The 60948-nt window shown below is 41.9% G+C and overlaps 2 protein-coding genes across 12 annotated transcripts; one reads left to right on the top strand and one right to left on the bottom strand.

The window, feature by feature from the left end:
• The first annotated feature begins 938 nt into the window (after nt 1-938).
• MLH3 (mutL homolog 3) lies at nt 939-29464 on the top strand. 9 transcript variants are annotated; one of them, XM_032621968.1, is made up of 13 exons: nt 939-1081; nt 2462-5807; nt 8215-8313; nt 9017-9102; nt 9841-9945; nt 10982-11054; nt 15610-15681; nt 16961-17072; nt 18083-18242; nt 25385-25408; nt 25514-25592; nt 27668-27819; nt 28781-29464. In XM_032621968.1, the coding sequence occupies exons 2-13, from the start codon at nt 2525-2527 to the stop codon at nt 28901-28903; spliced, it is 4368 nt and encodes a 1455-aa protein (XP_032477859.1). In that variant the 5' UTR covers nt 939-1081; nt 2462-2524; the 3' UTR covers nt 28904-29464. The 9 variants fall into 9 exon arrangements, 6 of the variants coding, with proteins under 6 accessions (XP_032477859.1, XP_032477860.1, XP_032477862.1 ...); XM_032621969.1 differs by lacking the exon at nt 15610-15681; XM_032621971.1 differs by lacking the exon at nt 8215-8313 and having other exon boundaries at nt 28781-29178.
• EIF2B2 (eukaryotic translation initiation factor 2B subunit beta) lies at nt 25377-46495 on the bottom strand. Of its 3 annotated transcripts, none has more exons than XM_032621976.1 (8): nt 46259-46481; nt 46019-46139; nt 45730-45878; nt 44604-44767; nt 43532-43627; nt 42772-42909; nt 41642-41708; nt 25377-27234 (listed from the first exon to the last, which is right to left on the bottom strand). In XM_032621976.1, exons 1-8 carry the CDS (start codon nt 46419-46421, stop codon nt 27113-27115), a joined length of 1020 nt encoding a protein of 339 aa, XP_032477867.1. In that variant the 5' UTR covers nt 46422-46481; the 3' UTR covers nt 25377-27112. The 3 variants fall into 3 exon arrangements, with proteins under 3 accessions (XP_032477867.1, XP_032477866.1, XP_032477868.1); XM_032621975.1 differs by lacking the exon at nt 25377-27234 and adding an exon at nt 39754-40319 and having other exon boundaries at nt 46259-46495; XM_032621977.1 differs by lacking the exon at nt 25377-27234 and adding an exon at nt 39759-40319 and having other exon boundaries at nt 41623-41708; nt 46259-46482.
• Nucleotides 46496-60948: the final 14453 nt, after the last annotated feature.

Raw genomic sequence — 60948 nt, 5'->3', positions numbered from 1 at the left:
TGATTTGGTTTAGTCAGCCATTAAAAAAAGTATATATCAGGGCTTCCCTGGTGGCGCAGTGATTGAGAGTCCGCCTGCCGATGCAGGGGACACGGGTTCGTGCCCCGGTCCGGGGAGATCCCACATGCCGCGGAGCGGCTGGGCCCGTGAGCCATGGCTGCTGAGCCTGCACGTCTGGAGCCTGTGCTCCGCAACGGGAGAGGCTACAGCGGTGAGAGGCCCGCGTACAGCAAAAAAAAAAAAAAAAAAAAAAAAGTATATATCAAATGCTTATTGAGTTTGACAAGTTTATCATAAATTCCAGTTTTTTAAAATACAAGGTTTCAATGAAAACAGGACAAAGCAAAACTGTAGGTTGGTTAACGAGTCCCATAACACCTATTCTCACAATGCCCTTAGAGTTCCACTCTCATTCATTAGAAAAGAAAGCTTAGGTGGTATTGGGAAGATACCAAAAAAGTCAATGAAGGGAGTCTTGTCGTCCTCATCTGTAACTTAAGAATAGAGCTATATAGTTTCTTGGTCTTTTGCAGCTCTGAAATAATACTATAGATCTCTAGATGGAAGGCTTTGGATTTATTAATTAACTGAGTACCTAACATAAGCCAGGCACTGTTCTTGCCATGGGGATACAGCAGCAAACAAAAATAGACAAAATCCATACCTTCATATAGCTTACATTCTAGTGAGAGAAGATAGACGATAAGCAAATAAAATATATATTGAATTAAATGGTCGTACGTGCAAAGGAGAGATGAGAGAAGGGGAAAGAAGAAAAAACAAGTAAAAATTGCTAGAAACAGCTTTTCACGCCATGCTAAAACGGGAAAAGGATTGAGAATTCGGGGTACTAGGGAGAAGAGACCTTGGGACACGTGAGTACCGAAGCCGGGAACACCTGGTGCGCATGCGCATTGGGGTGTCACGGACTAGAGGGTGTTCTCGGCGGGGCAGCTAAGAAGCGCATGCTCGCGGGATCGCGCGTGCGTGAACCTCGCGTGCACGAGCCTTGCGAGCCAACGTGCGCGCGTCCGGCGTCCGAGGCGGTTGGTGTCAGGGAGTTGTTGAGGCGCGATACGAGGTGACTTGGGGAAAAGCACGCGACGAAAGGATGATTCCGGGAGCTCTTCTACCACTAGAAGGGTCCTGGCGACCGCTGCGGGCCAACCTTACGGGCCAGCTGCGCAGGGGCTCCGGGAAGCCCCCTGGCCTGCCTTCAGCGGGGCGCCCGAGCCTGGGCAGGCTGGGGTTTCTGGTTGCCGGCTGGGGTTTCTGGTTGCCAGTTGGGGGAGGGGATGGGGGTGGAGCTTGGGTCTGGCGGGGTAGGCGGCCTCCGCCCTGCTCCCCGATGCTTTCTTATTAGCTCGGAACCCGGATGGAGTCGTCCCGTTTGTCCCAGGAGCCCTGAAAGGACTGGGATATAATCAGGAAATCGTTGAGTTGGGTAGCAGTCGGAATACTTATTAAACGTTTACCTCTCATTTTTTGCCAGCTGCAAAGTTCATGATGTTAGAAATCGTCAGATCTGCAATTATCGCTCTGATTTTACCGGGTTTGAAAAACTAGCCCTACCACTTGCGAGAGGTCCCCCCCATGCTGCTCTCAGCTGTGAAGGGAGGGGACCTTTAATTGCACTATAATCTTTTTTTTTTTACCTGTCAGAAAACTTAAAATCAAGTTTAAACAGCCCCTTGCCATCATGATTATTGCCAAGGTAGTTTGAAGCCATCTGTAAAGACCAAAATACAAAATAATAGTAAGGGCCTTCTGAAAACTTATCAAAGTAATACATGAACAATATTTAAAAATCAAATACAGAACGGCTTACAATGACAAGGAATTTTCCTGTCCTATCCTTTCCCATTCTTAGTCTGTTTCCCCTGAGATAACTACATTTAGCCAATAATAATAATTACTATTATTAATCTTAATCTCTTCTTGACATAATTTGATTTTATTTCCTCTTGTTCCTTCACCCTAGTTATTACAGTGTCTTAACACTTCATTATAAGTTTTTTCTAAAAGTCATGGTTATTGTGTAATGTATAAATGTTATGAAACTAGCTTGGACTTTTTTTTCATGAAGAATTTCTAGCTAATGTTTCTTAGTGTAATTTAGGCATCTGTTTTTGGTGAAGTGATTAGCATTTTGAACATGTCTTTGCAGGTCAACTTCAAGTGTGATTATGATTTCACTTTAGGGCATATGGGATTTAGAGAGGAGCAGTAAAAATTATGAAATTATGAATGCTGTTTTGGATGTTAAAATCACTGCACCAAACAAGAGCTGTGTGATCTGCCTAGAGATCAGAGCTATAATTTGTTTTGTTTTACAATGTGGTTTAGTAAGAGATTTCATTTACCTCAAATATTTCTTTATAAAGCTTGAGAGAAATGGTTGATGCCGTGTAACTCCGAAGCTTTAAATGTGTGTGTGTGTGTTTTGTTTTTCCTCCCGTAGGCAATTATTTCCAGTCAGAAAAGGGAACCAGTGCCTGGCTTTCTCACCAGCTTTCTACCTGCCATGATCAAGTGCTTGTCAGTTGAAGTACAAGCCAGGTTGCGTTCTGGTTTGGCTATATGCTCCTTAGGCCAGTGTGTTGAGGAGCTTGCCCTCAATAGTATCGATGCTGAAGCAAAATGTGTGGCTGTCAGGGTAAACATGGAAACCTTCCAAGTTCAGGTGATAGACAATGGATTTGGGATGGGGAGTGATGACGTAGACAAGGTGGGAAATCGTTATTTCACTAGTAAATGCGACTCTGTACAGGACTTGGAGAACCCAAGGTTTTATGGTTTCCGAGGGGAGGCCTTGGCCAGTATAGCTGACATGGCCAGTGCTGTGGAAATTTCATCCAAGAAAAACAAGTCAATGAAAACTTTTGTGAAGCTGTTTCAGAATGGAAAAGTCCTGAAAGCTTGTGAAGCTGACTTGACTCGACCAAGTGCTGGGACAACAGTCACCGTATATAACCTATTTTATCAGTTACCTGTAAGGAGGAAATGCATGGATCCTAGACTGGAGTTTGAGAAGGTTAGGCAGAGGATAGAAGCTCTCTCACTCATGCACCCTTCCATTTCTTTCTCTTTGAGAAATGATGTTTCTGGTTCCATGGTTCTTCAGCTCCCTAAAACCAAAGACATATGTTCCCGATTTTGTCAAATTTATGGACTGGGTAAGTCCCAAAAGTTAAGAGAAATAGATTTTAAATATAAGGAGTTTGAGCTTAGTGGCTATATCAGCTCTGAAGCACATTATAATAAGAATATGCAGTTTTTGTTTGTGAACAAGAGGCTAGTTTTAAGGACAAAGTTGCATAAACTCATTGACTTTTTATTAAGGAAAGAAAGCATTATATGCAAGCCAAAGAACGGCTCTGCCAGTAGGCAAACGAATTCAAGTCCTCGGCATCGGTCTAACCCAGAACTCCATGGTATATATGTAATCAACATGCAGTGCCACTTCTGTGAGTATGACGTGTGCCTGGAGCCAGCAAAAACTCTGATTGAGTTTCAGAACTGGGATACTGTTTTGGTTTGTATTCAGGAAGGAGTAAAAATGTTTTTAAAGAAAGAAAAATTATTTGTGGAATTATCAAGTGAAGACCTTAAGGAATTTAGTGAAGAAAATGAGTTTAGTTCATTTAGTGCCACTCTTCAGAAGCAAGTGTCCTCCGATGAGAAGTGTGACCAGGTCAATTTCCAAGAAGCATGTAATAATATTTTGGATTCCTGTGAAATGTTTAATTTGCAATCAAAAGCTGTGAAAAGAAAAGCTCCTGTAGAAAACATAAGCACACAGAATTCTAGGGATTCGGAAGCTATCAGAAAAAAGACAAATGATTCATTTTTGTACACTTACAAATCCGATGGGCCAGCCCATAGTAAAATGGAGTCATCTTTACAAAACGAAGATAGCGCTTGCTCAGAGTCAAGGATCTTAGAACAAGAGACAGCTGAAGCATCAGAATCAGGAGCAAATGAGAAACATAAAAAATCTTGCTTGGAACTTAACTCTTCAGAAAATCCATGTGGAGCCAGTTCAGAAATGTCTGCAAGCCCTTTTCAGACACTTTATCACTTTGAGGGGAGTGGAGAAGGTCTAGAAATACAGAAAGTAAGTACTACTGCTAATGGCATGGCTGCCAACATCCCGAAAAAGAATAGAATTCAGAATCAACCAGAGAGATTTAAGGATGCTACTGAAATGGGATGCCAGCCTCTGCCTGTTGAGACAACATTATCGGGAGCACATGGTGCTCAGAGAGAAGAGAAAAGGAAAGAAGAACCTAGTAATTGTGGAAGAATAAATGTTTTTAGTTATGGGCAAGTTAAATTATGTTCCACTGGTTTCATAACTCATGTGGTACAAAATGAGCAAAATAAATCAACTGAAACAGAACATTTATTTAAAAATTATGTTCAACCTGGTCTTGTGAGTGCCAAAGAAACATTTGGAAATAGAACATGCCATTCATTTGAGACTCCAAACACCAAAGATTTAACCACCACTTTAAGTAAAGAATTTGCTCAACTGCCCAACAAAAGATTGTGCAGAACAAATGTAAGTTATGGGCTAGAGAACAAACCTATAGCAACTTATAAAAATTTTGCTGTTTTTCAGGAAAGTAGTAAAAAATCGTACACAGGTTGCTTACTACCTGACACATCCTCTTTCACTCGGGGTAGACATGGTTCAGATGGTAGTGAGAAAACAGGTAAGTTGATTTGTTCTGCCAAACCCATAGCTCATAAGAAGCTAAGCTTAAGTTCACAACTAGGATCTTTAGAGAAGTTTAAGAGGCAATATGGGAAGATTAAAAATCCTCTGAATACAGAAGTGGAGGAAAATATCACTTTAGAAATCACTACCGATCTCAATCCTCAGGTTGAACCTGACATTCTGTGGAAAGACAAAAACCACTTAGACAACTCTGGTATTTGTAAAATCACTACTATGAAACATGATGATTCAAATAGTAGTTGTCAACCAGTAAGTCACATGTTTTATTCAGAAAAGTTACCATTCTCCAAGGAAGACAGTTGTTTGGAAGAACAGATGCCTTGCTTAAGAGAAAGCCCTATACCTCTACAGGAGTTATCTCATTTTAACAGAAAGCCTTTGGATGTTGAGAAGTCACCTGAATCACTAGCCTCTAAATTATCCAGATTGAAAGGCTCCGAAAGAGAGACTCAAACAATGGAGATGACGAGTCATTTTGATGAACTTTCACAATCAGATTCCAGTAGGAAAGACAGTGACTTGTCCAGTGGGTTAACCCTAGATTCTTGTAAGTTATTTAAAAATGAGCATAAAAAACCAGAAAGTGGCAACATCCCAATGTCGGACTCTGTCACACAGGGTAATCCCTTCAATAAAGACAGTGAAACATATTCTAACAATACAACAGAGAACTCTGTGATGTCAGAAACTCCTTTAGTACTGCCCTATGATCATTCTACAGTTATCGGTAAGGATTCAGATGTTCTTATAGCTTCAGAACAACAGATTGGAAGTCCTGACTCTCCGAGTCGAATGTTAGTGAGTCACGGAGAAGATTCCACAGCTGGCCAAAATGAAACTTGTTGTCAGAGTGAGGAATCTATAGCAAGAACTTGTTCTGAAAATGAAGAGTCCAACACATGTTCTTTGGATTGGCAGCAGCATTTTGATGTAGCCCTGGGAAGAATGGTTTACATCAACAAGCTAACAGGACTTAGCACATTCACTGCTCCTACTGAGGACGTTCGGGCTGCTTGTACTAAAGACCTGACAACTATGGCTGTGGATGTTCTACTTGAGAATGGTAAGTATATGGTGTTCACTGGCATGAATGCTTTGGAAGGTGGGAATAATGGCTAAGGAGTAAGATAATCATGTTCAAAGAGATTATCTCAGCAGATAGAATATTTTGAAGCTTAATTATAAAATGTATGTGAAAATTCTCCAGGTCTATTATTATTTAAACATAAAAATACAGTGAAAGAATGATACAGAATGGAAGTGTATGTATATGTGTCTATGGGTGTAGGTATGTGCAAGAGGGTGAGACAGTTTTTAATGAAAATGGTGCTATTGATAGTTGAGAAGATCTACAGTGTTTCCCTACCCCACTTTCCCCTCTCTCCCAAACACACAACTCTCTAAGAAATTGGTCTTTAAAGGCACCTGCAATGCCAGCGTGGTATTTTTCTGGAAGTTGCTCTCTGCAGCTCCCAGGTAAAGGGCCAGAATGATCCTGTAATCATCCTAGGTTTCCCAGGAAAATCTAGGGCTCAGTACAGTGGTACATTTATAAACTTTTTTTTTTTTAAAGAAAAAAACTTGACCGTAAATTTTGGGGAATATAGTTTAAGTATGTATTTTTATAATCATACTTTGCAAATGTACTTTATTATAATACATATGCTAATAATCTTGATCTGTATGAGTGGCTGTTATTCAGAAAGACAGTAATGTGGCTTTTAGATCAGACCACAAGGCCACATTGGGGCCTAGGCTAGGACTCTGAGTTCCCAGGTCTCAGTCAGCATTAAAAGTGACATTGCTTTGGCAGCGTGTTGAGAGCCAGATGTTGGGAGATGGTAAAACTGATTTCCATCTGGCAATAATCTTGGTTTTGCATCAGGATGATAAACACTAAATGTTCATCTGTATTAAAAGTCTTGAATGTTGCAAAAGAATGTAAATAGTATGAAGGTAATTGCAAATTAACTTATAATTTCTCCCTAGGATAAGTATCTCTAACAGGAGGCTCTGATTTATTTAAGGTTAAATAAGGCTTTTATTTTTCAATGGTTTCCAGTTTTTTTCCTTGTAAAAAAAATAATCACTGTAGTAACTTTCAAAATATTAAATAGAAGAAAACCCTTTTCTTCAGTACTGCTCCTGAGACTAGCAGACGGCTCGTAAAGACACAAGTGTTTTTCAACGTATGTAGTTTTGTGTCCTGATTTATAGTGAATGCTTATCAGAGGTAAATCTAAGGCACTGGCACCTCATCTTCCTGAAATGCAACTGCTTCTGATATGGTGACAAAAAATAACTGGATCACATTAAACTGAGATGGTTGTTGCTAAAACAAAGGGGGGCAAACTTGGCTGCCATGCTCAACCTAAACATCTGCTATTGTTAAACAAATCTAGATGTGTAAAACACTTCAACCTGCTCAACGCCTGCGTTAGCAAGTCTTGTGGTGAACTTTTGAGAGTCATGTTAAGTCAGAGATTCATCATGAAAAATTAAGTAGTTAGGGTCTAGAAACTAGTTCGAAGAAAAGATGGCTTCCGAGCACCCTCCATTCACGGGGAGGAAATGGCTGGAAATGGCTGGTGCGAAGCAGAACAGTAGGACTTGTTGAACCACCCAAAAAACATCACATGAGATGAACTGTTAAGAGGTAAATTTAATTGGACAGAAGAGAGGATCTATAAAGGTAATTTTAAGGAATAGTGTCAAGTCTTCAAGCCCTGGTAGTTTTTTCTTTAAAATGTCTTTAACGCTGTCCTTTCTGTTGATAGTGACACAACCTTATTTCACCTCACACTTTACTTTTATCATTCTGAATTTATCTCTCTCCAGTTTTTGTCCAACACGTTTATCTTTTTGAAATAATAGTTTCATCATGTTTTGCCCCTGTTCAAAACTGTCAAATTCAACATTGTTCCTAAAACTCAAATCTTATCATCCTTCAGAGAGGAGGGTAGAATTTGGGCCAGATCTTACTGGATTTTGGGATTTAAGTTGTGAACCTTTCATTCATTCATCTATTCACTTATTCACTCATTTGCTGGTCATTCACACTGTGTTTGGAGCTGCCACATTGCAGATTAACTGGCTTTGCTTTCAAGAGTCCACAGTCTATTAGGGAGGACAGCCATCTAAACAATTATAATATGATGAGATAAATGTTAGACACACACTGGGCACACACACATATAGAGAGACACATATATTGGGAATAAGAGGCATGAAAATTGGGGATCTATTCTTCCTCATTCTGTCTGATATAGATGGCTAATAGGACTAAGCATTAATGCAGATTCCTAAGTTAGCAGAATAATTTCATTAAAGAACTTCTGACTCAATCTGTTGTTCAGTAGTCTGCCTTATGTCTTAATTCAGTTTGTGCAGAAAGAGATTTTATGTAACTTAATTTTTTACTAGTTTATTTTTTGAGTTCAAATGTCTAGGTTTTTCTTTTTTATATTTAGGATCTCAGTACAGGTGTCGTCCTTTTAGAAGCGACCTTGTTCTTCCTTTCCTTCCTAGAGCCCGGGAAGAGAGGACTGTGATGAGACAGAATAACAGAGGTAGGGGCATTAACAGAGATTGCCAGAACACCTAGTACATACTGTGCCACCTAGCTTAAAGAAAACAAAGCAGGGTTGTGTTATTGAGCTTGATCAGTGCCAGCTGTGCCTTCCTGGAACCAGGAATTCCCCACAGTCCTGTTTAACAGCAGAACTAAGTAATTCAGTGCATGCTTTTAGATCAGAAATTACTTTTCCAGACGAGGTCAATACTGTGTGATCATGCAGTCTGTGGTGCCTTGTGATTGAGAAAATGTTTCTTATTTGTAAAGATTGGAGCTGAGTCCATATTGCATTAGTTTTATATAAGCAAAATTCTTATCTGCAAACAAAGCTACAGACATTTATCATTTTTCTTTTCTTCATTTCTAAAAATAGATAAGGTATAATTTTACCTAAAAGAAGTGAGGCTACTAATTTGAACTGGTTTTTCTTCTGGACTTGTATTCTGAAATATCTGGTGCAAATAGTTTGGAGAAAAAGCTATAGTGCCAGAAGATACAGTCATCAAGTTTAGTTTAAAAAGTAACAGATCAAAACAATTTAGAGATACAGCAAACGCTGCACATTTGCAGTATGTGGGAACAATGTGTCTGATCTTTGGTCTTGAGGCTGCACCACACCAAGCATGAGACACCATTCACCATTCACCCACTTCCCTGAGGCTCTTGATGCCAACTTTACTTGTCCCCTTTTGCTGTAGCTACTGGGGACGGCGCTGTTGGTCCCGAATCGCTTCAGTCTTTGTTCTCAGAATGGGACAACCCAGTATTTGCCCGTTATCCAGAGGTAGGTCTGCAGCAATTTTTCTTTGCTTGTTATTTAAAAATTTGAATTTCATTTAAATTGGGTATGGACACGAATGACTATATTCATTTGTAATTATGAATGGCAAGTGAGCATGTTTCCAAATAATTTATTTGGAAATTAATATTTACTGTAGAGAGGAGGAATCAGAATTCACAGCAGTTTGGAAGCTCGGACATTTTGGGTTATACATGTGTAACCACTTTGTGAATAGTGAGTGTGTTTACCACTCTCAGAAACCCTGACTTGCAGCTTTGGCAAAGTATTTAGGGTGGTGGTAATAAAAACTGTTATCATTAGGTAAAGCAGTGAATCTGCTAGAGGAACAGTTCACCACTGGACCTGAGTATGCATCCTCTCCATTGTGTGGGTTATCACACAATGCGCTTTGTGTGTTGTAATACAGGTGTAGCGTATATGAGCATTTGTTACTGATTCATCGGTTAAGATGTCTTTAAGGACTTGCTCATGAAGCGCAGGCAAACTGTTATTCTGAAAGTATTGGTGTTTGTCAGTAATTTTCTGTATAAGCAAAAATTATTATTTAAGAGTAATAATTCATAAAGCCTTTTGAATTTTTATAAGTTTCCTGAATTCAACCCACCTCTAATAGGTTCTGTGAAAATGAATGTTTGTAAAGCACTTTGAGATCTTGGGTAAAACAGTTCTGCAGACATAAAAGATTACAGTGTAAATGACGTTTGATCTGGGTCTTTCTAGGTTGCTGTTGACGTTAGCAGCGGCCAGGCTGAGAGCCTAGCAGTTAAAATTCACAACATCTTGTATCCTTATCGTTTCACCAAAGAAATGATTCACTCCATGCAGGTAAAAGATTGACTGTAAAATCTCATTAAAATATGTGTGTGTATATATATATATAAAACCTAAGCTAGACTAACTCTTGTGAAATTGGATTTATTTGATGATATAGACCATCCTGGTCAAGGCACATGTGTTCTTTTTAATCTTACTGAAACTTTTATCATCAGAAGAAAAAGCGAAGGATTAATTATAATTACAAAGATAAAAGTGTCCTTTGTAGTGTGAGCAGGTTTGGAGGGATGAATTATGGATTCAGGCTCACAGTTTCAAGGATTATATATTGACTTTCTATACTGACAATAATTTGTATTTGTAAATCAACCAAGTAATGTAGAGAAATTGTCCTTAACTGTGCAACAATGCCCCTTTTTAAATGACCCTCTATTGTATGAGGCTACAAATGATATGGCTTAGGAGACCCCAGATTGAGGAGTTCCATTAACAGAAGGGACCCCTTCTCTCATCTGCTTTTCTAGTTTGCCCTCTCTCTACGCCACTCAGGCTGTCTTCATCTCCTTATTTTAAGTATGGAAACAAATTAGGAGGTTAGACCGATCTAGGCAGAGCAGAGCCACCAAGGTCTGAAGCCACCGGTGGCTTTTAACTTACAGCTTTAATGGACTAGCTCCTACAAGATGGGTTTCCTTGCTTTTGCATACATTTTCCAAATTTTTTTCAGACCTATTTGTTAGCAATCTCTGGTCGTATTAATAAATCTCTAGTCATATCACCTGTTAATAAGAGTCATTCTGTTGGGAACATTTCAAATCTACTTGCAAGTTTTATTAGCATTAATCCTCTTAGATGCCTCAGTCTGTTTCCTTGTAGTCTCTCCTTTTGTCTTCTGATCACTCTACTTGCCTATTCTTTTTTCCTTCCTAATGACTCCCTCAGGTTCATCAGCACCTGTCCTCAGTCTTACATATGAATGTTATAATGCAAACAACTTTAAATTAAGTACAGTTTTGTCTCTCTCTATGCAGATAAGCCTTTGTTAATCTTTATTTAGTATTGTACCACTTATTTGAATGTATGGCAGGTTCTCCAGCAAGTGGATAACAAGTTTATTGCCTGTGTAATGAGCACTAAGACTGAAGAGAATGGTGAGGCAGGTAAGAATGAGGTTTAGCCTCAGTAACCAGCTGGTCTTCTTTTTTTTTTTTTTAAATTTATTTATTTATTTGTTTGGTTTTTTTATTTTTGGCTGCGTTGGGTCTTCGTTGCTATGCGCAGGCTTTCTCTAGTTGTGGTGAGCAGGGGCTACTCTTCGTTCTGGTGCATGGGCTTCTCATTGCGGTGGCTTCTCTTGTAGTGGAGCACGGGGTCTAGGCACGCAGGCTTCAGTAGTTGTGGCTTGCGGTCTCTTGAGCACAGGCTCAGTAGTTGTGGTGCACGGGCTTAGTTGCTCCACGGCATGTGGGATCTTCCCAGGCCAGGGCTCGAACCTGTGTTCCTTGCATTGGCAGGCAGATTCTTAACCACTGCACCACCAGGGAAGCCCCAGCTGGTCTTCTGACAACCTCCTTTTAAGGTTATTTTTTTAATATACGACACAGTTTCAATGATTTGGACAGATTAGGAAAAACCAATCTAAATTAATATTATGAAACAACAGTTTTAAAGTACATTTAGTTTTATATACATAGACATGTATATACATGTTAAACTATTAAGAGTGGTTACCTTGGGAGTGCGAATGGAAATGGGCAGAGGGGAAATTTCATCTTTTACTCTTTAAATATTTTATAGTCTTTGACTTTTTAATAATGTTTTAATGTGTTCCCTTTATAATAATAGAAAGTTTATATGATGAACTCTGATAGATTTATCAAGAGTTACATATAATCTCTTGGTGACCTGCTTTAATAAAACAACAAGAATTTGTAAATAATAACATTAACTCATTCAACAAATATTGATTGAGTGCCTATTGCATGCCAGGAACTGTGCTAGGGATACAATGGTGGGAGAAAATATTCATGCAAGAGAAACAGATAGTTACACAAACAATTAAAATTTTAACTCTAGTGTTATGGAGGAGAGAAACAAGATGCTGTAAGAATCTGTATTGGGAGATTTGATTTAGTAGGGAGGTCAGGGAAGGTTTTGTGGGTAAAGTGAGATCTGAAGTATAAGTTAACTAGGTAAGGAAAGGAGGGAGGAGTATTCTGGGCAGAGGGGATAATATGCAATTTGTGCTTTCCTCTCCTTCAGTGATAGGAAGCAGGGCAAGCCCTTCCTTGTGTGAGAGCAGGAGACAGGCTAGACAAGTAGGTGGCGGCCAGATCTTAAAGACCAATTACAAGCTTTGTCTTCCTCCCAACACCAACTGGAAACAACTGGAGGCTTTTTTATTGTTGTTTTCGCAGCGGCACATGTCACATCACATTTGCATTTTGAAAACACTGTTCTGGCTGCAGTGTGGAGCCTGGAGCGCGTGTCGAGATGGAGTCCCAGTAACTGCAGAGAGACTGTTAGGAGGATGTTGCAATATCTAAGAAATGATGGTTAGCTGGGATCAGGGTGACCTAGAGAGAAAGATATTTAGGAGATAAAGTCAGCAGGACTTGGTGATGGAGTGGATATGGGGAAGGTATATCAAAGATGACTCCTGGCTTTCTGACCTATGTAACTGAGTGGATGATGTTGCAGGAGGACGAGGTTGGAGAAGAAGCAGGCAAGAAGGGTGAAAATCATGAGTTCAGCCTGAAACCCCTTTGAAGTGTTCAAGAATGTGTCAGGAATATTACAGGTCTAGGATGCGAGGAGCATTCTGACATGGAGATCTAAGTCCGAGCTGTCAGCATAAAGTCAGTCACTGAAGTCACGTGTATATATTTTATCACCTAGAAGAAGAATGAAGAGTGAGGAGGGGAAGAGAGATTCTGAATCTAGAGTAATTCCGCCATTTAATAGCTGGGTAGGAAAGGGTGAACCAGCAAGAGAGGTTATGAAACAACAGAAATAGGAAGAAAACAAGCAAAGGTTGTGTTGCAAAGCCAAGACTTTGTACTAAGTGCTGCCGAGAGGTTAAGATGAGGACCAAAAATATCTGCTAGGTTTCCAGACAGTGGAGGTCAGGGACTTCAGACGAGAGCTGTTTCAGAGAAGACATAGGACAGGAGAGACTCCAAAATCTGTGACATGGAAGAGGGACTAAGGAGAGTGAGGGTGCGAGGCTTTTTTTTTAACTGGGAGACTCTCGAGCCATTTACAAGGAATGCTTGATCCTGTCAGGCTCTGGAAAAGGCCTGAGTGGCTGAGTCCTGAGCACCACTGGAGGAGGTGGCTCCCGATGGGTAGACCTGCAGGCGAGAGCTTCTAAAGTTTGAAAGCAGTTCATTCTCTTTGTACTTCAAAATATTCTTTTTTTATCTTGTTTACAGTATAAATTTATTTAGTAAATGTCATCACAGATCAAAGGTAAAGTAACCAAAAGTTTTGTCGTAATTATCATAAATATAGAATTAGTGAAGGTCAAATTCTAGTAGTCTTACTACTTCTAGAAAGGGAATAGATTGTCTTCTAAAGTTTTGATTACCTGGAATTCTTTGTTGTTTAATACCAAAATCTCTACTAATGGCACCTGAGACGGGTGTAGCCACAAAATCCCCAGACAGTTAAATTGCTCTTGAGATTCTGGATTGTTACGGTATTGGTTAGCTGCCATCAAGGAGTACTTTTATATAAAGAATTTTTCGAAATCAAAATGTAAGTATTTTTATTGTTGTTTACAAATACCAAAAGCAACCTATTCCTATAATTGAGTTACTTTTATTTTAATATTTGCACATATTTTTAATGGATAAATATACTATTGTTTTACATTATTGTGAAATTAATGCCATATAATGGCATTTTTTATTGCATGTTTCCACCTATAATAAAATACAGTTGTTCAGTTATGATCCTCTAAAGAATAAGGATTCATTCATTTATTCTGTAAATGTTTACTGAGTGCCTGTTATGTGCCTAGTGCTATTATACATGCCAGGAATATAACAGACAAAAATCCTTGCCCTGATGAAGCTTCTATTCTGTTATTTTGGAATATCAAAAATACAGCTCTGACATGAGTAAATTACCTTCATATATTCTGCTCCATTCAATGAATGGAAAATATCATGAACATTTTGTAGACTATAAATCATTCCTCCAGAGTCAGGTGCAGGATTGATTTCGTAGGGTCCCTGACTCTTGGTGATTCACATTGGCTCAGGTTTTGAGTTTGAGGTTACTCCCTCATAATTTATTATTTATTCCATTGTTCTGCCCAATACAGGATGTTCAGTATTCATCACAACCAGCTGCAACTCCTCCTATCCTCAAAGGAGTTTAAAATTCAACATTTTGGGGCCTGTTCTGTGGTTGAACATGCTGTCAGAAAAATCATAATCTTTTTATTTTTCAAGTCAGTAGCTCTTACGCCATGAATTTGATGGTGTCATACAAACAATTTTTTTAATCTTTAGTAGAAATAGGAAAAACAGGCATTATCTAGTTTGATCAAATTCAAGAGGAGAACTTTTATTTCAATATAATCAGTAACAATAAACCTCAACCCTTTGGCCAAAAGTAATAAAATTACAAGCTAAAAAGATGTACTAATGTAATAGAGGATCAGTCCTCCTGTCAGTGAGAAAGGGATTTATTTCCCTGTAGGTTTGGCTTTGGGGTCAGGACATTCTGCTTCTCTCTTGCACCTGAGAGTGCAAAGCCTTGCTACTCAAAATCAAGGTCTGTAAATAACATCATCTGGGAGTTTGTTAGACTCGCACAATCTTGTGTCCCACCCCTAACCTACTGAATCAGAATCTGCATCTTAATAAGATCCCCAGGTGATTTGTCTGCTGTTCAGAGTTTGCAAAGCCCGAGTCTAAAGCAAGGCAAACTGTGGCCTGGGGGCCGGATCCAGCCATAACCTGTTTTTGTACAGCCAGGGAGATAAGAATGGTTTTTACTTTTTTTTTTTAATTGACGGGTAGTTAATTTACCGTGTTACATTAGTTTCAGGTATACTACATTTTTAAATAGTAAAAAAAGAGCAAAGGAAGAGTTATATTTTTCGACACATTAAAATTATATGAAATTAATATTTCAGGGTCTGTAAAAAGTTTATTGGAACACAGCTACAATATTCACATGTCTATGGCGGCTTTGGTTCAGAAGGAATATTTGAGTAGTTGTGACAGAAACCATGTGTCCCAAAAGCCTAAAATATTTACTGTGTGGCATTTCACAGAAAAATATTGCTGACCTCTGATCTGAAGTGTAGTAGAATGCTTCATGGGTTCTGGGGCAGCTTGCGAATCAAGGTCAGCTGATTATAAAATGTGTGGTTTAATGATCCTTCATTGTATCAAATTTGAATTAATAAAGCAAAATCAGTATTTAAACATTGAGAATGTAGGGCTTTCACCATGTTTTAGAAATGAAATACTAATGAACTAAAGAGTTTTTCATCAGGGATACATTTGTTTTAGTTTTTCCCGTAACTTTAACTTTTTAGGAAATAAAAGATACAGTTGTTATCGCTCAGTCTGTATGCTTCTCTTATGCTCATGTTGTTAAATAGTTTGAATTAAGCTTTTTCTCCCTCAACACAACATGATTATTTTAATCTTGACCTGAGAATTTGAAACCCGGTGGTGCTTGCTGGTCTTCTAGGTGGAAACCTGCTGGTCTTGGTGGACCAGCATGCTGCCCATGAGCGCATCCGACTGGAGCAGCTGACCATTGGTAAGGATCTGCTGAGGACTAGGAAAGATTCGAGACTCCCCAGCAGAGTTAATGTACCTGAAAGAGTTTTTCTAACTGTGACTGTTGTGAAAAAAGGTGAATCGTACCTTTTAAAAAATGAAGCTGAAAAAAAACGGTAAAGAAAAAATGAAGCTGAAGCCTGCAGGTATGGCTTCTTTTATAATTGAAAGAAGGCAGTAGTTCACTTTACTAATTCAAACATGTGGGTCTTAACACATGGTCAAAGGCGTATTTGCTGTATCCTTATCATCAACACTAAAGATTAGGCTACTTTATTACAACTTTCAGCACAAAGATATGCCCCTCCACATGCCCATGTGATCTTGGTTTACCTTCACAGTTCATCAGGCAGAGACTACCAGGCAGCTCAGAAGGCCCAATATATTGTTTTTATTTTAAAATTTAATGTGTTTTTGAATAGGTAGTATAATCCAATAGGCTCAAGTCTGAAAGGTACAAAAGGGAATAAAATAAGGTCTCTTTTCTACCCTTGCCCTTCATCCAACCTAGTTTCTCTCCCCAGAGGCAACCTGTATCGCTAATTTGTTATGCATTCTTCCAAAATCAATCTGTGCTTTTTAATCTTTGCTACCCATTTTTCTCATATGAGGCAGTCTGTTCCCCAAGGTGTAAAATACCAGAAAAATCTTTACTCCTGTGGTCAAGTAATAAAAAACCCAAATGTTGTAGAGTTAGTTGAGGACCTAGGGAGGTATTTCATGGACTAGAATGGCAGTGACGTTACTTCCATGTTCACTTTTCCTTATAAAATGAAGACCTAAGAGTTGGGAAAGATACAATAAAAAGTATTAGAAAAACTTTCTTGCTCTAGGCCCTGGACCATTTGAGAGTAGTACTGACTGGTTCTCTTCAGAGCCTGGGAAATCCTTCTGGAAGAATGAGGGAGCCTTCTTGAGCCACTGGGTTGTGAAGTAAACCCCTTTTATCTCCCCAGTAATCCGTATTAGTCAGCCTCTGTTACTGAAACCACATTTGTTGACTATCTACAGGAACATCGCATTGTTCATTTGAATGTAAGATTAAGCCTTATATTTCTTATTTAAGAAAATACTGCGAAAATGAATAAACAAACTAGATATTTACTGGTTTGACTTTAATAATGGAAATTCAAAGCCTAAAACTGAACATTGAACATGCTGCTAGGCATTATAATAATTCCATGACTGTGTCTTCGTTTTTATCTGAATCTGGAAGACTTCACTTCCTGCTCTTAACCCATTCATCTTTCTCTCAATAGGTTCCTATGAGAAGCAACAGCCGCCAGGCTCTGGTCGAAAAAAATTACTGTCTTCCACTATAAGTCCTCCACTAGAGATAACAGTGACAGAGGAACAAAGGAGACTCTTATCGTTAGTACCACCACGAGGTTGTGATGTTGCTAATGTACATTCTCTGGCCAGGGTATAAGCATAACTATTGTTGCTTATCTCAGTTGAGGCACTGAGACCAAGAGAGGTTACATGACTTGTTCAAGGTCATAACAAGTTTTAAGTGGTGGAGCAGGCACTCAGATGCAGGTCGTCTGACTCCAAATGCTGTTCTTTCCACTATATCACAGCTATTGAGTATAGGATAGAGTTTCCCTGATAATTTTTTCCAGCAGTTGGCTTAGAGTACTCTTACCATTTCTTGGAACGGTCAATATTTATGCTGTGCTGTTTCTGAAAGTGAAGTTACTGCAGTAATTGCTTCCATTCTGCTTTGCCTTGGTACATTCTAGATTCTTAGTTTTTGTTACCATAATCATACTGGGAAGAAAGTAAAACACCAGGCCACAAGGAGGGGGCAAATCATACAATGAGTCACAAGATAGGACATTTTCCTACTTCGGGGTGGCACAAATTATTGGAAATAAAAAAGAGAGAATTGTCTCTAAATTTATTTAAAGTTTGGGAATATGCCACTGCCAATAAATCTTTTTCCCTGGGGTATAATTTATATTAGAGGCAGATCCATTTATTTACATTCCGTTAATTAGGACTTTTCAGTTCCTCCCGCTGTTAATTATCTCCCTGCTTTTAGTGCTGATTCAAAACATTCTTAACCCTTTTATTTGTGCCAAACGTCTTTAAGTGCCAGCAAGGAGAAGTTAGCAATTCCTCAGTGAAGAATAAAACATTTAGGAACAAGACATAGAAACAAATTGATTCTCTCAACGGAAAAGAGGAAAAACAAAATGAAGGTTACTGTAATTCAAAAAGGAAATTTGATAATAAAATCTAAATAAACAACCATGAGTGTGAGAAAAATATTGTACGTTTTAAAGCTTTTGGCAGCTTTTGAGAAACTATCAAGCATTTGGAACTGATACTGAAAGGTGAATGAAGTAATTCTTTTACATTTGAGGTTCTCTCTTTAGGTGTTACCACAAAAATCTGGAAGATCTGGGCCTTGAAATTATATTTCCAGACACTAGTGATTCTCTGGTCCTTGTAGGAAAAGTACCACTCTGTTTTGTGGAAAGAGAAGCCAGTGAACTTCGAAGAGGGAGATCTACTGTGACCAAGAGCATTGTGGAGGTAAGACACAGCTGCAAAAGCCGAGAAAACTGCTGAGTGCTAATAACCTCCTACTTTGTTCAGAAATTCTCTATATTCATCTTTTATTCAACAAGCATTTATGAAATAACCTGCTGGGTGCCAGGTGCCAGAGATTCAAAGATGAATTAGCTCAAGGTGAGGGAGAAGGACATTTAAATAATTATACTATAATGAAATTTGGCCAGCAGAGGTATGTTCAGAAGTGCCATGGAAATACAGAACATTTACTGTGCCCAGGAGGGTGGAGGTCAAGGAGACTATCACAGAAAAGCATTTGTTTTTTTGTTTGTTTGTTTGTTTGTTTGTTTCAGGAAAAGTCTTGTAGAACAGTAGGAGCCTGCCAAGTACAGAAGAGGGGATAAGGTCATTCTAGACAGAATAACAGATATCAGAGACTTGAAGCAGATCCCGTGCTTAGGGAACTACCAGTACACATGGCTCGAATCAAGATACACACAAGGTAGTGGTGGGCCTAGATGAGGCTAGATAGGTTGTCAAGGCCAACTCATAACGGGATTTACCATATTCAGCTGAATAGTTTGCATTTCATCCTGTAGGCAGCCAATGAAGAAGAGCAAAATACACTTTAGCACTGCATTTTAAATACTTTACTGACGTGTTTCGTTTTTTTAAAACAATTTATTTTGTATTTGTTGTCTTTTCTTTCCTCCTTTCCTGTCTTCTATTAGAGTTTTCTTTATTTCTCTTCTTTTCCCCTCTACTGGTTTAGCAGGGGAATTTTAGCTTGCATATATAACACAGTTTAAAGGTAATTTGTTCTTCTGCTCTCTTCATAAACCGTACACAAACCTTACCACCCTTTCTCTTGTACCACTTTTCTCCCATCTTCCATTTTGTTGCCTGTTTTAATTCCACCTTGTCTTTAATTCCCCTGGTAGACCTTAATTTTATAGTAAATGTTTATTTAGCTTAACCAAGATGTTTTCCATTCTTTGCTCACTATTGCTTCTTGCATCCTATTTATTCTTTGTGTTGTTTTCTTTTCACTGAAGTAAATCTCTTAAAAGTTCTTTTGTTAAGAGTCCATGAATAAAATATCTTTGAAAACATCTTTATTCCACCTTCACATTTGCATGATTGTCTAGCTAAAAGTAGAATTCCATTTTCTTATTTATTCCTCAAGCATTTCAAAAATATTCTATTACTTCTGACATTCTATTTTTGCTACTGAAGTCCATTGTCAATTTTATTATCATTACTTTGTAGGTAACCTGATTTTGTCTCTGGTTGCTTTTAAGATTTCTCTGTCTTTGGTGTTCTGCCATTTCCCTATGATATATCTTTGTGTGGATTTATTTTGATTTCCTTCTTGAGATTCATCTTACATATTCAATTTGGAAAATATAGTTATTATCACTTCAAACATTGCTTCTTCCCCCCTTCTCTCTCTTGCCTCCTAGAAATGCTATCAGATGTCTACTGGACCTTATCATTCTATTCTCCATGTCTTTGGCCTTCTCTTTCATATTTCCCATGGTTTTATCTCTCTGTGATGTATTCTGGGAAATTTCCTCATTTATCTTCCAGTAAACTAAGTTCACTCTTCATCTACTGTTTAATTAGGTGTTTAACTTGTCCACTGGGTTGTTTATTTCGATGACTATTATTTTTTTCCAGAAGTTTTATTTGGCTCTTTCTCAGATCTATCTGTTCGTTTTTCATGGTGTCCTTTTTTTATTCATTGTGGTTTCTTAACTCCTTCTTTAGCTCTTTCTGTTTGGAGCACAGGAAAATCCACATCAACTCAGTCTATCATTTTTTCCAGAAATCTGAATTACTTTAGTAATATTTAAAAATAAAAAGTAGAAGATAGATTTAGTGGATAAAGTGTGGGATACATGGATATAGGAAAGGTTTGAGGTAGAGAGCAGTTGAGAGGCTAGTGCACTGGAAGTAAGACAGTATGAAGATTTGACTAAGTCAGTAGCAATGGGAATGGAGAGGAGGGACATATTTGAAAGGTAGACTCAAGAGGACCCTGTGAGCAAGAGAATATAAAAGAGATAAAGGAGAAAAGATAAGTAATGATTCTGAGGGTTCTCACTCAGATGACTAGAGGGATGGTGCCGTTGACAGAAAAAGGAAACAGAGGAGAAGTACACCTGGCTAGGGAGTTAGATTATGAGCCTTAGTTTAGACACATTGAATGTGCCTTCAAACGGAGATGTCCAGTGGATGGACAGACTTTGAGATCTAGCACTTGGGAAAGAAGTCAGGGCTGTAGTATCTATTTGGGGGTTAACAGTATACAGTTGGCCCTTGAACAACATGGGTTTGAACTGTGCGGGTCCACTTATACTCGAATTTTTTTCAAAAAATACACACTACACTACTACAGGATCTGCGGTTGGTTGAATTCCCAGATGTGGAACCGCGTCTACGGAGGGCTGACTGTAAGGTTATACAAGGATTTTCTACCGCACAGAGGGTTGGTGCCCCTAACTCCTGTGTTGTTCAAGGGTCAACTGTATGTATTTTGATGATATCAGAATCTGGAGAAGGGTCTAACAGACGTGCAGTTGTTCAGGGAGAATACGTAGAAAAAAAGAGAGCCAAGCATGGAGGCTGTGGAACACCAGCATTCAGGGTGTATATGTTTTGGCAAAGGTCCAGAAAGCTACTGCTGAAAAGAAGAGACTGTAAAGGATGATTGAAAATATTTGGTCAGAGAAGGAGGAGGAAAACCACGGAAAAGTAATATTGCCACAGCCAAGGGAAGTTTTAAGCAAGAAGGGAATGGTCAACAGTGGCCGGAGAGTAAAGCCTGAGGAGTTGGATTTGTCTGTCAGGGGACACTGCCTGCCTTGTGGAATCTGTTCCTAGGGGTGGGCAGGGGGTCAGGAGTGAGGGAAGGGAGAAAGGGGAGCTAAGGAGCCCTCTCTTTCCAGGACTTCGGCTACATACCAAAGAGATGGGGGCGACAGCTAAAGGTTAAGGGTGTCAGGAAGTGTGGGGCAGGACACAGGTGGAGGAAAGGTTTTTGTTTCTTTTCAGATGGGAGAGACTTGAGCATGTTTGTAGTCTAAGTGTGAGAAGACATTTGAGAGGAAGAGGCAGCTAACATGCCAGCCTTGGGATCATCTTGACTTTACCCTTCCCAGAATTGCCCTTTGATCAGACCACCTCTGCTTGGCTTTCAGCAGCGCTCTTTTCTCCCAACAGAGCTTATTTTCTCCAAGGCTCCTCCTCCAAATTGTCTTAAATCCAAGAGATAGGATCTGTTAGAATCTTTTATAGTAATTCAATCCTTAAGTATTTAACGAGAAAATTATAATGAAAACTTTTCCTAGAGTGACTTCAAAGAGTACTGGCAAGAAGTTTACCTCAAACTGAAACAAGGCTTATGGTTTCAGCAAGTCTTGATTATATTAAGTCAGGCTGATCAGGAGAGATTTTGTTGATTCTGAAAGAAGCTGGAACAGTTCTGGTATCTTGAAAAAGCGGTAGTTACTTGGATCTAGCAGTTGAAAGATCACTAAGACATCTTTCTGTAAAGTTCTATCCTCTAGCCTAATGAATGAGCCTTTTAAATATTAAATTATCTAGCATTAGTGTTCAATTTGAAATCGAACATTTGAAATATGAAATGAATAGAGAATAAGATCCGTTTCCCCTTCTCCACGCTTACAGACTGATGTTTTACAAGTCCCAGATACATAAGCACAAGAGAGAAGAGCAAAGAAGTTAGGTTTGATCTGTATCCACACTAAACTTTGTTAGTGGGCCAGGTACTACGAGACATCTTTCTATTTAGGTTTGTTTGGGAAAATATGTGGCTTTTAAAAAATACATAGTATCTACCAACTAGCTCTTGGTAACTGTGCTCATTTATAAGTATGGTGGACTAGTCTGTAAATGAGGCAGGGAGGAGAATTTTCTTTTTTGTTTTGAAGTTTTAAACTTTTAAATTCTTTTTATTTTTATTTTTTTAATTGGAGCATAACTGCTTTACAATGTTGTATTCTGCTGTACAATGAAATGAATCAGCTATATGTATACCTATATCCCCTCCCTCTTGGACCTCCCTCCCATCCCCCTCCCCCATCTAGGTCATCACAGAGCACCAAGCTGAGCTTCCTGTGCTCTATAGCATGTTCCCACTAGCTATCTGTTTTACGCATGGCAGCGTATATATGTCAATCCTAATCCCCCATTTTGTCCCACCCTCCGCTTCCCACCCCCCATGTCCATATGTCCGTTCTCTACATCTGTGTCTCGATTCCTGCCCTGCAGATAGATTCATCTGTACCATTTTTTTTTCTAGATTCCACATATATGTGTTAATATACAATATTTGTTTTTCTCTTTCTGGATTACTTCACTCTGTATGACAGACTTTAGGTCCATCCACATCTCTACAAATGACCCAATTTCGTTCCTTTCTATGGCTGAGTAATATTCCATTGTATATATATATATCACATCTTCCTTATCCATTCATCTGTTGTTGGACATTTCGGTTGTTTCCACGTCCTGGCTACGGTAAATAGTGCTGCAGTGAACTTCGGGGTACATGTGTCTTTTTTCTTTTTTCAACATCTTCATTGGAGTATAATAGCTTTACAATGTTGTGTTAGTTTCTGCTGAATAACAAAGTGAATCAGCTATATGTATACATATATCCCCATATCTCCTCCCTCTTGAGCCTCCCTCCCACCCTCCCTATCCCACCCTGCCCATTTTGAATTATGCTTCTCAGGGTATATGCCCAGCAATGGGATTGCTGGGTCATATGGTGATTCTATTTTTGGTTTTTTAAGGAACCTCCATACTGTTCTCTATAGTGGCTGTATCAATTTACATTCTCACCAACAGTGCAAGAGGGTTCCCTTTTCTCCACACCCTCTCCAGAATTTATTGTTTGTAGATTTTTTGATGATGGCCATTCTGACTGGTGTGAAGTGATACCTCATTGTAGTTTTTGTTTGTTTGTTTGTTTGCGGTACGCGGGCCTCTCACTGTTGGGGCCTCTCCCGTTGCGGAGCACAGGCTCCGGGCTCCGGACGCGCAGGCTCAGCGGCCATGGCTCACGGGCCCAGCCGCTCTGCGGCATATGGGATCTTCCCGGACTGGGGCACGAACCCGTGTCCCCTTCATCGGCAGGCGGACTCTTAACCACTGCGCCACCAGGGAAGCCCTCATTGTAGTTTTTTTTTTTTTTTTGCGGTACGCCAGCTTCTCACTGTTGTGGCCTCTCCCGTTGCGGAGCACAGGCTCCGGACGCGCAGGCTCAGCGGCCATGGCTCACGGGCCCAGCCGCTCCGCGGCATGTGGGATCTTCCCGGACCGGGGCGCGAACCCGTGTCCCCTGCATTGGCAGGCGGACTCTCAACCACTGCGCCACCAGGGAAGCCCCTCATTGTAGTTTTTTAAATTTACTTTTATTTATTAATTTTTGGCTGCGTTGGGTCTTTGTTGCTGCGTGCAGGCCTTCTCTAATTGCAGCAAGCAGGGGATACTCTTCATTGCAGTGCGCAGGCTTCTCATTGCAGTGGCTTCTCTAGTTGTGGAGCACGGGCTCTAGGCATGCAGGCTTCAGTAGTTGTGGCTTGTGGGCTCTAGAGTGCAGGCTCAATAGTTGTGGCACATTGCTCCATTGTGGGCTTAGTTGCTCCACGGCATGTGGGATCTTCCCGGACCAGGGCTCCAACCCGTGTCCCTTACATTGGCAGGTGGATTCTTAACCACTGCGCCACTGGGCAAGTCCCTCATTGTCGTTTTGATTTGCATTTCTCTAATGATTAGTGATGTTGAGCAGCTTTTCATGTGCCTCTTGGCCATCTGTATGTTTTCTTTGGTGACATGTCTATTTAGGTCTACTGCCCATTTTTGGATTGGGTTGTTTGTTTTTTTGATATTGAGCTCCATGAGCTGTCTGTATATTTTGGAGATTAATCCTTTGTGAGTTGCTTCATTTGCAAATATTTTCTCCCATTCTGAGGGTTGTCTTTTCGTCTTGTTTATGGTTTCCTTTGCTGTACAAAAGCTTTTAAGTTTAATTAGGTCTCCTTTGTTTATTTTTGTTTTTATTTTCATTACTCTAGGAGGTGGGTCAAAAGAGATCTTGCTGTGGTTTATGTCAGAGTGTTTTTCCTAAGTTTTCGGGAAGAGAACTTTCTGAGTCTGGTTTAAAAAGAAGTCTATCATATTGTAATCTTAGGAAGCTAATTTTTTTTTTTTTTTTTTTTTTTTTTTTTTTTTTTTTTGCCGCACCGCTTGGCTTGTGGGATCTTAGTTCCCCAACCAGGGATTGAACCCAGGTCCCAGCAGTGAAAGCTCTGAGTCCTAACCACTGGATCACGAGGGTATTCCCAGGAAGCTAATTTATACATAGCCATTTCTAGGAGTAAAGAAATCCTGTGTTTTCTTATAAAGAAATTATTAAATATGCCATATCTCAGAACAGTTTTTAACCTCCAGAGGGTAAACAAATTAGTAGCACGAAATAGTGTCTGCTTTAAATTTCTTTAGTCCTTTTGTAAATGTTAACATCTGCAGGGATGTTACTATTGAAAAGGCTACCCTAGGGACAGAGATATGCAAAGGAGGAGAAATTTCTCAACAAAATGCCTCAGAGAGTAAGCTTTTTGACCTGAAGGGAATTGTCACACACACAAAAAATGCCTGTGGGAACTAAGTGACTACTTATTTTTATGATATTTAAACAAGTGTTATACTGAGTGCATAGTTGTATTGACGATTGTCGTGTATTTATTCTGTTTATGTGCAGTATTAAACATGTTCTAGCTAAGATTATAAATGCAAACAGAGAGCCTCTTAGTGAGAAACCTCCCTGCTATTCAGTTGAGTCATTAGGCTACCAGTTATATAACCTCATGAGTTGATGAGCTATCTCTGGAGAAAGCTTCAGTAGCTAAATACATTCTCCATTCAGTAAGAGTTCTTTCAGTTGTCTTGGTATTTCGTATTCAAAGTGCCTTACAACAAGTAAACTATTTGCATCTAGGTGCTATATTGCTGGAATTCTTTTCTTCAAGAGGCATATTTTAAAGAAGAAAATTGGAATATTTTGTAAATTATCAAAGGGCTATTATAACATAGCAATCGATTAATGCCTGTTTTCCTTTTTCTCCTCGTAGGAATTTATTCAAGAACAATTGGAGGTAAGCTTTTCTCTTATTTTGGGGTTTCACACAGAGACACCGCACACAGAAAGCTCCATTGTCCCACTTGCTTTTCCATTAACAAAGGATGTGTTTATGCATTAGCTACTCCAGGCCACAGGAGGCATCCAACGGACTTTGCCACTGACTGTCCAGAAGGTGTTGGCATCCCAAGCCTGCCATGGTAAGACTCTTGACACACTAGCTATTGAGTGCCTTTGCGTGCTGCGTGCTGGCCGGGTTCAGCAGTTATGAAAGAAGTAGAAGACACGATTATCACCTGCCTCTTGGAGGGTTCAGTTTGGATCAGGAAACAGTACACTAAAAATGAACCCGAAAAAATTACTTTTACAAAGCAAAATACCACCATATATATTGGACCATAATGCAGACTGACTTATATGAGTGGAGCAGTAACTGCATTTTTGAGTCAAGTTTTGAATGAGCTGTGGGACATGGATTCAGAGGAAGGGAGAGATTACTACAGGGGAGGAAATAGCCTGTGCAGAGATCCAAAGGCAGAAACAAATTAGTTATATGAGAAGCAGCAAAGAATATCAGGAAATTAAGCTGGTGAGGAAGCACAGAAACCTAGAAGGTCACAGCAAAACCTTTAGACTTTACACAGAGGGCAAGAATCATTGAGGGTTCTTGAGTAGCGCAATATGATAAAATATAGAAAACGGTATTGGAGGAACTTACTCTAGGGATCATGACAGCCACAGAATCCCCTGCAACTATCATTTGACCATGGTTGGGTGTCCACTCCAGACACCCTCCCTCCATTTGATCTCTCCCCATCAACCTTCTCCTCTCTTCACTTCCTGTCTTTTCTGGCTTTGTAACCTCAGTCGCTCATTAGTTTGTCTCCTGTAAATATCACAAACTCCTTCCCCCCTTTATCCTATCTTTACTCCTCATATTACTCCATCCCCAATTTCATCATCTCTGCCTTCAAAGTGTATCTTAAATGTCTCCGATGTGATCGGTTTCTACTGGCGCCTCCCTAGTTCTTGCCACTGTTGAGTCCTCTGACTTAGTCTCCTCACATCTATTCTGGCTCCCCTTCAAGCCATTCTTCCCTCAACACCCAGAGGAATCTTTTTGAAACATTCCTCTGAGCATGTCATTCTTCTACCAAAAGCCTGACAATGACTACCCATTGCTCATAGGATGAACATTTTATTCTTTACCGTGGCCTGCAGGGGTCTTCATGGTCCAGCCTCTGCCTGCCTCTCCAGTTTCTTCTCACATCCCTCTCCACCTTGCCCTTCACATTCCAGCCTGCTTCCTTGGTCTTGGTCTTGTGTGCTAAATTCTGCGCTTGCCTTTCTCCTCTGTCTGAAATGCCCTTCTGCGCATTCTTCAATTAGCCATGTTTTTCTTAACCTAAGATCTCAGATTAAATATCATTTTGTCAGGAAAGCCTTCCCTGAGCCTCCTAAACTGGGTTTGGTCTTCCGGTTATATATTCTTCGATATTCTATATTTTATAGTACTTATAATTTAAACTATTGTGTAACTGTTTAATGTTTGTCTCACCTATTAGATTGTAAGCATCATGGGGGTGCAGGGCATCCATCTCATTCACTGCCTGGCATACCTCCAACACAGAGTATATACTTAATAAATATTTGTTGACTGAGTGAATTAATGTATGCATAAAGGCAGTTTCTGACAATATGAGAGTTTAGAGTAAGAAGATTATGCTAGAGGGCTTCCCTGGTGGCGCAGTGGTTGGGAGTCCGCCTGCCGATGCAGGGAGCACGGGTTCGTGCCCCGGTCCGGGAAGATCCCACATGCCGCTGAGCCTGCGCGTCTGGAGCCTGTGCTCCGCAAAAAAAAAAAAAAAAAAAAAAAGAAGATTATGCTAGAAATAGAAAAAAGCAGCAAATAAAATGGACACTGTAGGGAAACAATTAGAGATCTTGGTGATAGACTGGCTCTGGATGAAAGATGACCTTGATTTCACAAACCTAAGACGTAGGCAAAAATATTGCTCTCGCCTCTTTGAAAAAACTCTGCAGGCGAAATCCTAACAAGTTAAGGGATGCCTGCTACAGGGATTAGACAGACAGTGACTCCATAAGGAAAGGCTGAGCGCAGGTCTGTCCTGAAGCCAATTTCAAGCAGTATTAAAGTCACATGAAAGGAGCCTCAGAACCACGTTGCTCTTCCCAGATATTTGGCTCTGACCCAGGGCCAGCACCGGTTTCCCACCGTACACACCATACCCTCTTGTTTCTGTCTTTTGTTTAGGGGCCATTAAGTTTAATGACGACCTGAGCCTAGAGGAGAGCTGTCGCCTTATTGAAGCTCTGTCCTGGTGCCAGCTGCCTTTCCAGTGTGCTCATGGCAGGCCCTCCATGCTGCCATTAGCTGACATTGACCACTTGGAGCAGGACAAACAGGTGGAGCAATGACTAACAGGAGACTAGCTCCTATTAACCGAATGTAATCTGTCTTAATCCTTTCCCAATTACGAGAGTTTTGAAAAATATGCATTGGAAGTTTTCTTGGAAGTCTCACCATTTCATCTTCTAGCTCAAATTCAAAATGGAGTTTAGGCTGAACTATCTCATTATACACATGATGCCTTTGTATTTTTTAAGTTTACCACATGTACAGACTGATGTATCCTGAACATTTGTTGCCTACGGGCTCTAGGTTTGATAAGATGCAGAAGTTCTCTCTGGGGCCACAGAAGGTTGGTAGAAACACAGCAAATTCACTGCTGGCAAATGTAGCCGAAACAGCCAGTTGCTTGATAGTACTTACTGGAAATGGTAGCCATCTCCAGGGATCTCTAGAGTAACGATTTGAGGACCTCCAGGCAGGAGACCAAGCTTAGGACATTTCACATTATGCTTTGGCCCTGATTGCTCAGCAGTCCAGGAACAATGATGTGGATAATGCAATAAAGGCACCGAGTGGTTTAAACTAAAGAGCATTTTCTGTCCTTGTTATAATCTTAAATGAAACAGAACGTGAGAGCATAATAGGAATGTCTACGTTGCCACTTTCCAAAATCTTTTATTTTGCTTACCTTTCCTGTCAAGGGCTATAAAGTCTTTTCTTGCATGGAGTTTTCAGGTACTAATGTTTTCTGACTCATCTAGTACATTTTACTCCATTAAGAACTTTTTGTTTCATATGACAGTGAAAAAAATGAAAAAAGTTTTGTCTCCATTCCCAAATAGATGTGCCTCTAGACTGAGTTTTCAGTCCCATTTATCCTAAGGAAATCTATAATCTTTTCCCAATCCAGAAATTAGAAATCAAAACTGATTTGAGTAGCCATAATTAGGAAATACTTATATGCTCCTTGGCTTTTCATACTGCTAATTGGAGTTATTCTCTTTCTTCCCATAGATTAAACCCAATCTTGCTAAACTTCGCAGAATGGCTCAGGCCTGGCATCTCTTTGGAAAAGCAGAAGGATGTGATACAGGGCAAAGCCTGCAGGCATCTGCGCCTCCTTGTGAGCTGCCATGAGAACAGAATTATTGTCTCTAAGGAACCAAAGGGATGCTGACTGTAGGCCTCTGGGCAGAGACTGTGAGCAGCAGGCACTGGCAAGGTCTTGACTGAATGGGCCCAGGGCACCAGTCAGCATCTCCACCTTCCCTGAGCAGATGATCCCTCCAGTTAAGTAGCCAGATGGAATTCAAGCCTAAAGACTGTTCATTCATTGGCATCCATGGACACTGGAGGTTGCCCTATAATATCTACTTTTTGTAATTTATTTGTGGATAAAATCTAATGATTAATTGTTTGATTGTCTGGTTGTTTGTGGGATTTTTGGGGGGTGGGATGGGGTTTTTTGGTTTCGTTTTGCAATTTTTTTCCAGCCTCATAGTTTGCACTGATGTGATCTACCTGGTGCTGAACTCCCAGGGGTCAAGCCTGCCTTCCCTAGACCTCCCACAGCCTGCTCCCACAGCCCCTCCTTCCCCCCCAGCCTCCTCCACTTCCCTCTGCTGCTGCTTTACATTCTGTATCTCAGCCTTAAAGAGTTTCTCCATGCTCATTAAAAACGTGCTGGGTAGTCTTCCACCAGGCCTGTAGTTGGATTATTTTAAGGATAAAAACGGCGGACAAAGAGAAGCAAGGACCAGGATGGAATAGAGCAACTGTAAAGCACTGCTCCTCGTTCTTTGTTTTATTGCCTCCTTAAAACCCTTCAGCTCTGGAAAGCAATCTGCAGATTCAGTGCAATCCCTGTCAAACTACCACTGGCATTTTTCGCAGAACTAGAACAAAAAATTTCACAATTTGTATGGAAACACAAAAGACCCCGAATAGCCAAAGCAATCTTGAGAACGAAAAATGGAGCTGGAGGAATCAGGCTCCCTGACTTCAGACTATACTACAAAGCTACAGTAATCAAGACAGTATGGTACTGGCACAAAAACAGAAATATAGATCAATGGAACAGGATAGAAAGCCAGGAGATAAACCCGCGCACATATGGTCACCTTATCTTTGATAAAGGAGGCAAGAATATACAGTGGAGAAAAGACGGCCTCTTCAATAAGTGGTGCTGGGAAAACTGGGCAGGTACATGTAAAAGTATGAGATTAGAATACTCCCTAACACCATACACAAAAATAAGCTCAAAATGGATTAAAGACCTAAATGTAAGGCCAGAAACTATCAAACTCTTAGAGGAAAACATAGGCAGAACACTCTATGACATAAATCACAGCAAGATCCTATTTGACCCACCTCCCAGAGAAATGGAAATAAAAACAAAAATAAACAAATGGGACCTAATGAAACTTAACAGCTTTTGCACAGCAAAGGAAGCCATAAACAAGACCAAAAGACAACCCTCAGAATGGAAGAAAATATTTGCAAATGAAGCAACTGACAAAGGACTAATCTCCAAAATTTACAAGCAGCTCATGCAGCTCAATAACAAAAAAACAACCCAATCCAAAAATGGGCAGAAGACCTAAATAGACATTTCTCCAAACAAGATATACAGATTGCCAACAAACACATGAAAGAATGCTCAACATCATTAATCATTAGAGAAATGCAAATCAAAACTACAATGAGATATCATCTCACACCAGTCAGAATGGCCATCATCAAAAAATCTAGAAACAATAAATGCTGGAGAGGGTGTGGAGAAAAGGGAACCCTCTTGCACTGTTGGTGGGAATGTAAATTGATACAGCGACTATGGAGAACAGTATGGAGATTCCTTAAAAAACTACAAATAGAACTACCATACGACCCAGCAATCCCACTACTAGGCATATACCCTGAGCAAACCATAATTCAAAAAGAGTCATGTAGTCCGCCTGCTGATGCAGGGGACACGGGTTCGTGCCCTGGTCCGGGAAGATCTCACATGCCGCGGAGCGGCTGGGCCCGTGAGCCATGGCCGCTGAGCCTGCGCGTCCGGAGCCTGTGCTCTGCAACGGGAGAGGCCACGACAGCGAGAGGCCTGTGTACCACAAAAAAAAAAAAAAAAAGAGTCACGTACCAAAATGTTCATTGCAGCTCTATTTATAATAGCCAGGACATGGAAGCAACCTAAGTGTCCATCAACAGATGAATGGATAAAGAAGATGTGGCACATATATACAGTGGAATATTACTCAGCCATAAAAAGAAACAAAATTGAGTTATTTGTAGTGAGGTGGATGGACCTAGAGTCTGTCATACAGAGTGAAGTAAGTCAGAGAAAAACAAATACCGTATGCTAACACATATATATGGAATCTAAGAACAAAACAAAACAAAAAAGGTCATGAAGAACCTAGGGGTAAGATGGGAATAAAGACACAGACCTACTAGAGAATGGACTTGAGGACACAGGGAGGGAGAAGGGTAAGCTGTGACAAAGTGAGAGAGTGGCGTGGACATACATACACTACCAAACGTAAAATAGATGGCTAGTAGGAAGCAGCCGCATAGCACAGGGAGATCAGCTAGGTGGTTTGTGACCACCTAGAGGGGTGGGATAGGGAGGGTGGGAGGGAGGGAGACGCAAGAGGGAAGAGATCTGGGAACATATGTATATGTATAACTGATTCACTTTGTTATAAAGCAGAAACTAACACATCATTGTAAAGCAATTATACTCCAATAAAGATGTTAAAAACAAAACAAAACAAAAAAACCCTTCAGGCAGGTGCAAGCCCACACGGGGTGGTGGCTGGAGCTGGCACCCCTGGCGGCACGCAGCTCCGGAGCCTCCGCCTGCCCACGTGAGGAGCTGTCAGCTCCAGCCCCGCTCTGTCACAAGCTTGTTGATCATATGAAAATTCTAGAAACGGGTCCCTTGACAAGACATCTAAACATGTTGGGACTGGATTTGTGGGGGCTGTACACGTGGTGACGTAATGAAATTCCAGATTCAAGTGGATGAAAAGGGGACGAGCGTGGACGCCAGGTTTAAGATTTGGCTGTGGCTCCGATTGCCTCCAGCCGGTGAGCCACCCCGTGGGTAAAAGGGAACCGGCGGAGGAAGACTTGACCATCAAAACACGGACATAGGTACTCCCCTGGTGGCGCAGTGGTTGAGAATCCACCTGCCAATGCAGGGGACACGGGTTCGGGCCCTGGTCCAGGAAGATCCCACATGCCGCGGAGCAACTAAGCCCGTGCGCCACAGCTACTGAGCCTGCGCTCTAGAGCCCGTGCACAACTACTGAGCCTGTGCTCTAGAGCCCGCGAGCCACAACTACTGAAGCCTGTACGCCTAGAGCCTGTGCTCCGCAACAAGAGAAGCCACCGCAATGAGAAGACCGCGCACCGCAATGAAGAATAGCCCCCGCTCGCCGTAACTAGAGAAAGCCCGTGCGCAGCAACGAAGACCCAACGCAGCCAAAAATAAATAAGTTAATTAAAAACAAAAAACAAAAAAGACACTGGCATAGCCAAGGAACTCTCCTTCCTCCTGTGGCTGCACTGTTCCCTGCTGGCTGAAGGTGCAGCCCAGGCCACCCTGGCGGATGACACAGGGAAACAAGAACCCAAGGGGGCAGAGGCGGAGAAGAAAGGAGCCCTTGGTGAAGAAGCCTCTGCCAGGTCGTATCAGCTGTTTTCTTCCCCTCTCCCACAGTAAAAGAGCTATGGGATACACACATGTGCTGTTCACAGTGTGGCTCAAATGCCAGCAAAATACAGTTTAATTGTTCCGAATCCTGTGGTTTCTTTCAGCCCACATTTATCACCTTAACCCAGTTCATGTATATTTTGAATTATGTATATGATCTCAAAACTGAAATCAATAATGAAGTCTCAAGTTCTGGTAGTCCACGAAGTGCACGAATATCTGATTTCGCCTGAATCTATTTTGGGGAAGATTACCAATAGAATGTCTTGGTCTAATGATTTGGTAGAACCAATTATTGTACATAAAACATATTTGCATATATGTAAAAAATAAAAGAAAGTAAGACAAAAAAATAAATAAAACCCCTTTCAGAGACTGATATTGTTCATATCCCAAACCAGTAAAATGGTGAAAGTACTATGCACTTGTTCTAGAAAACATTTTTTTGTACTTAAGTATCTATGTGAAAGCAATCTTCATATCAAAAATGCAGCATTTATTCTTTCAACCTAGCCAGATGTATTCTCTACCCTTTTTCAGGAGGCAAAGGTTACTTTGGTCCCTTTCCAATTGTACCTTGGTTTCATTACAGTATGCCTAACTAATGGCCTCGTAACTTCATTTGGGACCGGGACTGATCTTTCTGCAGACGCTTGTTATGCCACTCTTAATCCGTACTCCCCCTACCTTTTTAGATGACTTGATTTCTGGTTAATAAGACTCAAAAGACTAAAGTCCTATAAAAGAAAAAAAGAAAAAGCAAAAAAACAGCTGGTAATGTTTTTTTCATCTGGGATGCCATACAATGAGAAAGATGTTGCAGTGAGAATATCTACTTTTTTTTTTTTTTTTTTTTTTGAGAATATCTACTTTTGTATTTCCTGACCAGCCTGCTCCCACTGGTCTTTGTAGCAAATGGAATGATTTTCTTCGTTTTTTAATACAGGAAACAAATTTGTGCTTACGGGAGAAAAATTCATTTGCCGGCAGCCCTGCAGTGAATCTTACGGGAGTGATGAAGTAGTGCATTCACAGAAGGTTTAGGGAAAGCCTTCACTGGTTTTCAAGGGGCTCCTCATAGATCCTTGTAGAATTACGTAATTGGAACCCTGAAGAATAGGCACCACTGGCCTTATTCTTCTAAATACATGTAAGTGGTTTCATAGACTGGGAGGTCTAGCCTTAGAAAGGAGGGTATTTTCAGGGGCTCAGCCTCCAGGCCCGGTGGGGTGCCGTGGCCTCTGGACCTCTGTCTCCCCTCTCCAGAGCTACATGGAGGTCAGCTGTCCTGGGAGTTTTAAAAATCTTTTTAGGTCAGACCAATCTGTACGATTAAAAAAAAGCGTTACGATACCTCTTATATTATGGTGATGGGGTGTGATTTCACAAGGTCTTGCTAATAATCTCAAACCCCTGTGTTCTTGAGAAGAGCAGAGGACTAGAAAAAGTTCTCCAAAAATCATGTAACTAATCATCCTGCCCAGCCTGACTCTAGCAATGCAGGAGATAATTATCCTATCTTAATAATTTATGAACTCAGTAGCATGTATCAGCATAAAACCAACCAATCAGCCCAAAATATCTAACATTATTTTTATTGCCTGTTAGGGTTCTGTTTCATTCTGTTTTAACTCACGTGCCATAAGAGCAGAGATACATTTAATCTTCAAACACATGATGGTAATCATTAACACCTATATGGTGTTTTAAGGTTTACAAATAATATTTGCATAGCTTATTTGAATTTCTTGGCAACCCATGAGATAAGGTGGTATTATTCTCCCCATTTTACAAAGTGGGAAAGTAAGTTTGAAAAATATTCTCTAAGATCACATAGCTAATAAGTAAAGCTGAGAGTGGTATCCAAGTTTTCTGGCTCCAAGAACAAGAATACTAGCTACCATTTTTTTTTAAAGATGTTATTTTATTTTTAATGTTTATTTATTTATTTGGCTGTGTCGGGTCCCGGTTGTGGCACACGGGCTCTTTGTCACGGGCTCCTCTAGTTGTGGTATGTGGGCTCCAGAACGTGCAGGCTCAGTGGTCACGGCACACGGGCTCAGTTGCCCCGCGGCATATGGGATCTTAGTTTCCTGACCAGGGATCGAACCTGCGTCCCCTGCATTGGAAGGTGGATTCTTAACCACTGGACCACCAGGGAAGTCCTGATACTAGCTTCCATTTACTGAGGGCTCACTATATACCAAATGCTTTGTATACATGATCTCTAATCCTTACAACGGTCCTCTTAGGAAACTAGTATCTCTCTCTTGCCGTGAGACTACTGAACCTCAGAGATGTTAACCGGTTTGCTGAGAGGGAGAATTCCAGCCCAGGTCTGTAGGACTTCACACTGCACACGTTCCCATTATTACCCACACTGCCCTATATCTTTTTAATTTATTAGGGATTTATCAGTTTGTAAACCTAGTGGTTTAACTGTACTTGATTCTGGTTAGCGGAGGCTTTGTTAACTTGAGAGATGAGATGTGTAACGAAGCCATTCTTAACGAGTTCCTTTGTCAGTAACACTCATCAGAACTGGATAGAGAAATAAAGGTGCATACCTTCAAGAAGCTTAGCTTCAGCCAGAGAGAGACAAGGAAACTAATGATAGACTAGGTAACTTCCTCTAAGTGTAGGGATCACCCTGAGTTACAGCTATGTCTTTATTATTTAAATAAATGGAAATGAACAATTCTACCGTCAGAATTAAGGCTATATAGATGGCAATAGGAGCTAGTATCAGAAAAGCTTAAAGCAAAGCTTAGAATGTAGGCTAGAAGGAAAAGGAGAGTCTGGGGAGGGGGCTAGGGCAAAGTCCGGAACCCAGCTGGGGATCTGGAACTCCATGAGTAGTTGAGAACGGAGAGGGTCTAGCAATCAGACGTCAGAGCAAGGCAAAAGGTCAGACACAAATGAGCAGCTGGGATCTGAGCCTAACAGATAATAAAAAGAACAAGGCAACCATAACAGGTCACAGCAGGAAGGGGCCCAAGGCCAAGTTCTAGAGATGTGCAGGGGGCTGAGGAAGCCATGCCAAGTAAGAACAGATGCAGCCCATCAGTTCCTAGACGGCACTGACAACCAGGCTCAGCCCGAGCTTCAGGTGGGGGCCAGTACCCGCGTATCTGAAGGAAGGGAAGAGCAGTTTCTGGCACAAAGAACTAGACTCTCCCTACCTGTTTTCCACTGAAGTGCACCTCCTTCCATCAAAACCCTTCACAAAAGCAGGCTAACAATGAGAACTGACTGGTATGTTTGCCACTGTATATCGTGCCAATTTTCACCCCTTCTCAGCTGAAGTTGCTCATCAACAGTGAGATGGCAAAAAGGTGGGCTCAGAAGAAAGGAAAAGAAAGCTTGGGAAACCAAAAATCTGGATAATCTGCACGAAATAAACACTTCCTTCCTTCTATCTCTCCATTTATTCATTTATTTATCATTCAGTAACATTTAGTGAGTCCCTTCTAAATGTACTGAGGCAGAAATTGTGGAAGAGATAAAGAAAAAAGAAGTTATCTTATGGTTTAGGATTTTTCAAGACCTCAAATCACTTTCATCCCATGCCCATTTGTCACAGAGCACTCAATCTTATCCAGAGACATCTGATAAAGTTCAGGCAACCTGATCAAAGCCTGTGGGAATCTGAGTGTCTTACATCTGAGTGTCTCCATCTATCGAACCAGCAAGCTAGCATGACTCAAGTAGCGGTGTGAAGAAGCTGGATTTGGCCAGACTTTCCCTGTACAACTTGCCTGACTAAACAACTTGCTCTAAGGAGCATCCAATTAATCAAAAAAAAAAAAAAAAATGGTAGTTTGGAGTTAGCTACTGCTATTAGTTTATCATTACTTAAGTATTTCATGACCTCTCTTTTATAGTAGTTAACTGCAGAATTTTACATATAAATTATGAACCTTTGGAATCTTGTCAAGTTTTTAAGTAGCTTCCTTCTTCTCTAGGCAGGTCTTAATTCTAAATGTAAGTAGGGACTTCCCTGATGGTGCAGTGGTTAAGAATCCGCCTGCCAATGCAGGGGACATGGGTTCGAGCCCTGGTCCAGGAAGATCCCACATGACGCGGAGCAACTAAGCCCGTGCGCCACAACTACTGAGCCTGCGCGCCTAGATCCTGTGCTCCACAACAAGAGAAGTCATGACAATGAGAAGCCCGTGCACCACAACGAAGAGTAGCCCCCGCTCACCACAACTAGAGAAAGCCCGCACACAGCAACGAAGACCCACAGCCAAAAATAAATAATAAATAAATAAATTTATAAAATAAATAAATGTAACTAACATGCCTGCAAAAACACTACTGAAAGGCCCCTTCTCGTCAGCACAATATTTAATTTAAACATTAGGCGATCGTCGTTTCAAGTGTGGTTAGGCTTGAAGGCAGCCCTCTGCTGTGTGTTGTGAAGACTGAAAGCTTAGACTATAGCTCTTTATTGGTTGTAATCGCTTAGCCATTGCACAACATCCTGGAACAACTGTTTGGTGAATGAAAGGATAATCCAAAGCAGAGATAAAAAAACATTTCCAAACCACATTTCAAAATAGCTCCTTTGTGTCAACTAGATGCATGTCTGCAGAGGGAGTTTTTGCAAGGACAGGTGGATAGTGTAGGCCTTTACAATAATTACATCACCATCTGGTACTATCTTTATGGCAAAGCATTCTGATGTACTGAGTTCTACATATGTGGTATTACAGAGTCATGGAGCTCAATGGTGGAACTGTGAGCCTGGCAGCCTTCATAAACCCGAAGACTGCTGCAACAGATTACTTTGAGAAATGGCTTTGAAGCGTATCTGTGAAACTTATGATCTTACGAGTACCGGCAGTTTTTTCTTTGAGGTATCACTTTACACTTCAGTTTTTCTTGGTAGAGTATTTTTCAGAGACTTCTCTTAAGAGGCTATGTTGGGAATTTCTATTCCTTATTTGAGTTCCAGGAATTGTGCCTTTCCTGCCCTCCGTCCAAATTGGAAGACATAAACCGTGGGAAAAAGCGTCTTTACAACTGTGTTGAGTAAGTGATCTAACTTGGTTTATTAAGCGTATTCAGGAAGACTTCCACGTCCATGTAATCCTCTATTAATTTTCCAAGCTACAACAGTTTTTAAATGAGCTTCTGGATTCTGCTGCAAAAGCAGGGGTGAGAGGCAAGCCCAAACAAAGGCTGATAAGGTAGGAAGCTGACACAAACGCCTTAGCTTCTCCCTGTTCAGATCAGGTTCTCCCTTTCCAATATTTACTCTTCCTCAACTGGGAAAAGGGAGAGAGAGAAATAGAAAAACCAGGCATATAAACAGCTTTGTGGGATTTACTTGACTGAGGTTCTAAAGAGTACGCATTTGTGCAGTTCTGTTCTAGGCACTGTAAGTGTTGACCAAAGAGACAGCCTCTACCCTGGTAAACTTCATCCATCTCAGTTCTGCCTGGGCAGGATGTTGGTGCTAATTTTAGACGCAGGGACCAAGATGCACAAAGGACAAGTATCATAAAGCACTTCTGGAGCCAGAAACAGATTTCAGTTCCTTGACTCACTGCTGCTCTTACCCCAGAGCACATGGTCGTACCCAAGTGAGCTACCGTCAAGAACTGGTGCCTTCAGAGGAGACAATTGCTCGAAATTGGTAGCTATAAGCCACTTCACTGAGAAAGCATGGGGTCTTAGATGCTTTAAGAAATAACTGACAGAGACCTAAGTGAGCCAGGCTCTTCTGTGTCAGAGAGCTTTTAGGTCAGTCCTTTAGACTGACCCTCTTCAGTCTTGCTCTTTCCCTGTCTCAAGGAAGATAAGAATCCTAAGGAAAGGATCTGCCCATGTCAAGTAGCTAACAGAGAGTGGAGCCCTTTCCCTCATCGTCTACCTCTGGCCAGTGTTTATCAAAACAAGGTTATCAAATGCCCTGTTAAAATCCCTTGGGTTGCTTGTTAAACATGCAGATTCCCAGAACTTCCTCCCGTACCTCATAGACACTGCTGCAAGAGGCAGGAGGCTGGCTTTGTGACAAGCATCCCAGGGGGTTCCCCCTGCACACTCAGTGGACCTTGGACCCCTGTTTTGGACCAAACTTCCCAAACATGGCATCCAGATCATCTGGATAACCTGGGGAGACTTTTTGAAATCATAATTACTAAAGTAGTACACATAAAAAATAGAAACAATATACAAACACACTAAATAAAATTAGAAGCTGTCCCCCTTCTTGCCACCGTTTGGTGTTATTCTTCCAGACTTTTATCCTATGCATGCATATATTTTGTTTTAAGGAAGTTAGTTAGGGTCATATCATGTAGATTGCTCTGCAGCTTGTTTTCCCAGCTTGATTTTGGTTTTATACAGAATATAAAATAGACTTGCTTACAAATCTATCCCATTCATTAACACAAGGGTCACCACTCAGATGCCTACAAGGGTTCGGCAGACAACATAAATGAGTTTAGTGGACATGGCTTGGAACTGCAGAAAACTGGGGGTTTTCCATTTAATGGAATTAGAAGCTACCCAACTATAGCCAAATGCTGCCATTTGGGAATGTGGGCCCAGAGTTGCCAAATCTTCAGGAGTAGCAAGAAATCTGAATTTGTTTAATGTGTAACCTCCAGATTTTAAAATACTGGTAAATAATTCAAATTAAATACTAGATGAACCATCTAAAATGTCTAATCCAGACACTGATCTCAAGCCACCCTTTGAAACCTCTGTTGCAGTGTATACATAATGTTCCACGGTACATCATACTTATTTTAAAACCTGTCTTGTTTTTAACTAACAGAATACAAAATGCTATATTGCTGGACACTTAGGCTGTGACATTACAGCTGCTACAATGGACATTCTTGTCTGTGTCTTTGTGTGCTTGTAAAAATAATTCTAGAAGACTCAAAATTGCCCTGGAAAAGGTTGTACCAATTTACAATCCTATTAACAGTACATAAGGGGGTCCTTTTCTGGGGCACTCTAAGCAGATTCCCATGTGCCATCCCAGAGATCAGATGCAGTAGGTCTGGGATTGTATATTTTCTCAAACTCCCAGATGATTCTGATGATCAGTGATTTTGGAACCACTGTCTTGGATTATTAACAAGTTGTTTGGGATAAATTCCAGTCAGTTATAAAGGAATCATAAATACTTTCATCTGCCTTTCTGTTTTAGGCTGTTACCTCTGATTATTGCCCTCTATGAAAACACCAAAGGGCTCTGCTGCTGCTGTTGCAGGCACTTCAGTCAGAGCAGGACAGTAAATAAACCAACTCAGGAACCTTCGAGCAGCCTTTATTGGCACAGCCTCAGAAAAGGCGTGGTAGTCATTTCTGAGCAAAAACCTGTGGCCCAGCAAGGTCTTCAGTGCTGTGTTTAACACACCACTGAACCAGAAAGTTTAAGTTCCTGAAACAGACGCCCCAAGTCACTAAGAGGCTCCAAAATCAATAGGTCAAGCCCTGCTGCTCTGTTGAGACCTGAAAGGCAAAAAATCGTCCTGGATGTGCATCCTGGTTATAGGATGACTGAAACAGTGGGGAACAGTATCAGTATCAAGTTTTCTCAGCTTGACTCCAGATCACTCCCCCATTACAAGGAAGATGTGTTTCAGCTGTGGCACTGAAGTCTCCACTCCATTCTGTGTTTGCCTAAGCAGCTTCTGCTTAGGACGAGTGGTGGTCATAGGACATGATCATCAGGATGGTACAGCTCACTCATCAGGCGGTAGATGTAGGAAGGTGCATTCCCACCAATGTTGGAGATAAAGAGGGTAATGAGCTCTGGGGGAACGTAGTCAAACACAGGGCAATGAACACTGACTTTCTCCAAGATGTCCCCTGAAAGGTAATCACATGAGCAAAAGATAAAACCAAGGCTCCTGTTCTAATAATTAAGTATCTTATAGATTCTAGGCTCAGTAATGCAAGTACACTCGCCACCCCAAGGAAGGGAAACTGCACAACATACAAACCAGAAGAGATGACTTCAGTTCATGATACACCCTATGCTTATAACTGTCTAATGCCTTTCCATAGATAACCCTTAGAATAATATTCAAATTTGGGATTGCACCTTCAAGATCTGGCCCCTCGCCACCACACTACACTAATTATAGTTCATATTACTCTCTCTCTTGCTCATTACTCTCTAGCCACATGGCCATGTTCTTCCAACTGGCAAAGCATGTACCTAAATCAGGCCCTTTGCACCAACACCTGGAAAACTCTTTCCTTCATCTTCACACAGCAGGCTGTATTCCTTCAGGACTCTGCTGAAATGCCATCTCATTAAGGCCCTTCCCCGGACCAAGGTAGTCCCCTCGTCACTTTCCATCTCATCCTTCGTATTTGTTTTCTTCCTAAAACATCCCATGACCTGACATATTCTTGTCTGTCTTTTGCAACATAATGTAAACTCTGGGGGAGCAGGGCCTATCTATGTTATTCACTGTTATATCCCTAGTGCCTGAAATAGTGTTGGATACACAGTGGGTACTCAATAGTCATAAATATTTCTTGAAAGAATGAATGTTTGGATAAATGGTGAAGTTATTCAATTTCCAAGAAGAATCAGCACCCCGAGTACTATGCTTTGCTCCAGGAGGGTGTTAAAGCCCATGCGAACTGTTGACGAGGCAGCAGGCTCACTGAGCAAAGCTGCCTTCAGAATATGTGAGAGAAATGGACCCCAACACACAAAGGTGTCCAGGCTACAGGCGAGTTTCAGAAGTAACATTTCAGAGCCTGCTTTCTTTGGCAGTCACGTTACCAAAATGACTCCCTGCAGCAGCTGAAAACAAGAACATTTTCTCATTGGGTTGTCGCCTGTGTCTCAAAGAACTTTCAAGGCCAAACCCAGTCAGTGCTGGGTGATCCAACCCGCCATGGCCCCAATAACGCAGCTAAAATATATTAGTTTTAGAAGAAAATGAACATGGATTAGATCAGGACCCCGAGCACTAAGCTGCTAAAGAGAACAGTCCCCACAAGAAGTATGATAAAAAAAACACAACCTGACGGCATTCAATCCCACTGGCCACCAAAACCAAAGCCAAAAAAAAAAAAAAAAAAAAAAACCAAAGCCAAAAGACCGAAACACATACACAAAAACCCAAAACACACAAGCGCGTGTGCCACATACATTCAAGCAACTTCTGTACCTTCTGTGAAAGGCAGGACTTCTTCAGGAGCCACAAACTTGTGAAATGAATCTTCTTCATTGGGGAACTGGAAAAGAATTAGGGAAAAAGAAAAAAGAAAAAAAAAAGAGAGTGTCAGCTCATCTGACACTTCCACTTTTAGGTATACACCCAAGAGAAATAAAAAACATACATCCACAGACATTTGATTACAAAGGCTTACAGCAGCATTATTCACAAAAGCCAAAAGGTAGAAGTAACTCAGATGCTTATCAACAGATGAATGGATAATTAAATTGTGGTATATCCCTGCAATGGAATACTATTCGGCCACAAAAAGGAACAAAGTACTGTGCTACGACTCGGATGAAGCCCCAAAACATTACGCTAAGTGAAAGAAATCAGAAACAAAAGGGTCCATGTTGTATGACTCCTTTTATGTGAAATATCAAAAATAAGCAAATCCATAGAGACAGAAAGCAGATTAGCAATTACTAGGAGATGGGGAGAAGGAGGAATAGGGAGTGATTACTCAATAGGTACAGAGTGTTTTTCTGGGATGATGAAAAAGTTTTGAAACTAGAGAGTGGTAGTTGCACAATGCTGTGAATGTAGTAAATGCCACTGAACTATACAACTTTAAATGGTTAATTGTATGTTATGTGAAGTTCACCTCAATTTTTAAAAAAGTAGACACCTATAGATAGGCTGATATGTTCAAAGCAAGTAGTTTCTATCACTGGTGAAACTGCTCTTCACTTTGTAACTTCCTATATTCAGGCTACAGAGGACAGTCTCTGGAACAAATAAAACCAATTCTATGTTTCTAGTTTCAACTTACTTGGCATTTTCAGAAATGGTGTCAGCGAGTGGTGGCAATGTAAACAAAGGGCCTTCCCCAACTGCGTATTGTCCTGACCTTACAAGTTTGACTTCCTGAAGCTGACAGGTTGTAACTATCAATGGCTTTTCCTGGATCAAGACCTCTGTGGCTTTTTCCAGCCTCCACTGGGTCTAATCCATTGAGTAAATGCAGACAAAGAGAAGCCCCAGAGTGAGAAGGTTGAAGGCCCACAGTTCAGACCTACACCTTGACTTCCTTCTGTTGGCTAGAGACAGACGAGAGAGCAGATGGAGACAGACAGACATACCTGTGGGGAAAGCTTGAACATAGGTGCACAGACGATGAGTGGGGTGGAATGGTGTTTTGCTGCCAGTGCTAGAGTATGAGTTCCTGTCACAGCTCTCAGGGCACCGTTGGCCAGGATGGTCTTTGTGCCAATGATCACCTTTGGGACAGGAAAGAAAATGTTAGCCATCCTAGGAATAGAGCCCTAAATAGGCCATTGGGCACAAGAGCCGGAATGCTCAGCCTCAGTCTTGGTGTACTGGGAGGTCACACGCTGGTACACCCAAGGGAAAGGGAGTCTAGGCTCAGACCACAAGTTCTAGCATAAAAGTGGGTTCGCAAGGGAAGAATGATCATAGTACAGGACAGGAAACTGCAATATCTACTGTTCTTAGCCCTGTCTTTCCTGGAAATCTATCTTTCATACCTCCTGAGAAGCAGGGAGCCTTTCTTCCACCATCCACCACCGCCAAGCTCTCTGAGCAGAAGTGAGCAGCCCTTTACCAGATCCCTAGCAGCTGACACACTTACCTTAGTCCCACTTAATTCTTTTCAATGCTTTAACCAAAATGAGGCTCCTCCAAGTGAGGAATAATGATTCAGATAAAGGGGGAAACAAAATCAGTTAATAGATTAAAAAGGCCCATGTATATATTTTTAAAAGGTGCTAGAAACTTTCTTCCCTTCTCATGGATATTGGGGGTGGGGTGGGGGGGGGAGAACCAACATTTTAGAAGTATAATCTTCATGAATTTGACACACTATAACCCAAATACACCCACCTTGTTGACTCTTGACATAACAGCAAAAATGGCAGCATCTGTCATGACAGTCGTCTCAATACCTGTTTTGGACAAATTGACTGCCATCTCATGACCCTGCAATAGGAGAGAAAGGCTGATGCTGGGAGGAAGAGTGAGAGAGAATGAAAGCGCTCTGGGGATTCTGTGATACTGGGCATATCCAATGTGCAATTTCCAACAGATAACTAACTCATCTGGTAGGTATTCTCTGGGAAGCAGGAGGAAGCCCAGGAGACTCTAATAAATGTTTATTACTCCCCAGCAGCACTAGGACAGCCACAAAACTGGAAATATGACTTTCTTGCATAATCCAGCAGAGCTGACAAGACAGATCCTAGCTCATTATTTTACTGCATCCTTACATACTTCCTTTTTTGGAGACCTATTATTTACCTAAAGATTGAGTGAGGTTAGACCAAGCATCAGTCATCCTCAAGGTAATTTACCCTATTTTGATTCCTAAAACAACCAATAGTTATATTTTTCTTGGGCCTAGCAGCTCACCCAACTTTCTTATTTTTTTTTCTTTTTTTACCCAGTTCTATGAAAACATTTATTGAGCCTTTATTTTACAGAAGTGAATACCACTGACTCTCTCAAGGAGTTTTTAGGAGAGGCATATATATATATAAAACTTTATATATATATATAAAACTCTAACATGCAGTAATAGATATAATAATAGAGGTACTGAAGTAGGAAGTAGTATAGAGCTAGAATTGATTCATTTACTATTGGAAGGGTTGGGGAGAAGGGGGATAAGAACAGCCGTGAAAAACAGTTTCCCAGAGGAGATGATATCTAAACTGGGTCTTGAAGGTTAAAAACAAAGGTTTCATTCTTTATATGGTATGAAAAATATGTCACCCAACTTTCCTAAACCAATGTTTAAGAATGTTAACAGGATGAACTTGAAAATTCCCTTAGTGTTTTACTTTGTCTTCTCACTGTGCCTTGCTTATCAATTCAAAGATGGCATGGAGCCCACCTACCCCTCCTTTATTCTCTCCTTATTTTAAATTTTTCTTAGCAACTCCAGCAGTCCCCGTACCTGACAGAAAGGTGCACACTCTGCCACGATGACATGGAATTTCCTCTTTCGGGCAGCCTCTTTGAGGAAGGCCTCCACTGTTCGGGAGAAGCCAATGGTCATGATCACCTCATTGGAATGGATGTGCTCCAGAGCCTGGGCTGCGATGTTCTCCGTTGTCCCTTCTGCAAGAAGCCAGTTTTTCAAGAAAAATATGACACTGCTATACTACAACACAGACAGACACTACAGAAAACAGAAAGGGATGTGCACCCTTCTCTAGACTGCCCACCTAGCAGACCCTGGTAACACGTGGTCAATGGACTTAATGTGCAATGTCACCTTTCCTTAAAAGCCCTGCTCCTCCACGATCTTCCATCTCCCAAGTTCTCAGCCTACCCTCTTGCCCAGCAGCACCCCTATTCATCAACTTACTCCCCGTGCCCCTGCCGGGTCCCAACACCAGCTCTTTACAATTGACTTTGAAGACAATGAATTTAGGCAAGAAATGGTCCAATTTGGGAAATTCTAAAGTGCTGAGCGTGGGGTAAACAGAGCTTCCCCCAAAAGAACTCCTCCTCCAAAAGGTGGCCACAACACCTCCAACTGACAGGGAGGCCACGGTAGAAAAACTGGGGGTGGGGTGGGGGGGTGGATGTGGAAGCAGCAGCTCAGTGCACAGACAGACTCGGCTTCTTCCTCCCCTGGGAACGCTGACTGCAATAAGTATCTACAGTTCTCCCGAGTCACATAGACAAGGTGGGTGGAGGCGGCCTGTGTGTATGTGTATGTGTATGTATATGTGTATGTGTGTCTGTATAAAAATTCAAGAGGAAGTTTAGTGAAGGACGGTCTATCAACTGTGGTTTTCGGGGGTTCATCTTCTTTAAAATAAAAATAAAGCTCTTCCCAAATAGAGTCTCCGCCACAGCGGATCTGCAGTCAATAAGGGGTTAGTCTGTAAGGAAATGTAAAGAGGGTTATCTTAGTCTGCCACCTATTCCAACCCTTCCTAATCAGGATGAGGGCAAACTTCCGAGAACCAGAGGACTGGTAATCTCCCATCTCTGCTGATGACAACTTCCAGGGTCTTCTGTTCCCTCATCTGCCTGCCACCTGTCCTGTCCACCTAGGGATCAGGACTCACCCAGTTCCACAAGCAGCTCATTAATTGCTTCAATGATGTTGGACTGGAGTTGAGCATAATGGGAGCGGAAATCCTCGCTCAGGCCCCCGGATGTCAAGAGTTTGTGCAGGGACTCCTGCTGATCGCTCTCGTCGCTGCGTCCGTGGAGTCTATGGAGGCAACAAGACCCAAAGAGGGAGGTGGGGAAGAGATGTGGTCATTAAGGTAACAACAGCTGCTCAGCTCCAATAAAGGCTCCATGTAAAAAGCGTCACTGGGTCCAACCCCCGGCCCAGGACGTGGGCCTGACCTGCCATACTCCTCCCGGATAATCCTGAGCACTCTCCGCACCATGTTGCCCACAGTGGTCTCTGAGGGTTGAGCAGCCGTCATCCTCCGGCCTTCTCTGCGGATCAATTCCATCAGCTCCCCTGTCGTCCAAAGAGAGAGGGTAAGCGCGGCAAGGGCGCGGTGGGGCCTGGGCGACTTTCCGCCCGGGGATCGGAAACGGAAAGTGGCGAGGGAGGCGATGGAGCTAGGCCTGCCTCACCTGCATTGCTCCAGCGGTGGTCCGTGATGATCCGGCGCAGCAGCCCCAGGGTCTCCCGGGCCATGTCCTCGGAGCTGTGCCGCCCGCCGCCCCGCTTCAGTGCCTCTACGAAACTCTCGATTCTCTCGGACAACTCCGAGCCCTTGGCCTCAGCCCCCGGCATCTCGAAAAAACCCGCCTCGCCAGCGGAATCCACACCTGCACGACCTCCAGACTTGCACTTCCGGGGCAGGAGAGGTCGGCTTCCGCTCTGCGAGGAAGACTCCAGTTTGGGAGACGGCAGGGCCACGCCCCTCGCTGCCACATCCCGCCCCCCCACCTGCCAGAGCCAATCAGAGACTTGGAGCTCGAGTTGTTCAGTTACGGCCGAGCGTCCGCGCGCCTCCGAGGTTGGAGGACCGGAAGTGACCTTTCTTGCTCCTCAGACGCTGAAGACCTTGCAAGTGAGGCGTCGAGAGGGTGGCTAGACCAGTTGTGGAAACAGCCAGTCTGAACGTCCCCCACCACTACCCGAGGCTACGCTGGAGAAGTTGCCGCCCTCTTTCCCGGTCCCTCAGCTCCGGTGACGGCCCAGCCTCCAGACACAGACGCTCAGAGTGTGCGTCCAGGGTCAGCTACCGCATGGGCCGACGCCCCATTATAATGCTGTTACACTGCGTGTTACTGGTTCGTTCGCGCCTCTGTCTCTCTAATAGATTGAGCTCCCTGACGGCAGGGACAATATATATATTGTTTGTTTGTTTGCCTTTGCCCTTTCCTTTTAAACGTCTAGCACGCATAATATAAGACAGAGGAATCGGGGATGAGGAGATCGAATACCCACCAATAAGGAGATTCAAAGTGGGAGTTAATATGGGAGCAAAGATGATATCCTTCCATCTGGACAGACTACAGAGACTAGAGAGTATAACATAACACCAAGAGCTACCATTTACCTAAAGCTTACTAGGTGTTGGACACTGTGTGTGAATTGTCTCATCTAATGCATCTCTGTGAGGTAGGTCCTCTTATCCTCATTTTACAGATCAGGAAACAGAGCCACAGAACTTAAGCAGTTAGTAAGGGGATGCGTTTATATTTAAATCCAGGTGTGTCTGAACCCAAAGTCTGTGTGTAATGAGAATCTCTAATTATTTCCTTAAGATAAATTCTTAGAAGTGAAGTCCTTGGGCACACACATTTCTAAGACTGTTGTTACAGTTGACAAATTGCCCTCCAAAAAAATATATCAATACGAAAATCAGACAAAGATAGTACAAGAAAAGAAAATTGCAGACCAGTGTCCCTCATGAATGCAGATACAAAGATCTGCAACAAATTATTAGCAAACCAAATCCATCAATACATAAAAGATTAATGTATAATTATCAAGTAGAATTTAAACCTGGAATGCAAAGCTATTTTAATATTCAAAAATCAATTTGAGAAACCATATTAATATTCTGAAAAGTAAAACCTCAGGATCATATCAATTGATGCAAGAAGCATTTGACAAAAATCAACAGCCATTGAATATAAAAAAAAAACACAAAACCTCTCAGACAACTAACAATAGAAAGGAAATTCTTCAGCATGATAAGGGACATCTACAAAATCCTATACCTAACGTCATACTTTATGGTGAAAGACTGCTTTCTCTCTAAGATCAGGAACAAGGCAAGGATGTCCACTCTCACTGCTCCTATTTAATATTATACTCAAAGATCTAGCCAGTGCAATAAGGCAAGAAAAAGAAATTTTAAAAACATACAGACTGGAAAGAAAGAAAACTGTCCCTATTAACAGAAAACATCATTGTCTACATAGAAATTCCCAAAGAATCAACAATAATAAGAAAAAGCCTCCTAGAACTAATACATGAATTTAGCAAGGATACAAGGTCAACACACAAAAATTTATCATATTTCTGTATACTACTGATGAATAATCAGAAACCAAGATTGAAAACGTAGTAGCTCCCAAAAGCCATAAAATATTTGTCAATTTTACTGTGTGTTAAGTTTAAAATGTCCAAAAAATTCTGAGTTTACATGCTTGCTGGCACTTATGTTCTGGCCAATTTTGGATATTGTCATTATTTTTCCAGGTATAAAGCCATTAAAAAATAAGGTACGTACTATTTTATACATATAAAAGAATATGTGCGTATGTATATGCAAGTTATGAAACTTGACAACAAAATGAACACCCATGGGCCCATCTGTCAACTTGAAAACTAAAAATCTCAAATTCATAGACACAGAAAGTAGAATGGTGGTGGTCAGAGGCTCGAGGGAGGGATTATTTATTGTTTAATGTTCAGAGTTTCAGTTGTACAAGATGAAAGGAATTCTAGAAATGGATGGTTGATGATGGATGTGCATTTATATTGTACAATATAAGTGCATTTAATGCCACTGAACTGCACACTTAAGGGTTAAAATGGTAAATTTTACGTTATGTGTATTTTACCACAATTTTAAAACATAAATAATGTGTGATATTTTTAAAAAAACACCCAGAATACTGCCAGTACCATCACATCAATGTGTGTGCTCTTTTCCTAACCCATTTCCCTGCCTTCTACCACACCCAAGGATAACCACTAAACTAAATTTTGATTGATATTCCTTTGCTTTATGAAAAAATAATTTATATTTACAGTCCCTAAACAACATAGTGATTAATCTTGCTTGTTTTGGAGTTTTTTTACAAATGGTATTATAATGTAATCTTCTACAAGTTGCTTTTTTTACTTAGTATGACGTTGCTAAAATTCATCCATGTTGTTATATGTATCTGTAGTTCTCTTGTTTGCACTGCTGTGTAATGTTCCATCATATGACTATACCACAATTTATGTATTCATTTTCCTTCAACAGATATTTGGGTTGTTTCCAATCTTTTTGGGGGGTGAGAGAATATAAACTATAAATATTCTTTTGTATATCTTGGCATACCTACAAGTGGAACAGCTGGGTCATAGGCTATGTGAATATTCAACTTTACAAATAGTGCTAGTATTCCAAAGTGGTTAAATCAATTTATGCTCCCTCCAGTAGGGCTTAAAGAGTTCTAGCTTACCAACACTTGGTATTATCAACTATTTTGGGGGGTGGGGGTGGAATCAGGTGGATATAAGAAGATATATCATTGGAATCTTAATTTGTTTTCCTGATTACTAATGAGGTTGTTCTTTTTTTTCTTTTTCCATATGTTTATTGGCCATGTGTTTTTTCTCCTTTGTGAAATATCTACTTGTGTCTTTTACCTACTTGCTTTTGGTTAAAAAACATCTTTTTCTAATAGCTTTGTAGGCGTTCCTTGTATATTCTGAATACTAATTTTTTTCTTAGTTTATGGCTTGTCTTTTTACTCACTTTGAGATGTCTTTGAACAGAGTTCTTGATTTTAATGTGATTAAATGTATCAATCTTGTCTTTTATAGTTAATGCTTTTTGTGTTTTATTTAGAAAATCCTTCCCTAATCTAAAGGCATAAAGATAATCTCCTGTATTTTAAAAATTGCCTTTACACATAATTTTGAATTACTTTCTATGTAGGGTAAGAGCTGGGATCCAATTTTATTTTCTTTTTCCATTCTTTCTTCAGTGATTTTCAGTGCTACCATTGTACTGTGTGAAGTTGTATATTGTGTGAGTCTGTTTTGGGGCCCTGTATTTTGTTCCATTGCTAAATTTGCTTATCCCTGAGGCAGTATTACATTATCTTAATTATTACTGTCTTATTTTTTTAAAAGTCTTGCTCTCTGGTAAGAAAAACTCCCTTACCATATTCCTTTCTTTAAGGTGTCCTGACTAGTTTTGGACCTTTGCTCTTTCATATATATTTTAGAAATAAATTGTCTATTTCTCAAAAAAAAAACCAAAACACTGTATTGAGATTTTGACTGACATTGCTTTAAATCTCTATATCGATTTGAGGACAATTGACATCTGTAAGATACTGAGTCTTACTATCCATGAATGTGGTGTATATCTCTTACTTAGGTCTCCTTTAATGTTGTCCAGTAAAATTTTATAATTTTCTCCATTTAGGTCTTGCACATCTTGTGTATAAAATTTATTCCTAGGCATCTTATATATTTGTCACTACGGTAGATGATTATCATTCTTTTTCATCATTGCCAAATTGATAGAGAAAATACAGAAACTCCTTTTAATTTTCATTCCTTTGCTCATTAATCAAGATGAGCCTTTTTCATGTTTATTTACCATTTGCATTGCTTCTCTTATGAATTACTGGTGCATGTGGTTTGCCCATTTTTCTAATATGATGTATAGCAGACATTCTGATTGTTCATTCAATATCCATTTTTCTCTTCCTGTTAAAAATAACTGATTTTGTTTTGTTTCTACCCACAGGGAAGGTGGTTTTAGCTTATGAATAAATCCTGATTGGTCTAAGCCAATCATAGTAATTCCATTCTACTTTTTTTTTTTTTACAGATTGGTGTAGAATAACACACTTTCTAGTTAGTGAGATGTAAGGAAAATCTGTTTGGGACTTCCTGGAAAGATTTCCCTGTTCTTAAGAAAGAAACAGACTACGTAATCTCTTCTATTTCTGGACTTCTTGGATGAGATTCCTAGAGTTAATGCAGCTATCTTGTGACCATGAGGTCTTAAGACTGAGGATAATGTTAACATTCTGCGGATTTCAGAACCGAAAAACAGAAAGAACCTAGACTCTTGATAATGTCAATACTTAATGGATAGTTTACATATATTAACTCTTCATCCTTTGAGACAGATACTATTAATATAACCATTTTCAAAAGAGGAACCTAAGGCATAAATAAGTAACTTGCTCAGTGTCACACACTCAGTAAATGGAAGGGTTGGGATGTAAACCCAACAATCTAGCTTCAGAGCCTGCACCATTAGTCTATATATCGTGATGCCTTTTTCTTAAAGTTGTGTGAAATCAACAAATTCAGAAGTTGCCCTGCCTTTAGACTTCTTATTATATGAAGTGATAAATTTCTCTATTGCTTATATAATTTTAATTGGAATTTTCTGTCATTTGCAGCCCAAAGCATCTTGATTTGGGGTATTTATTTTTTCTAGTTGACTTATAAGATATATTTATATATTAAGGATACCAACTGTTTGACTGCAGTTTATGTTGAAATATTAGTATTTTTAAAAACTTTGCCCAATTCTCATATGTTGCTGTGGGATTGTAAATTGAAACCTTTAATAGGACATTTAAAAAAAAAAAGCAAAAGACTTAAAACATTTTTTTCATGTTTAAACCAGCATATTTATGTCTAAAAATTTATCCTAAGGAAATAATCAGAAATAGGCACAAAGATTTATCCACAATATTTTTCACTTTATTATTTATAGCACAAAAATAAGAATATTCCTAAAATTCAAAATTAGGAAATTGTTTGGAAATTATAGTATGGCCATACAATGGAATATCATGTTTTAGAAGAATATTTAATGACATAGGAAGTGCTTAATGATAAGGAGAATTGTTGACAACATACTGTTAAGTTTCAGTCACTCTGGAAAGTAGTTTGGCAGTTCCTTTCAAAACTGAAAATGGACTTATAATGCAACCCAGCAGTTACACTTTTGGTCATTTATCCCAGAGAAATGAGCACTTATGTCCAAATAGGAAGTTGTACGTGAATGTTCATAGCAGCTTTATTCATGATAGCCCCGAACTGAAAACTACCCAAATAAATGTTCTCCGATTGGTTAATGTTTAAACAAACTGCAGTACATGCATACCGTGGAATACAGCTCAGCAGTAAAAAGGAACTATTGGTGTATGCAACAACTTAGATGAACCTCTAGACAATTACACTGAGTGAAAACCAATCTCAAAAGTATACATACTACCTAATTCCATTTGTGTAACATTAATGATAAAACATAATTATGGAGATAAAGAATGGATTCATGGTTGCCAAGAGTTAGGGATGAGTGGGGGGATGGGATGGGTGTGGCTCTGAAGGCATGACACAAAGGATAGTAGAACTGAGTTTCTTGATTGTGGTGATGGTTATGTAAGGCTACACATGAGTCCATGTATAACTAGTGAAATCTAAATAAGTTCTATGGACTGTACCAGTGTCAATATCTTGGCTTTGATACTGTACCACTGCTGTATAAGATGTTACCATTGGAGGAGGCAGGGGAAGAATGCATGGGCCTTGGTGTACCTTGCTTTCAACCTCCTGTGCATCTACAGTGATTTCAAAATAAATAAAACTTCATGAACCAGGATTTATAAATGAAAAACATGTATTTAAAAGAAAATCATAAAGCATTACATTACTCTAACTGTAATTATTAAATGACTCAGTGCTAAAATAGATAATAAAAGAGAATTTATTTAAGGTCTGCAATTTTTCAAAAAAGCAGGATGAGAAAATAGTATAATTGGTGGGATCTCAATTTCATTTACAATATTTATATATGTTATTCATATAAATTATAAAAATACACACACATATATACTTACACACACACACCTATACACACACACACACATATACATCAAGTATCATTATCTATATGTCCACATATACCTATATCTATTTTTCTATGTGCAGGTGTGTGTGTGGTTTTGTATGTGTGTATAAATGATGTATACCAAGATGTTAACAGTGGTTATCTCTGGGTGTTAATGGTTACAGGTTTATCAGAGACCCCTAGTTGCCTCAAAAGCCATTGTTCTATGATAATAGGGTTTTACCTGGGCAAATAGCCACCCAGAAAAAAGACTACATTTCCCAGTCTTCCCAGCAGGTAGATGTGGCCATGTGACTACATTCTTACCAATGGGATGGTATGGACGTGTTGTGTTGCTACTTATGAGAACCTTCCCTAGGAAATAGCCGTCATGGGTCCTTGGCCTCTTTATCCTTTTCTCTTCTTGCTTCCTTTCTGCTCTGCTAGCTTAGATTATGAGGATGCAGGCTTCACTGCAGGGAAGGCAGAGTAGTGAGCTGGAAGGAGCCTGGGCATCCTGAGGCCTCCATGAGAACTCCCATGCCAGCCTGGACTTCTGGACTTCGTCTAGCTTTGAACAAAATAAACTTCATTCCTGTTTAAGCCATTGTTATCTTGGGGTTCCTCTCACTTGCAGTCACACCCAGTCCTAACAAATGCAAGAGTGGTTTTTATTTTCATTTGTGTACTGTTCTGTATTTTCCAAAATTTCTGCAATAAACACACCCATTTATAATCAGAAAGAAAAGTTATTTGTAAGTCAAAGAAAAAAATCCTTCATCAGGCCCATTCTCTCAATGAGTATGATTATGTTGACCAAATCTTCCAGGTTTTCCCAAAGGATCCCAATCTCAAACATTCTGGCTAATTGTCTGCATAATTATCAAATCGCAGTTTCCAAACTTAATTTGGAGAATAAGGTGATTATGATGATAATTCTCAAGTAGGGGGAGGGAAGCTGACTAAAACATTTGTGTCTTTCTCCTGTTCTAAAGAATCTCCGTTAGGCCATCAGATCACTTCCTTTTCCTGAAGGGCTTTGACTCAAGGCTTGGGCATGTGAATGCACTACTGTTTTTATCCTTCTCTGATTGTTTTGGTAGATAAGTCATGTCTCTACGCAACCTGAGAACAAGTGCTATTGTAGTGGACACCTGTTGTTTTTGTCTGCCCTACACCCCCTTTCCTTTGGGAACTGCCCCTCCTCATCCCATGTCATTCAGGTGAAACTGTCAATCCCAGGGTCTCCTGGTGCCCAGCATGGCCCCTCACCGCAGGGATGGCACACCACCCAGGTCTAGTCAGTCACCCACTTCCATGATGGCTGGTTTTGTAAAGCCATTCAGTTCTTCCCTGTGATTTGCAATACAGACCTGGAAGAGAGCAGGTTTCTCTCCTCTAAATCTGCTCTAGGGAAGTTGGCTTGGACTATCAGTGGCCAGCTTTCCTGTGTCATGGAGAAAAGCTTGTCTGAAGGAGAAAGTCAGGCAACTGCTCCAGGAGAAGCAGAAGCAAGCAGAGCCAAGTCCTAGAGCGAGAGGGGAAAGAGCAAATGGAGCCTGAAGGTGGAGCCACCCTTGGACTTCTCAACATATTCCCCTTTGGCTTAAATTGTTGAGTTGCTAGAGCCTTGACTATGTTTCTCTTTTGTCCTCCAAGGGACCCAACCCTATTCTCAGCTAAGGTAGGCGTTTATTATTATTTGATTGATTCTGCTAGACTAGAAGCTAGTCTGGGTCTAAATGTGGATTTATATTTTTTGGAAACTGGCTCTGTTCTTGAGATTCCCTGGCACTTAAATGTGGTTCGTTGCTAGGAATTTGGAGGGAAATTCTACTGACAGACACAGTGGTAGTCCCAGAGAGTGTGATTAGAAGAAACTACTACCACTATTGTTATTAAGACTGTATTAACAGTTGCTCTTCATAGAACAACATATTCAATAGGCAACAAATATTTATCAAGCATATAAATAAATATAAGCACCACACTGCATATTGGAAAATAGCCCCTGTAGCAGGGGAGACTCAATAATAATAAGCAGCAGCATCCCTTACAGTTAGAGGATCTTGCCTTTTAGTTAAAGATATTCATATTCCTTATCTCTTTTGGTCTCTAAAGAGCCCTATGAAGTGGGCTGGCTCTGGTCAAGAGATCAATTATTCCACAATTGACAGGTCCATCCTAAGTGAGAATTGTACCAAGCACATAGGTAGACAAAATCAAATAGTCTGTGATTCTGGGGGAAAAAATGTGGAGACCAAGGCCCACAGTTATCCTCTTAGCTATGGTAGCAGTGTAATGGAATGTTAAATGTTTAAATGCTTGGGCTTGGAAGTCATGTAAATCGCAGTTGAAATCTTAGGTCTGCCCCTCCGAAACTGAGTGATGTTAACTGTCAGTGGCGATGATAATAACAGTGACGTTTGATAAAGGGTAGTGATCTTAAAGATTTAGAGACATTGTACTACTATTGATCTTTAAAGCAGTAGGTCTGGATACCCATACCCATAATCAAGAGAATTTTTTTAAATCTCTAGTAAAAGGTGATTCTGATGTACTTAGAATTTTGAAGACCAGATAGTCCAGACAAAAATAATGCTAGCTTTTATTTCTATAACTCCTCTCTTCAAGAATGAATCAGTTAGTGTAACTACCTGAGAGTATTTCAGAACAGCTACAGACCTTGCATGATGGGGCAGCCCAGTCAGGAAGCCTGGGTCCTGGGTGCTAGCACTTCCTACCACTTTTGCGGCATAAGTGACACTTAGCAACTAACCTACGGGCAGAGGCTGCTGGTGGCTTGCAGGGGCCCAAGGCCCACCGTCTCCCATCTGGCTCCCCTCCTTCTTTCCCTGGAATAGTTTCTATCCCTGGTTTGAGGCCTGTGGCCAGGAACATCCTTAACAACAGACAGTGATTGTCTAACTGCAGAGGGTAGTTTGATTAACTGGTTCCTGACCAGAGTGGAAAAAGGAGAGGCAAGGAGGCTTCTCAAGCGTGCTGTCTATATTGTGCAGAACGTGGCAGATGGGGAGAACTGAACTGAGTACTGAGATCAGAAGGTTCTTTCTTTTTTTTTTAATTATTGTTTTAAAAATATTTATTTATTTATTTTTGGCTGCATTGGGTCGTAGTTGCAGCACACGGGATCTTCATGTGGCATTCTGGCTTCTCTCTAGTTGTGGCGCACGGGCTCTGTTGTTTGTGGCACGTGGGCTCTCTAGTTGAGGCACGTGGGCTCAGTAGTTGTGGCACGCAGGCTTAGTTGCCCCGCAGCATGTGGGATCTTAGCTCCTTGACCAGGGATCGAACCCGCATCCCCTGCATTGGAAGGCGGATTCTTAACCACTGGACCGCCAGGGAAGTCCCAGAAAGTTCTTTCTAATCTCAGCTAATTTCACTTCTTAGGGCTTGAGTAATAAGAATCACAGTGTCCTCCACTTACTAAGCACCTACATTGTGCCAGAGGCTATGTATTAATTACATCGAAACCGTCCAAGTCTCTACAAGGTAAATGTTAACTTCTTCATTTTACACTGGAGGGCACCAAGGCTCAGAGAGGTTAAATGCCATGCCCAGGCATATAGCCAGTGAGACAGAGCTTAGGTTCTAACCCAGGTTGGTCTTCTCCAGTGACTTCCACAGTGCCTCCTAATTCCGCAACGTCTATACCGTTCATGTTAGAGTGGGAGGAATGGTCTTTAGGGGTCAAATGGGCCAGACTCCCACCAGTCCCTGAGGTCTTCAGGATCTTGGGGATATAAAGCTCTGTGTCCCTACCCTGTCACATGAATAAGGAGCCAAAGGATGAGACTGGAGCTGATGCTGAGAAAGCTGAGTGGCAGTCCTCTGAGAGCTGTGCCCTAGCCTTGCTAGGATGCCCTGCACACAACTGAGGGCGCTGAGGGGTGGGTAAGGGAATCTCCCTGCCAACCCCTACCCCCTGAAGGGAAGCCTGAGTGGAAACCTCCCAGGGCTCACAAGCCTAGCCTGGGGTGGATGCATCCTTGGAGCCCAGTGGCCAGGCGCACCCCGTGGGAAAGCCTTAGCCCTGGCCTGCCTGGGAGCCACGGTGGTACCGCCTCCTGCCCACGGCTTGGCTCAGCGGGTTCCCAAGTGGCTTGACTTCCTGCCCCCCTCCACCACCACCCCCCACAGCCCCCAGGGAGCCAGGGAAGCCACTGGCAGAGTTAGCTCTCAGCCCCCAGGCCTCCCAAAGCCCTTTCCCCCTACACCTTGGGGCCAGGTTTCCTGCAGCGGAGCAGGAGGAGAACCTCCCATCTCCCTAGGTCTCTTTCGGGCTGACTGGCCCCATCCCTACTCCTGCTGCTGCACACTGAAGCAACACTCTGGGCTGCAGTAACAGGGCTTTGGGTATGGGCTGTTGTTTTTGCAGCTGGGCTGGGGCGGAGCAGCAGCTGGGAAGGCTTCGTGGGTACCGACCATCTGAGAAAGCCCCGAGCCCGCATTCCCACTATGGCTGGGACAGCCCCTTCAGGCTAGCAACTGTACTGTTCCTACAGAGAGGCCCCTGGGCAAGGCTCAGAGTGTGAAGGGAAGGCAGAGAAAGAGGCCAGCCAGGGGGGAGCGAGAGCTTAGGGGAGACCCTGGGCCTTCTCTGAGCCAGCCCTCGCCCAGCAGGCTGTGCTTCTCCCCTCATTTTTTTCCAACTGCAGCTGGACCTACCCTCCCCCCCACCCCACCCCCGCACACATCTGGCAGATGCTGAAGCAAGCTTCCTTAAAACAAACAACAAACAAACAAAAAATCTCATTTACTAGGGGCAAAATGTCGGAAACTAAAAAGAATAAAGATCAACCCGTAATCCCTTCACTCAAAAATATTCATTAAGAACATGTTGATGTATTTTCTATGACCTCTTTTTTCTTTTAAATTGTGATAAAATATACATAACATAAAATTCACCATTTTAACCATTTTTAAAGTAAAGTTTGTTTTTAAATGTATATTCATATTCTTTTTTAAAATTATTTATTTATTTATTTTTGGCTGCATTGGGTCTTTGCTGTTGCGTGTGGGCTTTCTCCAGTTGTGGCGAGCGGGGGCTACTCTTCATTGCAGTTCACGGGTTTCTCATTGCGGTGGCTTCTCTTGTGGTGGAGCACAGGCTGTAGGTGCGCGGGCTTCAGTAGTTGTGGCACACAGGCTCAGTAGTTGTGGCACGTGGGCTCTAGAGCACAGGCTCAGTAGTTGTGGCACATGGGCTCAGTAGTTGTGGCGCATGGGCTTAGCTGCTCTGCAGCATGTGGGATCTTCCTGGACCAGGGCCCGAATCCGTGTCCCCTGCATTGGCAGCAGATTCTCAACCACTGCGCCACCAAGGAAGTCCCTATATTCATATTCTTGTGCAACCATCACCATCTCCAGAACTTTTTATCTTCTCACATTGAAACTCTGCACCATTAGACAGTAACTGTCCACTCCCCCCAGCCCCTGGCAACCATTCTATTTTGTGTCCCATGAGCAGTGTAGGAAATCCAGAGCCTTTTCCTTCCTTCACCACACGTTTAGCGCATTTCTGAGCACTCATGCGCCTGGCCCTGAGGAGCCAAGGCTGCTTGTCCATGACTTCTCTTTCCCTAGAGAAAGACGGAGGCCTCCACCAGCAGGGATTCATGTACCCAACAATCTGTGAGTGTCCCCTGGGCTCGTCTGTCCAGTTGAGGTGCCAAGTTGTTGATGGCCATGCAGTAGAGTGACTCAGGAGAGAGCCAGCCTAGGTCTGGAGCCTACTCAGAGAGACTGCAGAGCAGAGCCGGCCTGGGAACAAGGAAGCATCTATGGGGTAGGGGTTCAGGGTCTCCACCCTAGGTGTGGCCTAAGTTTGGCCCAGGACCACTTGGCAGACCCCTTAGTGACTGCTCAGCCAATCCCACGCAAAAGGATAGCCGTTTTTTGAGGGATTACTATAGGCTAGGCCCAATGACTCCTCTCACAAACCCTAGGCAATAAGGTACCTCTATTGTCTCCATTTTACTGACAAGGCAAGTGAGTTCCACAGTCATTTGGTACCTTGTTCAGGGCACACAGCTGGTGTGTAGTACAGCTGGGATTTGTACTCAGGTGTCTAACTCTAGACCCTCTGCTCTAGACCAGGGGTCCCCAAACCCCGGGCCATGGACCGGTACTGGTCCACGGCCTGTTAGGAACCAGGCCGCACAGCAGGAGGTGAGCAGTGAGCGAGGGAAACTGCATCTGCTGTTCCCCACCGCTCACATTACCGCCTGAACCAACCCCACCAACCTGCCACCAGTCCATAGAAAAATTGCCTTCCACGAAACTGGTCCCTGGTGCCAAAAAGGTTGGGGACCGCTGCTCTAGATTATTCCCATTTCCTACTTCTTCTCACAGGGGCTCTGCTGGCACCCAAAGGAAGAGAGAGGGAAGGGCTGTGGACCAGTGATGGTCTATGGGGGTGGGATTTGGGTCTGCCCTCTCTGCCCAGCCTGGTCCAATCCTAGACCAGAGACCCCTGGCCACTGGGAATGGGGAGTGCTCTATGCCCCAAGGGAACCTGGGTGGGGCAGGGATGGGGGCAACTGGAGAGGGAGCAGCTGGGGACCGCACTGCACACAAAGAACCTGATTGTGTTGCAGCCTCTTTTGTTTGGGAAAACGAGTATCACGAAGTCATCTTGTTTTGGACAATCTGGTGTCCCAGAGACCCAAAGCCAAAGAAAACATGGGCTGAGGAACCGGAGCCAGCAATGCTGAAGCCTGCAGGTGAAGCTGGCCCTTCCGGGGTTGGACAAGGGAGCTCCTGTGGGTTCTCAAGCTGGAACCTGGGTGCTGACACCCAGAGCAGGCTCCTTGCCTAAGGCTCCTTGTAGTCCAGTCAAAGGACAAGCCTTGAGCTAGGAAAATTAATTATTCCACGGACAGATGGGAGCAAGGGATCTGAGGTGCTCAGAGCCCCCCACTGAACCCCAACCTTGGCCTGCAGGCAGAGGGGCCTCGCCACATCCAGGAGTCACTGGAAGGCTCAGAGATCCACCAATTCCCTGGGCTCCATCCCTCAGCCTGAGGAACATGAGTGAGATGAGGCCGGTTGGGGGCCGGCCAGGCCTCGGGCGGTCACAGCACCCTACAAGGCAAGGGAAGGCAGCTCAGTGGGAACCCAGGCGGGGAGGGGTGATCTTTTTTTCCGGAACAGGATTCCCTGTGGGGCGCAGAGCAGAAGTCAGTAGGCTCTAGAGTTCTGGACATGCCTATTTGACTCGGCTCAGGTCAAGAGGGCGGCCCACTGGCCTGGCCTCACCAGCCAAAGCCAACACAGGAAATGCCAAGCAGACCTCAATGTCCAGGCACCTAATTTGCGCTGGTTGGCCGGGAGCGCCTGCCTCCCCAGCACCACTGGGACTGGGAGGGAGCGATGGCGTTAGTGCTCAGGGGACGCACAGTCTCCAGGCCTGTCCTGGTGGGCCCTCCACCCCGGGGCCAGGAGGAGCCAGGCAAACACACAGGAGACCAGCAAGCAGCGAGAGGAGTCAGGCGTTACCCTGGACGGCGGCCACCGGCTTGTTGTTGGGATCCAGTTTCACACTCCTGCTCCTTCAAGGAGAGCTGTGAGGGGTCACCCCCTCCTCAACACCCTGGGAAGGAGACTGACGGGCAGACAGTTGTTAGCGCGCCGCCACCATGGTGATTAAGGCTGCTGTAATTGGCCTCGCAGCCAGGCAGGGGCCGGGCCTGTCAGCCAGCAGCCGCCAGGGTCTGCGGAGCAGGGGAGGGGGCCACGGCGCAGGGAACAGCATGTGCTATAGCTGTTTGCACTGATCGGATTAGTTTGTGAATTGACATTCAATCCTCCTTGGTGATTTTCTTTCTGGGGCCCCAGCCAGGGCCAGAACTGTGGGGGTGGGTGGGTTGTGGGCAGGGAGGAGACACGGGTCTTCCGGAGCTCTTTTTACTCAGGCACCAGCTGGGGCAGGGTCCAGGGCGAGGGTCCGCATCCTAGGTGTGGCCTCAGCTTGGCCAAAGAGTCTTCTGCAGCCCCTCAGTGACTGCCCAGCCAACCCCATGTGGAGAGACCTGCTCATCTCTTGCTGGAAGGGCCCCTCATCCCCATATGCCCACTGGTGCCTGGTACCGGTCGAGCCTTGCAGGTGCATTCTGTACTCCCAGGCCCAGCACAGTGCCTGGCACAGAGTAAGTTTGCCAAGGATATTGGCAAAGTGGGTGAATCGGTGTCCTCTTC

The sequence above is a fragment of the Phocoena sinus genome, chromosome 2 (genome assembly GCF_008692025.1).
Source record: "Phocoena sinus isolate mPhoSin1 chromosome 2, mPhoSin1.pri, whole genome shotgun sequence".
Classification (NCBI taxonomy): Eukaryota; Metazoa; Chordata; class Mammalia; order Artiodactyla; family Phocoenidae; genus Phocoena; species Phocoena sinus.
This window is presented reverse-complemented; position numbering and strand designations above follow the sequence as displayed.

Bases quoted from the DNA above. Each gene is read 5' to 3' on its own strand.
- MLH3 (XM_032621968.1), top strand. From the start codon at position 2,525: ATGATCAAGTGCTTGTCAGTTGAAGTACAAGCCAGGTTGCGTTCTGGT. The intron at 9,103-9,840 runs GTAGGTCTGCAG...GGGTCTTTCTAG, and splicing joins TATTTGCCCGTTATCCAGAG to GTTGCTGTTGACGTTAGCAG. The intron at 15,682-16,960 runs GTAAGGATCTGC...TTCTCTCAATAG, and splicing joins ACTGGAGCAGCTGACCATTG to GTTCCTATGAGAAGCAACAG.
- EIF2B2 (XM_032621975.1), bottom strand. From the start codon at position 46,421: ATGCCGGGGGCTGAGGCCAAGGGCTCGGAGTTGTCCGAGAGAATCGAG. The intron at 46,140-46,258 runs GTGAGGCAGGCC...TTTGGACGACAG, and splicing joins CCACCGCTGGAGCAATGCAG to GGGAGCTGATGGAATTGATC. The intron at 45,879-46,018 runs GTCAGGCCCACG...TTGCCTCCATAG, and splicing joins ATCCGGGAGGAGTATGGCAG to ACTCCACGGACGCAGCGACG.